Genomic DNA, 72,089 nt, shown 5'->3' with positions numbered 1-72,089 from the left:
AACACATCAGTGTCCAATCTGAAACTCATCAGACCTGTCGTGGCCTCGTTACTGTCGGTAATAACTAACGACTATACGGATTAGTCAGCGTTACAACTGAACTGACTGAATCTGAAATCTAAAAGCTGCTATATGACTGCATATGGTCAGTGTGGTAAATTGATGACGTCGTTGTGGACGTGCTGTAAACAACTGAAATCATTGCATCCTGTTTGTTTCAGCTCATTTTTATCTGTTTGCTTCTTTCTGTCTCTTTTTTTTTTTTTTAGCTTTTAGCAGTAACCCAGTGGCTTCTCTCCCATTTTCCTTCTTTCGCTCTTGTTTGGTGTATCTTCTGTTTAGTTATTCCTCTGGCTCCGTTCAGTAATAATGGCACAAGTTAATGAAAGCAGTTTATTCACCGTAATGGAAACGTGGCTCAATGAATTGGAAGCGCTGTGCTGTGCTGTGCTGTGCTGTGCTCCCCTTCTCCCTGCAGCTCCGTAGCAGCCAGGAAAACCAGGGTGGCAAAGAGCCTCCAATAGAAACCTTAACCCAGACACAGTCCAGATATTTACCAGGTTTATACCTAATCTGGTTTTAAAGGTTATTTTATGTAAGTAATTTGTGCATAATCATTCTGCAAAAGCAACTCCAACCCTGTTACCTGGGATTCAGCAGATTCAGCGTGGAAATACAATGGTGTCATTCATTATCATACAGCAACTACACCACTTATTATTTTACATTCACCTGTGGTGGACAGTAACGGAGTAAATATCCAGAGGATTTGTACTTTACTTGAGTATTAGATTTATTTGGTACTTATTACTCTTACTTGAATACATTTCCAAGACAAATATTTTTTTCTTTTACTCGAGTTAATTTCTAGGAAGGCTGAAAAGTACTCGTTACTTTCAGGTCTGCTCTTTTTTTTTCTAAAATACTATTGGACACAAGCTGTGTTTGTCAAAGAAGGAAACCTATCACAGTGATGTGTTAGTTATGATCCCATTCCATTTTATTTGGTTTTATAGGTGTTTCTGCAGGCTTTATATAACATTGTGGCTCTAAAAGCAGCACATCAGTGCAGGTGGTTTCAAAGAGTTAATTCTCAGAAACAAGAGTTACTGTAAAAGGTCCTTAAATTCATTTAGAAAAAAATATAGTAATTAATTGATGTGAAAAATAAGAAATTTACTCTTACTCTTACTTTTACTTAAAGTAAATTTAAAAGCATGTACTTTTGGATACTTAAGAACCTTTAAAAGCAAGTACTTTTTTTACTCTTACTCGAGTAACATGTCGACTGAGCTACTTTTACTTGTAACGGAGTAAATTTGGACCAGTAGCCTAGTATTTGTACTCTTACTCAAGTACTGGGGTCCAGTAGTCTGTCCATCTCTGACATTCACACCTATAGTCACCACTTTATCTAATGTGCATGTTTTTGAACTGTGAGAGAAACCTGGAGAACCTGTAAAGAACCCACACAGACACAGGGAGAACATGCAAACACTGAACTGTGGAAGCGCCGGCAGTGTTTTTGTAATTAGGTAGAATTCCTCTAGGGGTCGACAGAAGTTACGCACTATAGCTTTAAATAAGTAAAAGTACAACATCAAGGCAAAACTAAAGAAGAAACTATAGTAAAGATATGTGCATAATATATATATATATAGATAGAGAGAGCTGTGCAGTATATACAGGTACTGTATGTGCAAGTAGACCGAAGTGCAAGAACCCAGAACGTTTCCACTCTGAGGTGCTAACCACTGCTCCACTGTGTCGATCTCCTGCAAAAGATAAGTAGGCACAAGAGTCTTTACCTGAACTCAAATGATCCGTCGACTATAGGAGACGCACGAACGAAATAAAAAAAACAACATGTTGCATAAGTGTAAGAGTGACGGTGTTTGTACAGATGGATATAGAGGAAACACCAGCTTTACTTTGGCCTCATGCTTCATTCTCTGTATGATATGTGGTGGTGCAGTCCATACTGTGCTGCCTGGGCAACCTGCACATGCTTCACATATGAGGCTCTGCACTGCTGCTGCACAGTTAAATATGGAATGTGTGTAATATAGAGTTCATAAGAAACCGAACTCTCCTCTCACACGCAACGCACATATTTCACACATACAACGTTTCGGGGCCTGGATCGTGAACTGTACATCTCTCACTTTTAACCACACGTTTACAGTCGGCTTCACCTCTACCACACACAAAGTCACACAACACACACACACACAACACCTCTGTCACAGCTCGTTCTGCGTCAGCTGCCTAAACATTGTCCTTAGAAAATCGTTAAAGGAAACTATGTCGTAAACAGTCTCCTTCTTTATATAATGACAAACACTCCACACTCAGGAAATTTACACACTAAATCCCCAAATATCTATCTATCTTATGTTACATCTCTCACTGTTAGATTGAAAAAAAAGATGCAAAAACAATTCTATATTGGGCATTTGTACTTAAAATCAGTTTATTTCTCGTTTCCTCGGCTAAACTATAGTTTCAAGAAGAGAGGATTTTGTGAAGATTATGTGTTCTCCTTCATATTTCTAAGGCTGATTACTTTAAGCTTGTGGTGATACGTATTTCTGAGATTGCTGGCGTAAGCAAAAAACAGAAAAGTAAGAAAAACGTGAGCTCTCTTTCTCTCTTTTTTCTTTTTTTTTTACCACACCGCATGTTCATGACTTCATAAAACACAAGTAACTGTCTTCAGACGTGTAAGGAAACACGAGAAAGCAGAATCAGCGTCTGTGTATGTGTCTGTGTGTGTCTAATGAGGACGCTGGAGGTCTTTTCTGGCTTGTAAACAGGCCTGTAAATGAAACTCGCGGCTTCCTCACTCATCTAGTCAAAACCAGAAGGAGCATAACACAAAGTCTGCAGTGGATTTAGAGATGATTTCCCCCCGTAGCTGGGAGGTCTGAGGAGGCTCTCTGTGTGTGATTCCCCTCTCGCTTTGGTCCAGTAGTTCTGTGTGATGCTTATTTGTTAAACACACCACAACACAACAGCCGCTCCAGATTACACAAGATATCACAATCTGATAAAACGCTGACGATGCCATCGACCAAAATCAGCCCCAGCTCCTCAGATGTCGCTTTACCGGGAAAAACGGTGGAGACTACATTCCCATCATCACCATCTGACGCTGACACATCCAACAAACACATCTTAAAAGAAACACAGAAAAGTCTGTTTTCTCCGTCTCCCTCCTCCCGTCATCCCCCTGAGCTCTGGCTGCTAGGAGACGAATCCACCGTGAACCTGGAAGGATCAAACAGCAGATTACTACGGTGGCCCACAGGGCTCGAGAAAACACATGCAAAGACACTTTACACATAACACAACACAATCAAAAAACAAAATAAGTTGCCATTTTCCATAGAGAATGAATGGAAAAATAATTGGACTTTTTCAAACGTCTACTGCTCTGGCGTACTTTCACCCAGAGACTCGATTTAAACTTTAAATCGTAGACACAAGTCTTGTCTATTGAGGTAGTTTTCCACATTTTGATAGGTGTTGTAGTTTTTGATCAATCACTGTTCAATGATCATGATCATTCATAGGAGAAATGTTGAGATTATAATGGGTGTGTATGGCGTGGAATGTTCAGGCTAGAGTGGGTGACATCATCGGCTAGAGTGGGAGAAGTTCTCTGAAATTGGCTGAAACTTTTCTCTTTACATGCTGCTCACTACCACGAATTACACTCTACACACATGATTTTTTCCACAGTTGTAGACAAACTTGTCCTTTCTCTCACAATGTGCTCAAAAAAGCAGAGAGACTAACAGAATTTCAACTGTGAGCCTCTGAGTGAGGCCAGATCCCTCCCCCACTGCCCATTGACTCCAATACAAAGATTTTCTGAAACTGATAGCTCACAAACATTTATACGAAGTCTCTCTGAAACAGGTTGACAGCTCCTTAAAGGGATAGTTCAACATTTTTGCAAACTGGCCCATTGCCATAATCCCTATAGTCATAGCAGTAGGTTTGTTACCTTTAATTGTTGGTGCAAGCTATTTTTAGAACGGTGGAGCAGAGCCGTGAGCTGCTCAGAGCTACACTACGGAGGCTAATGGGATTTCTTGGTTTCCCTCATCAAACTCATCAAATACACAATCCAACAACTCCAAAACGCTCTGGTGGACAAGTTGTGACCTGCACATTCACCACGCTATGAGACGGAGTTGTTTTCGAGGTAAATACAGAGACTGCTTGCTGAAAAACTGTTTTGGATGAATTTACCTCTACTATACTGTATGAGTTCAGTGGTGTCTCGTAAGGATTCCAGTCATGTACCATAGATATTTGATTGTTTTTTGAGTGTTTTGTTGTGGTTGAAAGAATTGCTCCCATAGGTTAGCGTCTAGCCATGGTGAACTCTGGTTTGCCTGCATCAATTTTAGTCGTGTTTTTTGCTCCCCCAACACTGAGTGACCGTCAGGGAAACGATTTAGAGGTCAAAAATCACCGGAATTCTCCTTTAAGTCACTAAACAGAAAAACAAAAAAAAACTAAAACTAAACATATATTTTATGAGAGCTGATCTCACACTCCGTTGACTCCTCTAAGGAAATCCAAAAAAACAGAAAAACAGTTTCTCCAAATCACCGTCCTGGAACGGCTGAGCTTCCAGCCAGACCTGAGGTCATACATGATCTCAACGCAGCAACAAACAGCAGCGAGACCAGGCAGCACGTCCAAGTCAGTAACCCAGAGTCTCGTACAGCAGTGTACCTGGAGGATGTACCTGCTGACATCTGCCAAGGATCTGCAGATTTATTGACACACGGGAACAGGAACAGAACTGCTGGAGAACAAACTCCAACAATATTTCATGGAAGGCAAGAAAAAAAGTTAGGTTAAAGAACGTTAATGTTATTTTGACAACTTAGGGAACTTCCAGCTGCAAAATTAAAACCCTAATTCAATTTTTGGGGGCACCACTACACTGCAGATTGTGAGGTGACATATTATTACTACACATGCAGCATAAACATTACTCAAATCCAATCAAATCAGCTTTATTTATATGGCACTTTTCATACATTGCAGTAACACATGTGCCTCACAGAGGATCAAAACAAAACAAAACAAAACGATACAACTACTATCATGTTCTTCTGGATATGACAAGCAGATTTAACATTTAAAAGCTAAGTTTGACTATCCATAATTAACATTGTAGATATCAACAACGTCTTTCTGACTAGTCGTATACACTACATTTTGAATAGTTGGATTTCTCATTCAAGATATCTGTAATTCAGCTTTGCCTCGTCAAAAAGAACATTTCAGATATCTGCAACTACGTTCTTCCTAGGAAAAATGACGTCACTTTTGCCATTCATGTGTATTGGGGTTTAGTCATTACAGATATCTACAATTCAGTTATTCACATAGCGGATATCTGCAACTGAATTGTAGATATCTGGATGACAAACCCCAATACACATGAATGGCAAAAGTGACGTCATTTGTCCTATAGGAAGAACGTAGTTGTGGATATCTGAAATGTTCTTTTTGACTAGGCAAAACTGAATTACAGATACCGTATCTGCAACACATATCAAGTCTGGCTTTTAAATGTTAAAATGGTTTATATCTGCAACTTCAGCTACTACATGCTCCACTATGTAAACCAGGTACTAATTGCTAATAGCATCTGTCTGCTGTTTGGTGCTGAGCTGAGGTTGACGAGAGCAGCGAGAGTGAACCAAAAAATAATGACTTTGCAGAAGGTCATAAAATCAAAAACAATCAGCTGAGAGACACTAAAAACCTCCACAGTTAGAGGACGAGAGCAGCGTTAGGTAATAACTCTGAGGGTTCAGTGACCTCTCTAGCTTGAGGGATGAAGTTTCACAGCTGTTTGGCCGAGTGTCGGACTTTTCCTCGTCGTCTGTTGTTGCTCCTTGAAAATGATCCCGTCATAGAAGATGACTGATTTCCTATGACGTGATCAGGTTTGTTTACAGCTTTTTTTTCCCTTTTTTTCCCCCCTTTTTGGACAAACCGTAGCTGCTCTCAATAGAGGAGAACGACCAGTTAAGGGCCCAGGAATCTGCGTCTGCCAAACGTAGCTTGGAAATCACAGCACAGTTTTGTCCTTTTAACGTCTGGGGTTTGGTCATTTTCTGGACAATATTGTGGTTCTTCTGCTATAAAATCTACATGTTTCAATCACTACTCAGGGCGTAGGCAAACTGATAAAGTCCTGAAAATAAGTATTATGTCATCAGGGGGACGTTCAGTAGCTCTTGGAGCAGGCGTCTCCAGTTTTCCAGTTTTCCAGTTTTCATCTGGGTCTATAATTTTGCACATTTAGCAGACATGGTCCTGGTTTTTAATCTTATTTGTACTAGTTGGTATAAAGAAGGTCAATTTTCAATTTTCTAAAACTTACAAACTGCTTTTCTGGACAGGAAAGTAAAACTAATTAAAGGGATAGTTCAACATTTTGGCAAATTGGCCCATTGCCATAATCCCTATAGTCATAGCAGTAAATTTGTTATTTTTAATTGTCAGTGCAAGCTATTTTTTAGAACGGCGGAGCAGAGCCGTGAGCTGCTCAGAGCTACGCTACGGAGGCTCATGGGATTTCTTGGTTTCCCTCATCAAACTCATCAAATACACAATCCAACAACTCCAAAACGCTCTGGTGGACAAGTTGTGACCTGCACATTCACCACGCTATGAGATAATAATGACAGACAGAGTTGTTTTCAAGGAGAGAGAGACTGCTTGCTGAAAAACTGCCTCCGATGGGAACGCACATCAGCGGTTTTGCATGAATTTACCTCTAAAACAACTCTGTCTGGTAACGTTCTGTTATTATCTCATAGCGTGGTGAATGTGCAGGTCACAACTTGTCCACCAGAGCGTTTTGGAGTTGTTGGATTGTGTATTTGATGAGTTTGATGAGGGAAACCAAGAAATCCCATGAGCCTCTGTAGCGTCTCTGCTCCGCCGTTCTAAAAAATTGCTTGCACTGCAATTAACGGTAACAAACCTACTCCTTAGACTATAGGGATTATGACAATGGGCCAATTTGCCAAAATGTTGAACTATCCCTTTAAGAAGCGACTAAATCATGTGGAAATATTAACAGCGCTAACTAAAACAGAGGATAGGGTCAGAAGAGAAGAGTTCATACATACAGTATCTGTGTTTCTTATAGAGGCCTGTGATATGTGACCTGAGCTCTCAGCTCTGTGTTGCTGTTATGACACCGCAGGGAGCTTCACTGCAGATTGTTTTGACTGCCGGTTTCCAAGGCAGAGTTTCGCTCAGAGTTTTTTGGAGGTTTTAATGATTCCACCAGAGTTTTATTCTGTTGTTTAACGGCTGCAAATACAATCCCCTAACTATGTATAACTTTTAAACTATAACAACACGAACAAATGTCGTTCTCTTCGATCCAAATGAAAAAAGAATTCACATTATCTAGAGGTCTGAGATTTAGAAGAATTCCACCTTCACCATAATAAACACACAAAGCTCGGGGCTGTTTTTCTTGAATTCAAACTGTTGTCTACCAGTTTAAACACTTCTTTCTTTTCTCCCATGTCCGCTTTTCAACATTTTTTCCACTACATTGAGATCCTCTTTAGCTGCATGAGCATCAGCGCGTCTGGTATTTGTGATGGAAGGAATGATTAGAGATTAGAGACAATGACCACATCAATGTCTCGCACACTTAGCGCAACAAAAGCACATTCAGTCGGGAGCTCGTTCCACTGCGGCGTGCCAGGCGGCCTCTCAGGTGTTCGCATGCGCCATCTGGCTCCTCGCTGCCTCGTCCTGCAGCGTAAACAGCAGCCAGCTGGCAATGCCTACAAAAAAAAAAAATCCTCATCTGCGTCTTAGGAGAGACACTGGTGAATATTCACCAGTACGAATCACTTACCGTATTTCAAATGTGTTTTCCTTTAAAATACCAGTAGTTTTGCTGCTAATAAAACTGCGCCTCATATTTGATCATCGGTGCCTCATGGCTCTGGAAATGAGGAATGTGCAGCAGAGGTCTGGTTTTAATGTGCGAGGACGACTGATTTACAGCACTAACACTAGAGAAATACTGAGAGAAAAATCAACAGTAGAGCTAATATTATGTTTATATAGGAGGGCATCAAGCAGCACGATGTGAAAGTGAAGTACCAGTGGCACAGAAAGAACCGAGAATATGTTGCATAAAGTCTGGAAACAAGAAGGCAGCTGCTGGTTGGCTCAAATGTTATAAAATCCAGTGTTTGCTGATTAACCAAAGAAGATATTGTGTTAATTAATCTACAGTATATAGAAACAAATCAGTGGTTGTTTAACCCCAAACTTTGTGTATGAGTTGCATCCTTCAGAGGCCTTGATCCACAAAGTGAAGGTTGAACGGACATGAAACAGTCTGGTCTACTGAGGATTTACACTAGTGCATCACCTGCTGTGCACAAAGTTACCCTTGTGTTGCAAAGCTCAGCTCCTGTCGTCTGCCAACTGTGACAATCTGTAACTTTTCTCACAAAAACTTGATGTTTTAAACACGTTGGTTTCAACAGTTGCACATGAAACATGATAAGTACATTTACATTTACACTGTTTCTCTCTCAGAGTTGTTTCCTTTTATTAATGATGCATAATGAATCTTGGGATGGGTTTTCTTCTTATGTTCCTTTTGTTGTAGCCCAGGAAAAAAGAGGCCTCTGTCGGGTCGGCCTAATCACTGCTGTGATGCAGTCGGTCTTCATATACAGAGATATGACCCCTGTATTAGGACACAGCTTTAAAGAGGAACTAAGCAGGATTTCTCTCGTGGCTATGCTACATTTTTACCTTCATTAAAAAGCTCTGGAGTAATTGTGATTGTTAACTACATGACCTGATGTAAACAGATGCACATGGGCAAGAGGAGCGTAACCAAAACAGCAGAAAAACGAGCGGACTTGCATAGTTCCCCTTTAAAGACAACTCTGAAGGAGACAGTTATAATAATTTAAATAATAATTAATTAATCATTTGATTGCACTTTTCAAGCAAAAAAAAAAAAGACCCAATTAAAACAATGAATAAATACAAATAGACAATAAGCAAACAGAAACTACAAGCACATACATTTTACACTTGGCTCAAAATGAAAGAAGCAGCACAGGTGGTTATTTAAAAAAAAAATGCATTAGTCGATAAGTTAATGTCCTAAAATATCTAAATATTCCTTTAAGAAAGCTCAGTGTCACAGCTGGACTGTGTGGATCATGTTTGCAGCTTCTCAGCAGCAACATGGAGTCATGAACTTTTTCCTCCAGCTTCTCTCCATCCATCATGATTTCATTCATACCCCTGTAGACCGAGCTCTCACACACTGTTATGGTTAATGCTCATCCCTCAAAGGAGCTCTGTGTACGTGTGTGTGTATACGTGTATGTGTGTGTGTGTGTGTGTTTGTGTGTGTGTCAGTGACTCCTGCTTCTGGTAAAAGTGGGTCCAGACATAGCAAGACTCTGATCAGACCATCAAACACACAGCAGCATTAATAAGACATGGTGTCACCTGGAAAATATGGGAATGGTTTTTTAAGTATGGTGCTTGGAACAAACACACACACACACACACACATGCACACACGCAGGGCCGCCATTGGTGAATACTTGAGTACCTGAACTCCAGTATTCAAGTGTTTTTGAGTGTCCTAACCACAGGAAAAGTCCATATTTCACAACATTGTTCTCTATTTAATTGTTTTTGTTCTGGTGGTTTGATAAAAAACAATCACAAAAACAGATATTGTGTTTCCTCCATCCTGGAGGTCAGGGCCCGAAAGGAGGTGCAAAGTAAACCGAGGAGGCACAAAATGATAAACAGGATAGGAATGTCTCACAAAAAAGGAAAATGAAAACCACTCATGTGTTGATACATGAAACATTAAAACTATCGCAAGCTGTAAATGTAGCTTTGTTTAATTTAATTTAATGGTGGACAATCCAAATAATTAAAAAAAAGTTCTCTATTTACTGTGAAAATGAACATGCACACTCATATTCCTACAAGTTCTGACTTTGCATCTTGCAGCTGTGAGGAAACTCATGGTCGTGTTGTTGTTGTGATACTTATCGTGTAATAACAAGAACTGCGTTAAAATCATCAAATCATTACGTTCCCATTTCACTATTATTAGGAAGTTCCCAGATTAGTCATTTACCAAACCAACTCTCTGGTTTTGCGGTATTCTGAGGAAGTGTAAATATTATCTTTAGTATACTTATTCACTGATACGATAGATGAACCAGGCGCCGATCCACCCAGAGCTGCTCCAGCATGTACCAATACACCACAGGGAGCGATTTTCTTTATAATTATGAAATGCTAAGTCGGTTAAAATTCCAGAGTGACTCAAAGATCAGGTGTGAATGTGATAATAATAATAACGAGATATGGAAATCAGAGCGACAGTCATTCAGTTCCCATCCTGATGCGTTTGGCATTTTAGACAGAATTACTTGTTATCAATCACTCTGTCGTCATTTTTCCTGTCAGAGAAGCCACTAACTTTGAATCCAACAACAAACCATCAGTGACGGGCTTCAACCGAGAGGTACCGCAGGTCCTTTCTCCCCTCTGCTGTCAGACTCTTCAACAAGGCCTGCTCTCAGTAAACCAGACCAGAAAAAAACCCCATCACTATGTGCAATAATAACCACCCCCCTCATCCACGATTGCACTTTGATATTTTTTATATCTCTTTTTAAATATCTATATTTATATTTTTTTACCAGTCCACCACAGTGTGCACGTCATGTGTGAGTGTGTTTGTTTGTATGTACTGCTGCTGTAACTTGCGAATTTCCCCGTCGTGGGATGAATAAAGGCATACTTTACTTTACTTTCACTTTACAAACTTTATCTATATTTTCTATAACTGAGAGCTGCAGCAGAAGAGTTGCAACCTGTTCTATATTTTTTTTTCATCTCTATGTGTTTCCTGATACTTTTTATTCTGTGTTAAGTTATTCATCCTTTATTTACTGTATTTATACACTATGGCACTTGTTTGATGATGAATGTTTCTTTTTAGAAGCACCTATTGGACATCATCCGAAGTTTTGTAGTATCATACAATGACGATAAAGAATCTATTCTATTCTATGAAACGTTACACACAGATGTACGGAGGCCAAGGGATGAGACTTTAAGGGCCCGTAAACACATTTTTGGCGTTCAGAGTGTCTACTTTCCATACATATCCTGTGAAGTTATGCATTTCCTATGTATCTGTGTTATATATATGTATATTGTGTATGGTGGCAACTATTTATTGATTTTATGTATCTGTCTATATCTCTCAAATGCCCAAAACGAATTGCCTTATCTTAAGTTCACAGCGCTTAGTGCCCTCAGTGGAAAAAATGCTCTTGGCCCGAAGAGTGCTTCGTTAAACTTTTAGAACAGCACAACGGTAATGTCACTATTTTCCAACTTTGACCAATCAAAATCCAAGAAGGGGCGGGACATACGTTGCCGACAACAACAACACAACCAGAGACATGGCTCAGTGTTTTGTATCATGCACCCACACTCGTTTTGAAGGGTCCTTGTCGAAAGCTGCCACTAATGCTATTGTGTAGCTATTTCTGACGCTTCGTTGCAATGTTTACATTAAACAGGAACATGGAAGTGTCACTCGTTTTGTAACCTACTTTAGCAATGGCTGCAGTCTGATGAGAGCAAGAGAGAGAGAGAGAGAGCTGTACAAGTAATGTCGAGGGCGTTGTCAGTGCAAAAAGTATGTTTGGTAGACACGGCCCCTAACGCATCGTTATAAACCAAGTGTCAAGGTTTTGAAAACAGGAGTCAAACACTGCTGCTGTTACATAAAGCTCATATCCTACTGGATTTGCTGTATTTAACATATTTAACTGCACACGACTCTCCTTTTACTACTGAAAATGTAAAAGCTTTGGGTGATTGATTGTTTTTCAAGTCACGATAGATACCGTTTCATTCAGTTATTCAACATAAAAAGGAAGTCATTGTCTTCTTTTAATACATTTTTCATTTAAATATGATGCAATTGATGCAAAAACAACAAGGAATAGACAAGATGTAACAGTGTGTGTTGTATTTCACTTGTATGGTCTCTTTGTTTGAAATATTTATTATTTGGGCATTTTTAATCTTCCATATCCGACATTATTGTAATATCACTTAGACATTGTGTTGTATTCGGTCAGTTTGCACATTTCTCACACTGTACCAATGTTTCCTTGCTTTAGAAAAAAAAAAGAACAACTTCTTCTCAGCCGCCTCGCAACATTTTATTATTAACATTAGTGAACTGGTTGCTGTAAAACATCGTCCAGCCATCTGAGTCAGATCCTCTCATGGGAAAGCTACTGAATTTTGCCATTCATACATATTTCCCCTTCGCCCCCTTATGTCGACTCACTTTAACCAGAGCGGATTATTCTGTTCAGTCAGAAATGAGAGGGTTTGTCAGAGTTCCTGTTCGGTAATAACACACAGATGTAGCCTACGACAACTCTCGCTGAGGCCGAGCTTGGAAAAGCTGGAGTGAGAGAACTAGTGAGTGAAACTCATGGGAATATACTGGTGGTATGAGAAATGTTTTGATCAGAAACTTTTTTTTTTTTTTTCTATTTTTTGGCATCTTCTGAAGGTGAGTTTTTCCCTTCAGCTCCTGGCTGCGTATCTGCTTACTGAAGACAAAACGACTTTAAGTCTTCGTCAGTTTATAGATTTACGGCCGACTTGAATGACGAGTTGACTAATAAAGCAAAAATCTTAAAGGGATAGTTCAACATTTTGGCAAATTGGCCCATTGCTATAATCCTTATAGTTTTAGCAGGTTTGTTTCCTTTAATTGTCGGTGCAAGCTATTTTTTAGAACGGCGGAGCAGAGCCGCAAGCTGCTCAGAGCTACACTACGGAGGCTAATGGGATTTCTTGGTTTCCCTCATCAAACTCATCAAATACACAATCCAACAACTCCAAAACGCTTTGGTGGACAAGTTGTGACCTGCACATTCACCACGCTATGAGATAATAACACAACGTTACCAGACAGAGTTGTTTTAGAGGTAAATGCAGAGACTGCTTGCCGAAAAACTGCCCCCAACGGAAACGCGCATCAGTGGTTTTGCATGCATTTCCCGCTCTAAAAACAGCTTGCACCAACAATTAAAGGTAACGAACCTACTGCTATGACTATAGGGATTATGGCAATGGGCCAATTTGCCAAAAATGTTGAACTATCCCTTTAAGCTGACTCATCTTTTTTTGTTGTTTTGGTTTTTTTTGGCCAGTTTCATACAGTAATCAGACTTTTTTCAAGTGAAGTCAGACGAGGATGCGTTCAAGCACTCGGAGGCAGTAGACCCAGTCGGGTGGCAGCTGCTGGTAGGAGATCTTGTTTCCGTCCAGTCGTAGGAACTTCATCCTGGAGTAGGACAGAGGTCCCACTTGTCTGCAGAAGCTGGTCACGTTGAACTCTGTGGCAAGGAGACAGAAACCAGACAGGCTCTTTAAATAAATAAAAAAACACACAGGGACTACATTTATTATTAGAGAAACATTATTCACCGAGGTGACAGCCATCTCCCTCTGTCTTGTCGAAAACATCACAGACACTTACGCATTCCAGACAGCTTTGATTTCACATCATGGAGCACATGTTTCACCGTGTCTAAGCTCTTAAAGCAGAAGTGAGTGATATATTTGTGTTAATATAAGTCTTAAATAGTTATATCTTCCGACAGCAATCACTTACATAGAGTGTTTGGACTGAAACACGGGTCTGTCAGTCCCTCTGCTCTGCTCTGAGCCGAAGAGAAAACATTTATCGTATCCTACAGTTTTTATCCAATGAGGAGAGAGAACGGCATGCAGGGCTGTGTGTGCAGCCAAGGAACGCCGTGAATGTGGCGACGTAGCGACGAGGACTGTTATGGTGCGTTCAAGGAAACTCGTATTTTTCCGACCGTGAAGTGGTACCAGTTCGATCTGGTACGAGTTCACCGGTCGGAAGTTACGAGTGGCCGTTATAGTGACTTTCACCGGTAAAACAGGTCGGAAAAACACGAGTGGGTTGCCTGGAACGCTACAAAGTCGTAAGTTGTTAGCCTCGTAAACCCGCCTCTCCCGGAACTGCATTTCATTTCATTCTGAGGGAGAGTCTGGCCTCATCCCCGCTCTAACCGTCTGGGGTGGGCGGCAGCTGGGCGGGAGTAGTAGCAAAGACGGTTTAATATCTTTGGTAGTAGTGTTGACAGACAACCCCATTCGGCCAATCAGCAAGTTGGTGTAGTGACGGGGCGTTACACCAGTCGGTCCCTGATTGGCCAACGTGCTGTGTCAATCAAAGCGGGCGACGCTGATTGGCTCGGCCTTCTGAGGGTTTCAGTCCAAACGGTTAGAATGGGGATGAGGCCAGACTCTCCCTCGGAATGAAATGAAATGCAGTTCCGGGAGAGGCGGGTTTACGAGGCTAGTAAGTTGTGACTTGAAGCTGTAATTTACGATTTCAAAAGCCTGCCTGGAACGCAGCATTAGCGAAAACGACCGGATCACTCACTTCTGCTTTAAAGATAAAGCCCCTCAATTACTTATCTTACTTATCTCTGCCTCTGCTTCTGATAAAGGCTGTGTCATCGTCGTTCACCATCTAGATGTCTTGCAGGTGCTGTGGTGAAAATGGAGGCAGAAGAAAAAAACCACAGCAGCCTCCTCTGCTTTCTCACTTTGTTTTCAGTAGTGGAGTCACTCAGCTCACTGTGTGTGTGTGTGTGTGTGTCTGTGCGTAGAGACTTTGGCAGACAGAAACTGCGGTAGCTGTAATGCTGCTAGCTAGACGGTGAGGTGTGTGTTATTGTGGAAGTGTTTTGCCGTCTGTCTGTCTGTCTGTCTCTCTGCTGCATCATCACGCGCCGACAAACAAGAACTGGTTTTTCACTTTTTTGCCAACCTCGATCTGCTCTCCGGGTCGCGGCTCTGCTGCTGCTGGACGCGGTCGTGTGAGCCAGTTGAAATGTGAGAGCACTGCTGCCTTCATGATATAAATCCTATCTATCAAAAAAAGAAAAAGAGAAAAAAAAAGAAAAGAAAAGGCCAGAGTGATGGAGAGCAGACAGAGAGGAGAGGAGAGGAGCGGCTGTAGAGGGGAACAGCATGTGCTTCTGGCTCATCTGGCACTCTCACCGCTGAATCCATCACAGATGTTTTCATACCACTCTCCTTACTTCTTTACTAGCTCACTTTCCCCTTCATCCAGCCACCCAATATTCCCTCCTCTCTTCTCTCTCCTCCCCACCCTCCCGTTTTCACTTCTTTCTTTCCATGTCTCCCCTCCCGAGTCCCTCCCCTCCTTCGTTCTCGCTCTTCTTCCATCTCTTGACTCGCTTCGCCTCGCCTGCAGCCCCTCCTGTGGCCGTGTGCAGCGCGGTGGAGGCCAAGCTGCGTTCAAGGGGGAGTGGGACTCTTGTGGTGTTTTTTTTTTTTACAGTTTCTTGTCACAGTTTCCACATTTCCTCACAGTGCCACCTCCTCAGGTGGTCACCGTGTACAGTAACCCACTAACGCTGCGTCTGAAAAGTGTCTCAAAGTGCAAGAGAGCGAACGAGTGGGAAATTTCCCTCACATGACGTCAATAACACCTCGGTTCTCGGTGTGAAAGGTGACTGTGTGTGCATGCGTTGTGTTATGTATGCGTCGGTCTCACCCTGTATTTCATTGGCCTCCAGATAGAGGTACTTCAGCGTGGTGGGGACTGTGGGAATGCTCGTTAGTTTGTTGTAAGAAAGATCCAGTTCCACCAAGCTGGAGAAGTTGAAAACCTGTGGGTGGACGCCGCCGCTCTGCAAACCACAGCGGCTCAAACGGAGGTGTTTAAGGTTGAAGAACGCCACAAAACTGTCTTTCTCCAGCCCAGAGAGGGAGTTATTGGAGAAATAGAGCTGCTGGACAGAGGGAGGGAGATGCCTGGGGACGGACGAGAACCGATTCCCACCGAGGTCCAACAGATTTAGACTGAGCAGACCTGCAAGAGGACGGGAGAGGATGAAAAACACAATTGCACGAGTGTCAACATTTTAATGCTAATAGTGACGCAAGTATAATGTGATTCTCAAACAGTGGGGTGAGAGACAAATGACTAATATAATGCATTACTGGAAGACTCTAGACACTCATCCTAATTAACTATGTAAAACAGGCACTACATATAGACAGCATGTAAAAAGTGCTACTGTGTGTTTCACCTAATGTAAACGTGCACCGCAGGAGGAAGCTGCTCACTTCCCATCCCACTTACGTACAAAAACGTACGTTTATGATGCATGTGTGGAGGAAGGAAATGACACATTGCGCTACCTTTGAGGTCTCCCTCTGTGATGGCTTGCAGTTTGTTTCCCTGCAGCAGCAGCAGCGTCAGATTGTGCAGATTCTGGAAAGCCGCGGGGCTGATGCTGCTGATCTGGTTGTGGGCCAGTCGCAGCTGCTTGAGTCCTGCCGGCAGGAAACTGGGCACCGAGCTGAGGCGGTTGTTGTTGGCGAACAGGTAGTACAGCTGGGTTTGGTTCTGCAGCAGCAGCAGGGCGGCCTGGTCCAGCCTGTCGCTCTGCAGATCGTTGTGGTCCAGGATGAGCCAGCGCAGCCCCGTAACGTTGGCCAGCACAGAGGAGGACAGGGACGAGATGTTGTTGCCCTGAGAGTAAAAACCAGTAGAAACATCGCCTCAGGTATTTGGTCTTTGCGGACTTTCCTCTTACAATAAAACACGTGCAGCGCCGCAGGGCAGTGGACACAGACCGCTGCTGCCAACAGGAAATGAAAAACCACTGTGTGTTGGTAGCAGACCACTGTTAAAGGGATAGTTCACCCAAAATTCAAATTTCACTCATTATCTACTCACCCTCATGTCGACTAAGAGTCCTCCGTGCCTTCTCTGAGTTATGGGGGGGTCCACGCAGCAGTATTTGTCCATATAATGGTGGTTGTGAACGGAGCTCACTTTTCTTCGTCCAAAAAGACACACCAAAAAACATCCAAATACCTCCATAGTGCTCGTCTGTAATGTCCCTCTTGTATTGAAGCCCCAACATGAGAAATTGTTCCGCCGGTCAGTGCAAATCTCGCGACACAGGAAGAGCAGTGAACTGAGACACTGGGAGCTTCCGCTACAAACAAGCTTAAAATATAGACTTATTTAATTTTTTTCCGAACAATTTCTCATGTCAGGGCTTCAATACAAGAGGGGCATTACAGACGAGCACTATGGAGGTATTTGGATGTTTTTTGGTGTGTCTTTTTGGACGAAGAAAAGTGGTATCCATTCACAACCATTATATGGACAAATACTGCTGCGCGGACCCCCCCGTAACTCAAAGAAGGCACGGAGGACTCTGAAGATTCTCACAGCTCTTAGTCAACATGAGGGTGAGTAGATAATGAGTGAAATTTGAATTTTGGGTGAACTATCTATCCCTTTAATATAAAACACACTCAGCGCCTGTGTCGGTGTGTTTTTCTCACCTGCAGAAACAGGTATTGGGTTCTGTCCGGCAGGCTGTCGGGGGCGTCTGCCAAACCTCTGTGGTCGCAGTAAAGCGCCGTGGGCCACTGGATGGGGCAGTCACATTGTTCGGGGCACGGCTGAGGGTTGTTGGCGCGGAACCAGGCCGGGTCCATGCGGCCCTGCAGGCTCAGCACGCTGGGCTCCCCCAGCATGCGGTTAATCCACAGAGGAACGCCTCCGTAGTCCATATCGACTACGTATGTGGCCGAGGCGCAGTGAAGCGCACACAGCAGCAGCACCAGGAGCACCATGGAAACAGCTGGCGAGATATACGACCCTGAAAATGAAAACACCAGGATAAAGGTGATGATTAGGAGCAGGTTTCACACGTGCAGGAGCTAAATCAAGTCTTTAATGGTATCACGCCTGGGTGTCTCGGCTTAGGCAAAAGGAACAACATGTTTTTTAGCAGAAAGCCCAGAGGCACAAGCTGCATTATGGGAAGTGTAGGATCCATGTGAGGACCTCCACAGCACGAGGACTGACCCTTTAAGTTTCCATCTGAAGGTCGAACAGTTCACCACTGAAATATCTCAACAACTAGTTGATGCATTGCCGAAAGGTTTTGCACAAACATGCATATTTTATTTTATAGAAGTTGTGACTTTAACTTTTACTTTGTGTTTAGTATTTTTGGTTGTGGTCGTAGTTTACAGTGTTTACAGTCCCCCATCTGCACAGACATGCAACAGTAAAAAAGCTGAACTCCTGTAAAAACCAATGCAACTCTCTGACTTTGCAGAATTATTGAGTGTACACAAATAAATGAGGCATTTAAAACCAAGAAGTTCACAGTTTCAGTGTGAGGTCAAATAAGGTGACTGTTTTGACACGATCAGTGTTACATGCAATTAGTGCACAAGTTGAGATGGTTTGCTTTTGCACACACTTTTCTTTTGCAATGAAACCTCTGAGTAGATGTTACGGTAATACCTCCATAGTAGCTATGCACAAAAGCACACGCACGCACACACACGCACGCACGCACGCACACACACACACATACACACACACACACACACACACACTCTGAGTAGTTAAGAGAGGTTTGAATCATCAGGAAGTTTTAACTTTATCAGCATCTTTGTGCTGCTGCGTTCTGCCTTCCTTCCTCCCTCCCATGTCCAGCCTTACAGTACAGTAGGCTTCAGCACATGCTCTGCAGATTGCCAGCAGATTAGCCGTGTTATGCAATCATGACTCAAGCCAACTGTAATCAGCGCACAATGCAGCAGCTTTGAACATTTCCAGTTTTGCCTGCCTGCCTTCGCCTCGCAAAAAGAGAGAGAGAGGAAATGGAATCAGACGAGAAACAAACAGACACGCTTACCTGTTGATCACGAGCTGCAGAGCAGAGACACAGGTTGTCTTAAATTTCCAATGAAACCCTCTGGGAAAACTGAATGAAGCAGAGTGTGTGTGTGTCAGTGTATGTGTGTGTGTGTGTGTGTTTTCAAGCCTGCACCAATGTTTACCCACTGTCTCATACATTCCCCTTCTTCAAACGCTGCCCACATCCCAGACCCCACACCTCCTCCGTACCCGTCCCTCACTCACTTCTTCCCTTTCCCCCCTCTTCCTCTCCCCCTCCTTCTCTCTCAGCCCTCAGTAACATTTGGTGGAAACATGTTTGCTGCTTGTACCATGGAGATGCACAAGACAAATACACAAAGCTCCACTAACTAAAAGGACTGCTGTGCTGAGGAGAAGAGGGGGAGGAAGAAGAAGGAGAAGGAGAGGAGGGAAAGAGGGAGAGATCACATGAGGGAAACAAATCAGTTTGGACTTTTTTCAGCTAATGCGAGAAGAATTTGATCAGCATTCAAGTATATTATCTTGTGTGTGTGTGTGTGTGTGTTTTTGTGTCTCTGTGTCTGTGTGCATGTAATTGGGTCAACAACAGTACTTGTCCTGCCTGGAGACGCTCAAACCACAAAGTACCTGGGGAGCCAAAGAGACCATTCAGTGTGTGCGTGTGTGTTAGTGTGTGTTAGTGTGTGTGTGTGTGTGTTATTGAAGGAAAGGAACTTCTTGCAAGCATCCGAGCAGACCAGAGGAAAACGATTCCAGATTCCTCTCCCCCCAGATTGAGGGCAGCGCTCTGAGAAAAAGAGGCCAGGTGGAGAGTTGGAGGTAAAAAAAAAAAAAGAGTGGACGGTGTTTTCTCAGCAGGGAATAAAAACAGCGCCCTCTAGGACAAAACACAAAGAATGACACCCAGGATAGAAATGGATCTTCCTCTTTTTCTTTTCTTTTTAATTTAACCATAAACCATGAAAAACAAAATGTGCTTGAACCATAAATAGGCCTCTGCAGCCCTGAAGTGTTAATTATAGTAAATGAATACTTTGGGGAAACTTGAGGGCAACACTAAAATTACTGAATATGTGGCACGCTGCAAAATGTCCCACAATCTGGAGATGTAGTTGCACAGATATTTTTAAAACTGTGACTCTGTATGTGATGAAATCTGGACTGGCATCAGGGTAACACTTTACTTGACGCCTATCTCTATAACACATTATAGCGATACTTATAATGAGGTATAATGCAGTTATAGCACTGTATAACTATAGTTATAAACACTCATACATGATCATAATGCTTTATAACAATAATCATAACACACTATAAATCATTTTATCATGACTTATAAGGTCAGGTATTATAATAAGTTATAATTGTTACTCGCTGACAAAGCCCACATGGATAATGTATTATAAATATAGTTATAAATGGCTTATAAATGTGTATAACTATCATTATAAATAAATCATAAATCACATAAGACTTTATAACAATAAGCATAAAACATCATAGAGCATTATAACTCTATTATAATACTAAGACCTTATAAGCCACTATAAAATGCTCTATGATGTCTTATGCTTATTAGCCTTATGATAATTAATGAGTGTTTATAATGATAGTTATACACGTTTATAAGCCAATTATAACACATAACTATATTTATAATGCATTATCGATGTGGGCATTGTCAGCGAGTTACTAACAATTATAACGTATTATAATACCTGACCTTATAAGTCATGATAAAATGCTTTATAGTGTGTTATGATTATTGTTATAAAGCATTATGATCATTTATGAGTGTTTATAACTATAGTTATACAGTGTTATAGCTGCATTATACCTCATTATAAGTTTGGTTATAATGCGTTATAGAGATAGGCCTCAAATAAAGTGTTACCGAAATGATAATCTGTGCAGTCTTGTTTTGTCACAGCGTGCTTGCTGCTCCAGTTTCACACACAAAAAAGTTGTTTATGAAAAGTTTAAGATTTGCAACGGTTCACAGCTCTTGTGTCGTGTTAGATGAAGTGATTACAATAGCCTACATCCTGTGAAAAATAAAAAATTACTCTGCGCAGTTAATGCCAATACATTCGGCGGTTCATTTGAGATAATTCACACAACCACAAACGTCACTGTGGTGCTGCTGTGAGACCAGACAAGTCACAGTCAGCAGGATTCACACATTATCTGGTAGCCTTATTCACCATGTCTGGATAATATATTAGTGCCCGTCCTATTTAAGTGGATGATTCATATTTTTGACCTACTTTTGGCACTTAATGAAAAGCCGAGGGATCACTTGGTCATTATGACACATCATCTGGACAACATGAATGAACCCACGCAACCACCACCACTATGTCTTTCACTTTTTAAAAAAGAAAAACAAAAAAAACCTAAAACACCAACCTCATGCTGGAACTAGAAACAGAAAATGAGGTCACCAACAAACTCCTGTCATCTCTACAGTTTTGCACGTAAGGCCTACATGTAACTGTAGCATCTTTTCTCAGCATGCGCCACCTTTTTCCCCATTCATGCTTTTCCTCCTTTCTTCTCCTCACTTCGATTTCTTGACTTGAACAGTGTCGTTTCTCATTTGCGAACTGGTTGAGTGAGTGGTGGATTTGTCGGAAAAGCGATCAAGAGGTGATATGTCAGCAGTAGTTTGACAGCTCTTCATGATGCTACAGTACTCAGTCAGTACACACCATGCTCTAAGAGGACAATGAACTTTATCCAGAATCCAATGCATGTCTCAGTGTAGAGTGTAATGTGTCACTGAAGAACATTACACTCTACTCATAGACATGCATCTCACTTACAGGCTACATCAGGTCATTGCTACCTGTTATGAACTTTAATGTTGATGTAATGTGACAAATATTTCCTGGCTCACCTCACCACCTGGCCGCCCTGTCACGACAAATGTGGCACTGGTGTCTTGCATCATAGTGCACGATGTTCACAGCCAAACAGGAAACCAACACCCGACAGCAGAAGTTGCCCTCAGGTGGTTTCCTGTTTGGGGCTTTAGCAGCTCGTCAAGCAGCTTCTTGTCAGATGTAGTCATGGATGATATAATACTTCCATGGCTGTAGTCTACTCCACTGTTGTGATGGATTATGTATCTGATACAATTTTTTGTTTCTCTGTCACGCTCTGCATCACACGCACGTTGTAAAAAGTTGGCGCTGTGTTGAGGATATTTTAATAGAAGCTGCTCATCAAACTTTATCACAGGCTGGTTTTCAAGTACTCTGTTTAAAAAGTTGTGCAACTATTGCCCTAATTTTGCTGTTTTGGCCTTTGAAATTAAACGATGGAAGAAAGTTGGAAGTCTGAATGACGTCACCTCTGAGTTGAGCACTTTCTAATTGAAAACAAACACGTAAGTCTGAAAAATGGACGATTGATAACGAAACGATGATATAACAACTTCACACTGTTAGACTGTTAGATTTCAATGCAAAACAATTTATAAAGTTTTTAAAAAAGCTACATAAATTCACAAGAAAAACATGCAAACAGCCATTAGCCGCTGTTAGGAAAATGTCCAGGGATATGAATTGAATAGTGTTATGTACATTACTGACTTTAACGTGAAATAATTATGAGAGAAATAAAAATAAACACTATAATCACAGTGCTCACTATTGTTCAGTCATCTTGGATTCATATGTCAGGGCTTGTATTTGCCAGAACCAACAGTGAAACCAAAACGCACCATTAGTCTTAGACCTCAAGGTCCATTCACTTCTCTTCAATGTATATATAAACTCTTTATTTGTCAAATTTCCTTCTCGCACACTTTTACTTGTCAACAAAACACAGGAAGCCCAAAAACTCCACATTCTCCAAAACCAGTGATACAAAAGTAGATGACCTTAATTTAATTTCCTTATTTATGGAAATGAAAACAAATTCCCTGAAGTCTTGAGTCTGTTTCCTTCTGAACCTTCCTCCAGACATTATTTCATCCACCATCCGCTTCCTACATCAATTCCTACACCTGCACTTCCTCCCTCTGACACTAGAGGGCGCTGTTTCTTCAGGAATCAACAGCTGGTAAAAACTTCTCACAGGCTGAAAATAAAACTGAACTCACGTGCATAATAGCAGTAAATCATAGATCTACTGGGGAAGTGGGAGTAATAATGTAAGACAAATAAGTTACGTTACATATTTTGTTTTGTAAACTGTTCATTTTAACACTTTAATCCACTTGTTGTGACTGAACTTCTGCTCTGAGCTGTGAGTGTGTGTGTGTGTCCATGCTGTCAAGTTTCATCTTCATCCTGCCTGTGAGTTTCACTATCGCTGTTACCACTGTTATGCAACCGATCTCCGCAGTGTGGAGTCGAACTGCAGTTGTTGTTGGTAATAGTTGTGTGCGTCTTGTTATAGCTACAGTGGGTCACTGGGATACCCTGCAGTTATTGATCTCATCTCCAATTTATAGTGTAGCAGGGAATATTTAACACAAACAAACAACACACAAACATAAAGAGTTGGCACTTTTATCAGTGTGGGAAAAAGAGAGAGAGAGAGAGAGAAAGCCTGTTGTGGTGTAATGGTGAACATCTGTGTGTCCGTGTGTCTGTGTCTGTGTACATGGACATCTGCTTTCTATTGCATGGTTTGTGCTGCCCTCGTGCCCTGGGGTGCAGAGGTTCAAGTTACCTTGAGGAGCCACATTGTTCCAGCCAGGATGATAAGACCAGACCTGTGTGCATTTTCTAGTTTGTATAAGTTGTGTTGTTAGTTACGTAATATAATTTTGTGCAATTGAGGTTTTGTGGTATGGATACACTGCAAAAACTCAAAATCTTTCCAAGAATATTTGTCTTATTTCTTGTCAAGATGCCTCATTTCTTGTCAAAACTAATCTCTTTCCACTTAAAATAAGACTCATCACAAAATGAACTTGTTTTTAGATAATTTTCACTTGTTTCAAACAAATTTTCAATTGAAATAAGTAGAAAAATCTGACAGTGAAAGCAAGTTTTTTGTGCTTGTAATAGGAAAGAAAAACTTGATCCACTATCAGATTTTTCTACTTATTTCAAGTGAAAATATGCTTGAAAGAAGTAAAAAGTGTCTAAAAACAAGCTACTTTTTAATGTGATGAGTCTTATTTTAAGTAGAATTAGATTTGTTTTGACTAGAAATGAGACATTTTGACGAGAAATAAGACTTTGAGTTTTTGCAGTGCACTCCAAGAGGACCCAGTGCTATTGAAATGGTATTTGCATTACGTGTGCATGGCATGTGTGTGTGTGAATTGTATAAATCACTTTGTTTAGACAAATATGGTTCCCACTATAGTTTAGAATTTACTTAAACAACATTTTTTATTTACTATTGACGACAAACTGAACAAAGAAGTCGTTGTTTCAGCTTCATCTCTTTGAATCCATTGGGACCATATGAATCCTTATGGCAGCCAGATGACTGCACATCTGACTGCCATATATATACTGCGCATAATTAGACCGTTTAGTTCACTTCAGAACAATGCAATGGCTTCTAAATAAGATGTGCCAACGTTTATTGACTTGGAGTAAAAATAAAAAAAGTACTTGAAGAAGACGCTTTGCACATTCATTGTGTTATTTTAGTGGAAACTTTGGTGTTTCTGTGCAGGTGGGTAACAACAGAGTGACCCCAGAGTGAAAATTCCTCTGACATTCCTGTGAGGAGTGGCGAGCGAGGCATTGCTTGTCAGATCCTCTGATCTCTGACTGCTCATGACCCAGACAGTAGACTGGGGGGAAGGACACTGGTGTGTGTGTGTGTCGGGGGGGTTGGGTTTGTTCGGGGCTACCCAGAGTGCACCTGAACCTCTGACTTTGAAGTCCTTTGGTCAGGAAGAGAATCGCTAATCTCTAAATCATAACTCCTGCACCTTGTGTTTATCACTCTCTCACATTTCTTTGTTATTTAGGTTTGAAGACACATGTGCATGAGTATAAACACACACACACACACACACACACACACACATCGCAGCAGAGTTTATCTACTTTAACCATCTTACTTAAACAGACCTTTGATGTCGTGTTGCAAGAGGAGTTAACTTCTTGAGGTTCATAAGGTTGTTGGTTGTCAGGGACTAGTCAGGGGTCAGAGGCCACCGTAAACCTGTTCACGGAGAAATACAGCTGTGCTCAATCCATTATCCATGAGCTTCTGTTCTGACGGATCAGTCAGTCACACATACATACAGTGCATTCAGCTCCGGTTTTTTTCCTTTTTAATAACTTTGCAAAATATTGTAATATTCTGTTATGTGAAGTGAAGTGAAAGTGAAGGGGTCTGAATACTTTCTGAATGCACTGCAAGCTTATCAGGCTCATAGCTCCTACCTACCTACTTACTTGCTTACTTACCTACCTACTGTACCTACTTACTTACCTACCTAGTATTTGCTTGCATACTTACTTAACTACCTACCTACCTACTTACCTGACTACTTACTTACTTGCTTACTTACCTACCTACTGTACCTACTTACTTACCTACCTATTTGCTTGCATACTTACTTACTTAACTACCTACCTACCTACCCACTCACATACCTACCTGCTTCTTTACTTACCTACATACTTACTCACTTACCTACCTACCAACTTACCTGCTTCCTTACTTACCTACCTACCTACCTACCTACCTACTTACTTGCGTACTTACTTAACTACCTACCTACCTACCCACTTACTTACCTACCTACCTACTTGCTTGCGTACTTACTTACCTACCTACCTACCCACTTACTTACCTATCTACTAACTTACTTACTACCGACTTACTACTTACTTTTTTACCTACTTCCTTACCTACCTACTTACCTACCTACTAACTTACTTACCTACCTACTTCCTTCCTTAGTTACTTACCTACCTACCTACTTACCTGCTTCCTTACTTACTTACAGTACCTACCTACCTACTTACCTGCTTCCTTCCTTCCTTCCTTCCTTCCTTACCTACCTATCCACTTACATACCTACTTACTTTTTACCTACCTACCTACCTACTCACTCACTCACTTACTTACCTACCTACCTACCTACTTGCTTGCGTACTTACTTAACTACCTACCTACCCACCCACTTACTTACCTACTAACTTACCTGCTTCCTTCCTTCCTTCCTTCCTTCCTTCCTTCCTTCCTTCCTTCCTTCCTTCCTTCCTTCCTTCCTTCCTTCCTTCCTTCCTTACCTACCTACCCACTCACGTACCTACCTGCTTCCTTACTTACCTAGCTACCTAGTTACTTACCTACTTACTTTTTACCTACCTACTTACCTACTTACTTACCTACCTCCCTAATTGCTTACCTACCTACCTACCTGCTTCCTTACTTACTTACTTACTTACCTACCTACTTACTTTGTTTTTACCTACCTAGCTACCTACTTACTAACTTACTTACCTACCTACCTACTTAGCCTACTTACCTGCTTCCTTACTTACCTACCTACTCACTCACTCACTAACTCACTTACTTACTTACTTAGGCTACTTACTTACCTATCTACTTACTAATATTCTGTTTTTGCTTTGACATTATGGGGCAATGTGTTTGTTCATGTTTAACAATATGTTTTCTTGTACCTTCATCTATGAAACCATGACCTCCGGTGTTGTGTGGGTCGTTTACAGGGTCTTAGTGTATACGCCAACACCATGAGTTCATCCACTCCACAGTTACAATCCAACTTTTTCAGATGGGACGGCTGCTCCTCACACAATCACCTCCCTCATGGACAAGTTTCAGAAATCAAGAGAGTTGGAGAAACTTTTCAGAGAAATTAGCTGGTTCCTGCAGCCAAACTTTATCACCGGTCACAGAAGTTTGACATTTTGGATGAAGACAACCTGAAAGTGGGTAAGAAGCAAAATATCACCAGATGTCCCAAGGTGAGTTTCTGATTTCACTTTTTAAAACAATGCATTTGCCTACTTGTTTCATTATGATTTTATTCTTTCTTTCTGTTGTAGAAGAGGTGTTTTTCTCTCTTGTTGCAGCTGAACAAAGGCCTCTTTCGCCTGCAAAAAGACTTTACAGTGTAGCTAGACAAATATTCAGCTTGCAACTTGAGGCTGGAGAAAATGCTGAACACAGAATGTAATGTACTGTATGTGATTCAATGGAGGAAACACATGTGCGTTTGTATTCGCTGCCACAGCCGCCGTCATGATGTCACTTTTTCACACACTCTTTTTGTTCTGTGTGTGTGCGCAGAAAACGTGAATCACAGAGATGCAGATGGAGCTGGAGTCGTGTTGGACAGAAGAAGATGCAGGAAGAGGCCCACATTAAGACCAGGCAGACAACATGAGAGGACTGTCACACATGTTTTCATTTAACCCTTTACAACATGTAAGGGTGTTGCAGTGGAGTCAAGAATGTGGGAGCCACCCCCTCGACAAAATCTCTGTCTCTTAAGGCACAAGGCTTGGCTGAAGACCATTAGGTTTTATCATCTATTGTTTTAAATAACGTCAGAGAGACATTTTTCTTTCTTTCTTTCTTTCTAAAAAGACACTGCCTCTGAGGGTTATTGGTGCACCAGTGCCTCAGGTACTAGAACAGCAAATGGGTCACATGTGGCATTGTGCACGTTTCTTTTTTCTTTTGCGAAAACAGATAAATGAGTGAATCAAAATCGCCAGAGGGCAAAAAGGTGCAAACTTCGAAGGAACAGCGGTTGGTTTTTAGCTGCAGAGTTGAGTGAACATAACTGGGAATAATCCATCCTCACCACCTCAACAACACGCTCTGCATCTCACATCACTCATAATAGGCAAGGCAAGGCAAGGCAATTTTATTTGTATAGTCCGTTTTTACAAACAGTTTGTCTCAAAGGGCTTCACATGGCATCACAACAACATCCTCTGCCCTTAGACCCTCACATCGACTGAGGAAAAACTCCATGGAAAACCCTTTTAACAGGGAAAAATCGGAGAAACCTCAGGGTGAGCAACAGAGGAGGGATCACCCAGGACGGGCAGACGTGCAATAGATGTTGTTACATAGCCTACAAGAAAACAGTTTATAGTTTATGACACAGAATGTGGGAAACATGGAAATGTTAACAAGAGTTGATTAAAGCAGATGTAAGGCGATCCGGTCGTTTTGGCTAACTTCTTGTCAGCCGATGGAGTTAGCAGCCCCCGCCCTCGTCATAGATCTATTGGTCCTCGTCCCTATGTCACCACATTCACGTGCATCCCTTGGCTGCACACACAGCCCTTCATGCCATTCTCTCTCCTCATTGGATGAAGGTTGTAGGGTACAAGGAAAGTTTTCTCCTCAGTTTACAGCAGAGCAGAGTGACTGACAGACCCGTGTTTCGGGCAAAACACTCTATAGAAGTGATTGCTGTCGGAGGATACAACTATTTAAGACTTACATTAACACAAACATTCTGCTTACTTCTGCTTTAATTGTGGCAAAACTAGGCTTTCCAGACTGGATGGGGAGTGGGGTGTGCAATGCATGTGGGGTGAACGGCTGAGTGAACAAAATGGGGTGCAGGAGGGCGGATTAGGGGAAGGGGAGGTATGGAAGGAACCAACAGTAAAGGAACAGAGAGAGGGGTGGAGAGGGGGATGGCAGAATGGAAAGGAAAGCAGGGAGGGGAGGAAAGGGTGGGTTTCTTTTTTTTTTTTTTTTTTTGGAAAACATTTGCAAGAGTCCCCTCGACTCCTGAGAACAGTCTGAGAGAGACAGGGGACAAGGAGGGTCAGTCTCTAATCAGGTAGGTGTGTGTGTGTGTGTGTGTACGTGCATGTGTGTGCGATCTTTCTATGAAACCCTATAGGAGATAAATAAACACATGATGATGGAGTCATATTTTTTGGGGCGGTGGGGGAGCAGAGGAGAGACCCCTCGTCTGCACAGGAGAAGGGTTATTATTGGAGATTTTCCCACAATTTTGTTGGAGCTTTTTTTTTTTTTTTTTTACAAAAGCTGGTATTCATGGACGGACAGGGGTTTTATAGTTTTTTTTTTCCTGTTTTCAATGCTTCCTCTCTTTCCTGGATCCCCTGAGGATTAAGACCCCAAAGAATGTGGCTCTCCGCAGGCAGTTACATTTCCAAAACAACGTCAGTGTTAAACTGTTCATTTCACCTTGACATGGTGAATACTGTAAGTTTGCTTTGGGGAAAAAAATGTTCTACTTTTGATTTTTTTTTTTTTTTGGATGGTTTAATGGACATTTCATTAATTTACCTAAGCAAATCCAGTAACAGAGGGGCTTTGAGGGGCAAATGTGATCTGTTTCAGTCTGGTTCAGCCATTTCAGCACCATCATAAACCAAATATTTGTCTGTCTGTCTGTCTTCTTTCCTCTCGTCTTTCTTCTCTCTGCAGATTTGAGTGACCGTGACCATGCGGCTGGTGATCGTCTTCCTCCTGTCTGCCCTGCTCCCCCTCTCCCTCTCCCACAGACAGGACCCCTTCCACTGGCTGCACGGCCGGCGGAGCGACTACTTTGGCGCCCTGCAGGCCTCGCTGGGGCCGTGTCCAGATGAGTGCGACTGCCACCCCTCCTTCCCCTCCGCCATGTACTGCGACGGGCGCGGCCTGAAGGCGATGCCGACCATCCCCTCGCACATCAAATACCTGTACCTGCAGAACAACGCCATCTCGGCCGTGCCCGACTCGGCCATGGTCAACGCGACCAACCTGGTGTGGCTCATGATGCACCATAACAAGCTGACGTCTGAAGGCATCGGCCAGAAGGTAAAGCCAAGCCAAGCCACATCTGGAATGACTCAGACACACACACATGGATCTCTGTCAGATGGCCGGCAGGTGGCTTATAGCTACATGTGTAATTACAGGGGAAGGGGTTTTTATTGCTGCATGTTTGAGTTGATGAAATGTGGATTGTTATATTGTGGTTTTGATGTTTTGTGTGTTTACTCTGCTGCAGTCTGCACATCTGCTCTGTAAATCACTCTTTCGTTCTGTCACTTCATTTTCATTTCACACCATATGTGCACAAAAGAAAAGAGTTGGTGTCGCTATCCCGTAGAGCGATGGTCACACACACGGGCAGCAGCTGCCTGCCTTACAACAAAAGAGTTTTAATAACAGGGCCCAACAACATTAGGTTTCCAGCTGAAGTCTCCTTCTTATCCAACTTACAAACATGAACATGTGTTTGTTTCTGTCTCTGCACCTCCAGCCACCAAACAAACCTCATTAGCTGCTCTCATAAAAAAAGAAAAGATATTAACGTCCTGCAACTTTTTCCTTTCACTCAGATTCGTGGGTTTCTTATCTTTAACACCACAAACAACACACTGAGTGACTTGTAAACCGCCACACAAGCTCTATCAACGATTAATAATACTTTTATATAAGACCCCTGACTTTGTTTTTGGCTGCAAAGGAGACGGAAAAATGTGATTTCATTTGGACCTCAGACTTTCACGTAGTTCATTAAATTCCCTTTTATTCAAATGTCAGAAATGTGATCATTCTTCACGTGATTTCTATTTTCTTTTTTTTTTTAGGCTTTCTTGAAGTTGTATGCTTTGGAGCGTTTATATCTCCAACACAACAACCTGACCAGCATCCCTCCCAACCTCCCTCGCTCCCTGCGGGACCTGAGAATCAGTAATAACAAGATTGAGAAGGTTAATAACACTTGTGTTTGTTTGTTCATTTGATATTTGTTAATCTTGGTTGTTCATTAAAAACATTCGAATTAAGAAAAAAAAACAAATTATTCCACTGTTGCCTAGGTAACGCCTGCAGACCTAGAGGGGATGGATAACCTCACCATCCTGTATTTCCATGACAACGCCGTAGCAGACATTGGCGCTTCTCTGAAGGCTTTGACCTCTCTCACGCTGCTGGACATCAGTGGAAACAAACTGACAAAGGTAAACGACGTGTTGGTTTGTTCTGTCTATCTGCCATTAAAGACAAACTATGCAGGATTTTTAGCTTAAAGGAGAATTACGGCCATTTTTGACCCCTAAATAGTTTTCCTGATGGTCACCCACCGTTGGGGGGACCAAAAAACGCGACTAAAATTGATGCAGGCAAACCGGAGTTACACCATGGCTACCCGGCGCTAGGGATAGCCACAACGCTAACCTATGGGGGCAATTCTTTCAACCACAACAAACACTCAGAAAACAATCAAATATCTATGGTACATGACTGGAATCCTTAGAGACACCACTGAACTCATATAGTGTACAGTATAAACAGTATAAACTTTGTGTTTTTGCATGTAGCCACTCACCTCAGATAGCCCAACTCTGAAACATCCTGGAAAGACATTACTATTCGATCGCAGAGCGCCTGCTCTCCCCGCCACAGAAACAAACACTTTGTGATGATTTCTTTACAAAAATAGACGGTCGAGCAGTGCAGTGGTAATGTCCAAAATATCTCCAACCATTTATTTTTGTAAAGAAATCATCACAACAAGGAAAAAGTGTTTGTTTCTGTGGTGGGGAGAGCAGGCGCTCTGCGATCGGATAGTAATGTCTTTCCAGGATGTTTCAGAGTTCGGCTATCTGAGGTGAGTGACTACATGCAAAAACACAAAGTTTATAGTGTTTATACTGTACACTATATGAGTTCAGTGGTGTCTCTAAGGATTCCAGTCATGTACCATATTTGATTGTTTTCTGAGTGTTTTGTTGTTGGTTGAAAGAATTGCCCCCATAGGTTAGCGTTGTTGCTATCCCTAGCGCCGGGTAGCCATGGTGTAACTCCGGTTTGCCTGCATCAATTTTAGTTGCGTTTTTTGCTCCCCCCAACACTGGGTGACCATCAGGACAACGATTTTGGGGTCAAAAAATGGCCAGAATTCTCCTTTAACTCTGCTACATTTGTACCTTAGTCCTAGTTCTGGTTAAATCAATGACTTGTAACTAGTTCCAGGGAGAATGGAGGCTCTCTGCCTTCCACCTAGCGTCTCTTGGCTGAAAACCAACCTTGTAAGATCAGAGCCTCCGACCCGGTGTCCCAGCTCTCGTCTCCATGGCAACACCGCCACACAAACGTAACACGCCCCGTAACCCGTAATCTCTTGTTCATGACAGATAAGACTACACAAATATACACATGGTAACATGGTAGATGATAAATAACGTTATCCACCGCTCCATGGATTGATTTCTTTCTCACCGGCTTCGTTGAAAACAAATGCACATGGAGGAGAGGAGGGTTAGAGACACAGAGGAGGAGAGACCGGACCTGCATACAGTTGTTCCCCTTTAAATCTTTAGTCTTTCCACTTCATTATTCTGACTGACTCGACCCCCCCCAGGTCCCAGACTCTCTGCCTGAACGTCTGCACCAGCTCTACCTGGACTCCAACTCCATCGACGCTCTTCCCGAGGGCTTCATGGGCCGGTTCTCCCAGCTGGAGTACGTCCGGATGGGCCACAACCTGCTGACCGACAAGGGCATCCCTCCCAACACCTTCAACGTGACCGGACTGGTGGAGCTGGACCTGAGCTTCAACAAGCTGGAGAGAATCCCTCCGGTTAACCCCACTCTGCAGCATCTGTATCTGCAGGCCAACCAGATCAAAGGTAAAAAAAAAAAAAAAAAAAACTGTTGTGTAATGAATATTCATCATGATACACTGCAAAAACTCTTTCCAAGAATATTTGTCTTATTTCTTGTGAAAATGTCTAATTTCTAGTCAAAACGAATCTCTTTCCACTTAAAATAAGACTCATCACCTAAAAATGAACTTGTTTTTAGATCATTTTCACTTGTTTCAAACAAATTTTCACTTGAAATAAGTAGAAAAATCTGCCAGCGAAAGCAGTTTTTTGTGCTTGTACAGTAATAAGGAAGAAAAACTTGCTCCATTATCAACATTTTCTGCTTATTTCAAGTGAAAATATGCTTGAAAGAAGTAAAAAGTGTCTAAAAACAAGCTTTTTTTTTTACTAGAAATAAGACAGATATTCTCTGTAAGATATTTGAGTTTTTGCAGTGTATTTAGCCAAAATGCTAAGTGTACCTCCCACACTTTGTCCCGCTGCTGCAGAGTTCACCCTGGGGAGTTTCTGCCCCTTCGTGGATGTGACGAATTTCTCCAAGCTGCGGACGCTGCGTCTGGACGGGAACGAGCTGAGTCGTCAGGACATCCCCTCGGAATCGGCCCAGTGCCTGCGAATGGCCTCCGTCGTCGAGGTTTAAACTGCTCTGTAGTTGCTCATGTGCTCACTAAACCTATGACATAATATACACAGCATACAGTAATTGACAACATACCAAACCAAAGCACAGTAGAGTGATGATAATATGATTTAATATCAATAACAACAGCAGATGTGGCAGCGGTTACTCTCCATCATTCACAGCAGAGTGAGAACAAAGGCTGACACATGTCTGAGTTAGTTTTTTTTTTACATGTTTGGAGAAATTTGCCAAACTGAAGTCTTGTTAAATCGCAATAAAATCCATAAAAAGATCAATATGAATAGTGAGCGAAATGATTCTTATTTGTGTGTTGAGAATAATCCGACCCTGATCCTCTTTATACGTCGATATGAGGATCAATGACTTTGGTATTTTGAAACTATAACCATCCTTATTTCTATGTTTCTTTCTCTTCCTGTCTCCGTATCGCATCATGTCTTTCGTTGTTTTGTTTTGTGTGATAAACAGAGTGAATCATGTATGACGTAAATAAGACGTTTCTTTTCTTAGTCCCACAATGACGGGGGGGGGGGGGATTTGCAAATCATAATCTGTCACAGAGTTATTGTAACACTATAGTTTAATATCTGCTGCATGAAATTGGCTCGTTGCGGTCGGATGAATTGTTTCTTTTGTCTTTTGTTGAGTGCTTGTTTCTATCGAGGGCACAATAAACTCAAATTTCCTTACAGACAAATGTGAAAAAATATTCTACTTACTGTACTGTAGTGAATCAGACATACAGAGGATGTTAAAGGTACTGTATACATTGCATGGAGTGGATATCATATTTATGTTTCCAAACCTATCGAGGAGAAAATAAAAGTTGAGATTTTTAAGAAAAGGATGTTTTTGCACGCTTTGCCTTATTGAGAGTGTGTTTTAATTAATGCAGTAAATTATCTTTCTCTTGGGTTAAAGTCAGAGTTCTCCTTTGACTATTTGCTATAAGTATAAGTCTATATTTTGTTTTTAGAAAAATCCTACAGGCTCAACCTTTTAAAGGGATAGTTCAACATTTTAGCAAATTGGCCCATTGCCATAATCTCTATAGTCATAGCAGTAGGTTCGTTACCTTTAATTGTCGGTGCAAGCTATTTTTAGAACGGCGGAGCAGAGCCGTGAGCTGCTCAGAGCTACACTACGGAGGCTAATGGGATTTCTTGGTTTCCCTCATCAAACTCATCAAATACACAATCCAACAACTCCAAAACGCTCTGGTGGACAAGTTGTGACCTGCACATTCACCACGCTATGAGATAATAACAGAACGTTACCAGACATAGTTGTTTTAGAGGTAAATTCATGCAAAACTGCTCCTGTCGGGGGCAGTTTTTCATCAAGCAGTCTCTGTATTTACCTCTAAAACAACTCTGTCTGGTAACGTTCTGTTATTATCTCATAGTGTGGTCAATGTGCAGGTCACAACTTGTCCACCAGAGCGTTTTGGAGTTGTTGGATTGTGTATTTGATGAGTTTGATGAGGGAAACCAAGAAATCCCATTAGCCTCCGTAGCGTAGCTCTGAGCAGCTCTCGGCTCTGCTCCGCCGTTCCAAAAATAGCTTGCACCGACAACTGAAGGTAACAAACCTACTGCTATGACTGTAGGGATTATGGCAATGGGCCAATTTGCTCAAATGTTGAACTATCCCTTTAAGGTTAGGGCACTGTAATTGGTGGTAAATGCAAAAACACAGACTTTTTAATATGTTTACATTGATCTAACAACTTCTATGGCTCTATTATGTGTAGCTTCCTGCTCCTCAGTGCTCAGGACAGTAGAGGGCAAGTTAATGAACTGGTGCAGGGATTTAGAGGATGCACAGGGTGAAGTGGTGCTTTTCAGTTCTTGGTTCTTCTGTATTTATATTCTCCGCCCCGAGGACCAGAGCCAAACACAGCAGGAGAGAGAAAAGAAAATTCAAAACCTACTGTAGTTTATCTAATAAGGTTTGGAAAGCTCACAGGAGAAAGTTGGCACACAGACGGAAAAGAAAAAGTCTTTTCTCCACATTGCCACAGTGTGACAAATATGTTGTTTATGTTTCGCTTGAGCAAACAGATGTTGTTTTTTTTTAACAGAGAGGCTTTCATTAAAGACACTGAACAGTTTTACATCTCAGTCCTTCACCTGGAAAACTGTTTGTTCTCTGTAATTTATCTGTGAGAAGCAACAAAGACGTGTTTTCCCTTGTGTGTGTGTGCATGAGTGTGTGAGTCGTTAGGAAACACAAACACACACACACACACACTGACAGAACAACACACTTCCTTTGTTTAAGTAAGGTTCAAGAACAGTTTGTGCATTTCTGTGACTCTGACTGGTCGAAGTGTGGTGAGCTGCTGCTGCTGCTGCTGTTGTATCAGGGCTGAAGCTCATCTATATTTACAGTGTTTATCTCTATGACTGTGGCCACCACACCAGCGAAGTCACGTCATTACAGCTAATGTAGATTATAGGTTTATAGTGACTCTGCTGCGGCTGCACGTCACTCACCAAAACGTCTCTGAGCCTAAAAGAGCATCAGGCAGAGTCATCGGTGACAGATACAGTCAGTCTGTGTAAAGGTTCGAAAACTGTGCATCTACTGATTTTAATCATGACGAAATGATTAAAGAACAAGTCTCACTTCCTCTTCTTGTTTTTTTATGGTTGTGAAAGTGAAGAAATTACAGAAAACCAAGGGGGCAGTTGTCGGTCTGAGAAGTGAAGCTCACTTCCGCGTTAAAAAAACTGCAATCCCCTCGGCTGCCACTGGGGGCTGGTGCCAGAAAGAAACATTCCCCCATAGACCCCCATGTTAAAATCGCCGACTTTACATCCTCAATAAACATGATCAAAGCCTGGTGTCAGAACGTTTTTCGGTCTCTACCGATAGTTTCCACCCCTGCACACACTCTGAGGAGGGTGAATTTTTTTTTAAACTCTACCGTTTTACTATTATTAGGTTAAAATTCTGGCCAATTAGGGCGCGGAAACGTTGAGTGACAGGTCCGAGCAGCTCCGTGGACAGCTGCTTCGAGGCCAGTGGGCGGGTTCTCGGCCGGTAAATCCAACATGGCGCTGTTCAGGCCGCCATATTTGAGTCACAAAAACGACTCCCCAAAACCAATGGGTGACGTCCGTCTGATGCTACGTCCATATTTGTTACAGTCTATGCAGAAAACCAGCAGACAAAGCCACATGTGTGTTGGTTTATAGTGAGCAACATTACATCACTGTTAACCCAGCAGGACGACTTTAAATAATCAACTGTCTTACCAAAGGCGTCCAGATTGGATTTTTGTAGTATGAGTTAAAGACTGGATGAACTGAGCCAGGAGTCAGAGTCGTACACACAACAGCTCATTAATGCTGGCATTTTCGTTAAGAGGAAGAAGAACAACAACAACAACAAGGAGTGTACTCTGGATTCACACTGCAAAAACTCAAAATCTTTCCAAGAATATTCGTCTTATTTCTTGTCAAAATGTCTAATTTCTAGTCAAAACTAAACTCTTTCCGCTTAAAATAAGAATCATCACTCAAAAATGAACTTGTTTTTAGGTAATTTTCACTTGTTTCAAACTGATTTTCACTTGAGATAAGTAGAAAAATCTGCCAGTGAAAGCAAGTTTTTTGTGCTTGTAATAAGAAAGAAAAACTTGATCCACTATCAGATTTCAGATCTACTTATTTCAAGTGAAAATATGCTTGAAAGAAGTAAAAAGTGTCTAAAAACGTATTACTTATACTTATTTTAAGTATAATGAGATTTGTTTTGACTAGAAATCACATTTTGACTAGAAATAAGACAAATATTCTTGAGTTTTTGCAGTGCAAATCTGAATTTTAAGGCACACATCAAAAAAGGAAAGATGAAAACTACCAAATACAGTCTGCTAAATTTCATACATATTACAAACTGTTTACTGTAACTGTTTCAGCAGATGCAGCCAAGACCTTCATGCCCGACATGATCCTGTCAGACTGTATTACAGTTCGTGCTGGAGGGAAACAGAAAAAAAAGTTGACAGATACTGGAGAAATATCATCGTCTGAGTTTTGAGAACTTCAGGTTATTTTCAAATCTGTGCCTTTATTGCATATAAGATCCTAAATGGTGAGGAGAAAGGAGAAAGGAGAAACACAGTACAAGACAAAACCAGGTCACAGTACAAACACATGACAACAATAAGAGCACTAATCGTAGGATGACATCGCAACATAAAGCATGAGACAATAAACAGCACCTGACAATTGCACAAACCCAATACATGCTAAAATTTATAAGAACAACACAAGAATTAAGAGCCAACGATGTGATAGACAATACTATAATAAAAGATGAGACACCACCATAGATAAATAAGGGTAAAATGTAGTCAAAAATAAGTAGCCAGACATTTTCCGCTGAGTTACAACTCAGAGTTACAACTTATTTTAACAGGAAGAGACAGGATATCAACAAAACATCTAGAAATAATGTCATCATTATAAAATAATTTACATTTGATCAAGTAAGTGTGGCCCCCACTGTAGGTGGTAGCTAAACTTTAAGAAAAGCCAGTTCAGACTGAGTCGTGCCCCATTGGAGCTTAATGGCTCGCAACGATCCTGGTTTGGCCCCACCTCCACCACTAGGAGACGTTGTTCATTTCCGCTCAGCCGAATCCAAAAATCCACTAATACATCTTCAGTAAGAGACACTGAAAAGTGCAGCTTTAAAATGAAACTAAAGGTTTTTCTAAGATTTTTGACTCTTGAACTCTGTTCCTAATCTGCATAATGCATTTTTGTTGCTTGTGTTTCGAGTCTGACATACTCTTTTGTGTTTGTTTCAGTTTTATGTTATGTTATGTTTTGCATGTGATCTGCCAAGGGAGTATCTGCAGATGTAGATTAGCTCCGGCACAAGGCATTAAATGGTTTTCCTTTTACAAAATTAATAAGGAGAAAATAATAATATGAGGGAAATCAGTGTGCTGCAGGATAACAAGAACACAACAATAAAAAACCTTTTATCACAACAGATAAAATGTTTTTACACAGAGAAGAAGCAGCAGAAAAATAACCCATGCATGTTCTGTTAATCAACAATTTCTCATGTCGGGGCTTCAATACAAGAGGGACGAGCAGTATGGAGGTATTTGGATGTTTTTTGGTGTGTCTTTTTGGATGAAGAAAAGTGGTATCCATTCACAACCATTATATGGACAAATACTGCTGCGCGGACCGGGCCCCCCGTAACTCAGAGAAGGCACGGAGGACTCTGAAACTTCTCCCAGCCCTTAGTCGACATGAGGGTGAGTACTGTAGATAATGAGTGAAATTTGAATTTTGGGTGAACTATCCCTTTAAGAAACAGGAGACGGATAATGAGTTTATAAGAATGGAATTAACTCAACATGTGTTGGGATGACTTAAGGACTTTTTTTTTTTTTAGCCTACAGTACCTCTGTGTGACTGGTGACAGCATCGTTCTGTCATTACAGTCCGGTCATTATGTGCAGGTGTCAGCGACCAGCATGAGCTCAGTCACAGCAGCAGCGGATTATTACGGGTTTATGGGAGTATAGTTGTTAAAGATGATGTGGTTAGTGGAAACTCACCTGAGTCACAACAATCTCACCACGCTGCAGTGTTGTTACTGGATGATGCTGCTGCAGCTCCACAGCTTTGTCCATTAATCAGCACAGATGATATGAAGTTGTTATCAAGAAAGAATGTGTTTATTCTTATTCCGGGAGCATGACACCGTGCAGAGGAAATGAGGAACCACAGCAAATATCAGGGTCAGAATGAAATCCTGTCATTACACTGAGATCAACATTTTCCAGCTCGGTTTATCAGCTCCAGTGGTGCTGAGGTGAGTTACTAATATTATACAAAAGGGACATTTCCCACTAATGTGCATTAAATCATGGTTCCAGTTTTAAAAAATGATAAAATGTGCACACAAAAGCAGGTGCACAGAGCCGTGGGTGGTGGTGGGAGGTTGTCTGATTGGTGATTGGTTGGATAACATGACTCCTTTGTCTGTCAGAGGAGGTGGGGCAGTTTAAAACAGACCAACCTGAGCCATTTCAATCTCTTATCCAGACTTCTTTTTTTTCTTTAACAACAACAAAAACAAGCAGCTGAAGGGAGATGAGGAAATACGGCTGGAGGAGCTTCAAGGATTTAATCTTCAGAAATCCTGCCGTTGTCGACCAGGTAGGATTATTATTATTGCAAAACCAGTTTGACAAGACTCTTTAACTCACTGTAATTTGCACACAATAGTTACACTGAATACAACTGAGGATTTAAGTGTTTTTGTGTCAAAACATCCAAACGTAATGTGATGAAAGAGTGGAAATAATCGGAAATAATTCAAATATATCCCACAATTGTGTTAGAAAGAATAAGTGTTTGTATATTGCACACAACTTTTACCACTTTTTCTTGCAGGACACACATGTGGACGATGGGGACGAGAATACCGAACGTGGGAACTGGGCGAGTAAGAGGGAGTATATCCTCTCTACGATCGGCTACGCTGTCGGACTGGGAAATATCTGGAGATTTCCATACCTGGCCTACAGGAATGGAGGAGGTACGTAGGGATTTGGTGTCTGTTTCTATATCCGTTTTATCAATTATTATAAAGTTTCTCTTATTCTGAGGCTTCCCTCTTTTCAACAGGTGCCTTTCTCATCCCCTATTTCTTGATGCTGGTGGTGATGGGGATCCCAATGTTCTTCCTGGAGAGTGCCTTAGGTCAATTCTGCAGCCAAGGCCCGATTAACGTATGGAGAGCGGTGCCCATACTGCAGGGTAAGATTATAGAGTTAACGCTCTGTGGTTAATGGTCAACAGTCAACAAACTGAGACTCACACAACTTCAAAAGGAGTTCATGGTGATTTGGTTTTTTATGGTCGCTGTTAGTATGTGTCTATTTACATAGACCCGTTTAAAACCTGTTTTAAATCCAAATACATCACAGATTACACTTGATCAAAGTAAAGCCAAGTTTAAAAAAACACAAAAAACAAGTCAAATCCTTTAAATGCAAAGGAATCTTGCTGAATTGTTCCCATCTGAGTTAATGCAGTCCCAGCTTCAAGGTTGTGAAGATAAAGACAGCAGCTGCTCACAGTTACACTTTACCTCTATTTAACTGTTTGTTTGCGCCTTCTCTGTTTTTTAAAGGGATAGTTCAAGTTTTTGGCAAATTAGCCAATTGCCATAAACCTTATATAATCATAGAAGTAGGTTTGTTACCTTTATTTGTCGGTGCGAGATAATTTTTAAAACAGAGTTGTTAAAGAGGTAAATTCAGAGACTGCTTGCCGAAAAACTGCCCTCGACAGGAACGCGCATCAGTTATTTTGCATGAATTTACCTAGAAAACAACTCTGTTTCGTAACGTTACATTATTATCTCATAGCGTGGTGAATGTGCAGGTCACAATTTGTTCACCAGAGCATTTTGGAGTTGTTGGATTGTGTATTTGATGAGTTTGATGAGGGAAACCAAGCTCACGGCTCTGCTCCGCCGTTCTAAAAATAGCTTGCACCAACAATTAAAGCTAACAAACCTACTGTTATGATTATAAGGATAATGGCAATGGGTCAATTTGCCAAAATGTTGAACTATCCTTTTACTGTAAGTTAATGTAGGGAGAGACTCTAAAAATCAGCTTCCTCCCTCACAGGTCTTGGTATTGCCATGGTCATGGTGACTCTCATTGTGTCCGTTTACTACAACGTCATCATCGGATACAGCCTGTACTACATGTTCGCCTCCTTCCAGTCTCCGGTGCCCTGGTCCAACACGACTATAGGTGATGTATCATCTCCTGTTCCTGCTCATGAAATAATGATAGTGATAAAAACATATGATCAGACATGAGAATCTGACAGTGATGTTAACCTGAAGCAAGAATATTTTCCTGGTATTGCAATAATACGATTACTGCTCAAGTGTCAATAGTGAAGATTCACTTTATTTGTCATTTCTCAGAGTTTTTGCACAGAGAAATGAAAGGTTGTTTCTCATCAGTGCATAGTGCATTGAAAAGAGAAGGTAGAAATGAATACAAGATAATGCTATAATATTGATTCTGTTAATTCAGTGTTAATGCACAAAGGAGAAAGAGCACAAGTGTGTCCACTCCTGTGTTCACACTCTGGAGTTCATTGCACAAAATCTTTTCTTTCTTTTTTTTTAAATCAATAGGAATGTGTGGGTTTACTGAGTTATTTCCTACATATGGTCTAAATTGTATATACATATGTGCAATGGAAACATGTCGAAGTGCTGAATAGTCATTTCCCCCAACATGATACTGTAGGTAACACTTATAGCTGTTAGCTGCAGAACTTGTGTCTGTGGACACAAAGCAGATTAAAATAAATATGTTTCTGCAGGTAGAACAGGTGTATTGATGATGTGTCGGCTTTTTACTTGTGAGGGTTTAATTGCAATGATTTACAGTAACTTTGAGTGGATCAGTATGACAAAAAAATATGAGTGGTTTTGAAACCTTGACTTTCTCAAACAGCGGTGCAGCATGAAAGCAGAAAGCAGAAAGCAGCCCTCTGTGACTAAATCTGATGCTAATGAAAGATGATAAACTATGTGAAGAGCAGCTCGGTGCCAAACCACTTCAGATCAGATCAAACTTGTGCTTCACAGATGGATGTTTTTTTTTTCTCTCTGTTTGGCGTTTTAGTTTCCAACTGGACTCAGGAAAACATCACTTGTCCTACATTTGACCGTAACGCAGTTTCAATCCAGAGTCCGAGTGAGAAGTATTGGGAGTAAGAATCACACACACACACAGAGGAGAAATGTGCACACACTTGTCATACTGCAGCATCTGATGTGCCTCCTCCTCCTCCTCCTCCTCCTCCTCCTCCTCCTCCTCCTCCTCCTCCTCCTCAGTCTTGTGGCTCTGCAGAGATCCAGCGGTCTGGATGAAACGGGGCCGGTGGTTTGGCACCTGGCCCTGTGTCTGCTGCTGAGCTCCCTGCTCGTCACTGCAGCGCTCATCAGAGGCATCAAGTCGTCAGGGAAAGTACGTCAGCAGCCCGTCGTCGTCAACCCGTAAACATCAGCTTGCCTTTATCACATCGGTCTGTGCAGCTTCTCTAAGAGCCTGAAAGTAACATATAAGGAGGTCGACCTGCAGCACATCAGGCCTGGATGGATCTACAGCAACAGGATTCACTCTGACAGATTATAGAGACGATTATCACAACCTGAGTCAGCAGCAGTAAACAGTGTGTTAGCCGAGTGTGTAGCTGAAAAGAAAATAAGCAGCGCATATTCTTGTTATCATATTTTTGGGACAATTAACTTTTAGACTGGACATTTGTTTAAAAATCAAACACATGCAGAAAAGGAGCAGAGGTAGATGGAAAACACATGAACCTTGACAGGCCCTAATAAATAAATAAATAGATAAATAATGAATTGATAAATAAATACTAATAATTATTATATTTATAACGTGCTTTTACAGATGCTAAAAGACACTTATAATTCAGCATAATACAGAAACAATGTACAATATATAGAAAGAATTTAATGAAATGAAATAGGTAAAACTCAGAGCTAGCAACATTTTAAAATTTCCGGTAACACTTTATAATAAGTACACACTATTAAGCATTAGTTAGGCATTAAATACTTAATTCATCATTTATAACACATGAATACTCATTAGTATGTAGTTTATAAACACAGTTAAACATGTTTTACTCATCATTGATAAGCACTAACTGTATTTATAAACTACATACTAATGAGTATTCATGCGTTATAAATGAATAATTCTGTATTTATTCATGCTTAACTAATGCTTAATAGTGAGTACTTATTATAAAGTGTTGCCAAATTTTCTTTTGACACCAAAGAAAAAACAAAACAAAAGAGGGAATGTAATTTCATCACTGTCTCATCTTGGCCTCTGTCTCTGCAGGTCGTGTATTTCACAGCCACTTTTCCGTACGTGGTGATTTTCATCCTGCTGGTCAGAGGAGCGACACTAGAGGGCGCCAGAGACGGGATAGAGTTCTACATCGGTTCCCAGTCTGATCTGTCCAAACTGGCTGATGCACAGGTAGGAAACCAGTGCCTTTGCTTTGTTTTAATGCAACATGAGGAGTTGGTCTGATCTGTTTTGTGTGGTTTTTTTTTGTTTTTTTTAGATTTGGAAAGATGCAGCAACTCAGACTTGCTACTCTCTGTCTATCGGCTGGGGCGGAGTGCTGACACTTGCTTCCTACAACAACTTCAACAACAACGTGTTCAAAGACTCATTTGTAGTGACGCTCACTAATGCAGGTGGGAGCAAATTATTTAAAGGGAGTAGGTTTGTTACCTTTATTTGTCGGTGCAAGCTATTTTTAGAACGGCGGAGCAGAGCCGCGAGCTGCTCAGAGCTACGCTACGGAGGCTAATGGGATTTTTTGGTTTCCCTCATCAAACTCATCAAATACACAATCCAACAACTCCAAAACGCTCTGGTGGACAAGTTGTGACCTGCACATTCACCACGCTATGAGATAATAACAGAACGTTACCAGACAGAGTTGTTTTAGAGGTAAATTCATTCAAAACCGCTGATGTGCGTTCCCGTTGCGGGCAGTTTTTCAGCAAGCAGTCTCTGTATTTGCCTCGAAAACAACTCTGTCTCGTATTGGTGAATGTGCAGGTCACAACTTGTCCACCATATTGTTTTGAAGTTGTTGGATTGTGTATTTGATGAGTTTGATGAGGGAAACCAAGAAATCCCATGAGCCTCCGTAGCATAGAAGTTCATGCATTTTTATGTACCTGCACGCCTGCAAGTGTTTCCTCCTTCAGTTGCATAATACGCCTTTAAACACATTATCCCACAGGTTACTAATCACTTTGAATGATCTCTATCTCTCTAGGCACCAGTGTGGTTGCAGGTTTTGCCATATTTTCCATTTTGGGCCACATGGCTCACGTCTACAACGTCCCTGTTGGACAGGTTGTGAAGGAAGGTCAGACACACACACACACACAAACACACACACACACACACACACACACACACACACACATACACCATGTGGGCATCAATTATCTGAGTGGAGACATGGACGACTTCCACTTCCTGATGTTTTTGCTTCTTTTTTTTCTCTTCTTCCTGCAGGGTTTGGCCTGGCTTTCATCGCTTATCCAGATGCTTTGTCTAAACTTCCCATCTCCCCTCTGTGGTCCGTGCTGTTCTTCTTCATGCTGCTGACCGTCGGTCTGGACTCTCAGTTTGCAGGAATTGGTGAGAAGTCGGTTTTATTTGCAAAACATCCTCATCTTCATCACTACTGTTTTTTTGTTTTGTGTTTTAATTCATTGTTGTGTGTTTTAATCACTTCCTCTGGTGGTTAGAGGTGATCACCACCTGCCTGGTGGACGCCTTCCCAAACGTCTTCAAGTCCAAACGTGGTTTACTGACGATATCAACGTGTGCCGTCCTCTATCTCCTCGGTCTCCCATGTGTCACACAGGTAAAAGCTGCCTGAGCGTTACCGTTGTCTGACAGAGGTTCAGTCGACCTGCTTCATCCTACATGTGTGTGTGTGTGTGTGTGTGTGTGTGTGTGTGTGTGTGTGTGTGTGTGTGTGTGTGTGTGTGTGTGTGTGTGTGTGTGTGTGTGTGTGTGTGTGTGTGTGTTTCTACAGGCAGGAATATACTGGGTGACTCTGATCGACCAGTTCGTTGCCAGCTGGGTGCTGCTGTTCTTGGCTCTCTTGGAGATCGTTGGTATCTGCTACATATACGGTAAATATAACAACTAATTAACTAACTGGACACATGGTGTGTGTGTGTGTGTCAGAGGTGTATAAAGTACTAAGTAAAAGTACAAATACCATAACTGAAAATGACTTTGGTAAAAGTTAAAGTCACCCATAAGAAAATCACTTGAGTAAAAGTCTTAAAGTCGCTCACATTAAATGTACTTAAAGCTGTACAGAAAAGAAAATTGAATTTGAGCCCACTGTGGGTCTTAACATTAGTGTAATAACTCCTCTATCAGACGATGGAGCCCAAACTTTGTGCAAAATTCCATTTTTGAGTAAATCCGCGATGAAAGTATGGTATTTTTTTTCGCATTGGATAATCCAGGCGCACGGATTATACGATCAAGTGTCTGGTGTCGGCCTAAGAACATAAAAAAGTGCCTCCTGTGGTAACGTCTTCCGTGACTTCCTCGTCAACGTTAACTGCGTTACCTCTAATCTTCGCAAAAGTACCACACGTTTTTCTTCTCGTCTTCTCGGACATGCCCATTCCAGATAATCCTTTGATGATTAATTATATTTCTATTTTAATTTGTAACGAGTAACGAGGTGGCAAATGTCAAAGTAACAGAGTAAAAGTATATTTTTTAACTTTTAAATGTAGTAGAGTAGAAGTAAAAGTCCTGTTTAAAAAAAAAAACTCAAGTAAAGTAGCCTACAGATCCTCAAAAAAAAAACTAATAGATAGTAATATAATATAATATAATATATATATAATATATATAATAGATTAGAATAGAATAGAATAGAATAGAATAGAATAGAATAGAATAGAATAGAATAGAAAGACTTAATTGTCCACCGTAGTGGAAATTTGTCTCCGGCCTCTCCAAGACAACAAAGCATAAAACAATCAGAGCACTCCACAGCATACATATAAAGACATAGAAACAAGAAACAAACTGAATGTTGTGCAAAACAGGCATAGACAACAACAGACCTCTAAGGGGTTGCCAGGTGAAGTCAAATAATCATAACATATTCAGAGCTTGTATAGCCTGAGTAGTAGTAGCCAGTAGTTTAACGAAGTACATCTACTACTAGACAGAGAAAAGCCTGGATCTGCAGCTGTTGATCTTGTGCTTCTCAGGAGGAAACCGTTTCATCAAGGACATCGAGATGATGCTGGGGAAGAAGAGCTTCGCCTTCTGGTTCTGGTGGCGAGCGTGTTGGTTCTTCATCAGCCCCTGCATCATCGTGGTGAGTCTGAGGAAACATTCACTCTGTGTTGTGTTAGAAGACGTTTTTACAGGTTAGGAGATCACACCACATCATGATGCCTCTCTCTGATCTCCAGACGATCGTGGTCTGGTCGGTGGTGACCTTCGCTCGGCCCTGCTACGGACCGGTGGCGTTCCCCGACTGGGGCCTGGCTCTGGGCTGGTGCATGGTCGCCTTCATCCTGATGTGGATTCCTGTTGTCGCCGTGTATAAACTGATGAGAGCAAAGGGAAACCCCTGGAAGGTGAGACAGATTGTTTCTGTAGCTAATAAGACAAAGACTCATCTTCTTCACAATCCTCTTTAAAAGAATAGTTCACCCAAAATTCAGATTGCACTCATTATCTACTCCCCCTCATGTCGACTAAGGGCTGGGAGAAGTTTCAGAGTCCTCCGTGCCTTCTCTGAGTTACAGGGGGTCTCGGCGTAGCAGTGCATGTCCATATAACGGTTGCAAATGGATAAGATTGTCTTCGTAACAAAAAGACACACCAAAAAACATCCAAATACCTCCATGCTGCTCGTATGTAATGTCCGTCTTGTATTGAAGCCAAATCTCGCGCGATTTGGACGGACCAGGAAGAGGAGCTTCCTCTACAAACAAGCTTGAAATATTTAATTTTTTTCTGAACAATTTCGCATTTTGGGGCTTCAGTACAAGACGGACATTACATACGAGCACTATGGAGGTATTTGGATGTTTTTTGGTGTGTCTTTTTGTTACAAAGAAAAGTGGTATCCATTTGCAACCATCATATGGACATGCAGTGCTGCACGGAGCCCCGCTCTAACTTCCAAAATTTTGAGTGAACTATCCCTTTAATCTTTGCCTTTTTCTCTGACAGCGTCTCAAGTCGTTGTGTTCTCCGTCTGAAGAGTGGCGTCCCTACCTGGACGTCCACCGAGGAACGCGCTACTCCGAGGAACGCTGCCGCCACAGGAAGAACCAGGAAACCAAACCACAAGTAAATGTGGATTTAAATGTGATCGCCAACTCGTGGCTGTGATGCATCTTTTTTTGTTTTTTTTACCTGTCCGTTTCTTTCCTCTGTGAACACCAAAGTTAAAGGTGCTGTCAGTGGTTTTCGACCTGGTTTGCTGCATGTGTGTTACAGAACAGTGACAGAAATGAGAAGATGTTGTCATGTTAAAGGGACTCGTCTGATTCAGTTTATTGATCAGATACATCACATAATAGACCGTTAGATGCATTTGTTATTATTTCATCAAAAATGTTTATTTTTTTATCAGTAATTAAACGATTTCTGATTCATTACTTATTTAAGCCACCGTTTCTTGTTAATTAACAAAATATTCAGATATTCTGCACTCTTTATATTTAGACTTAATGTGGATTAAAAAAAGTGAAACACTGAATAACAACCAGGTTTATTCATGCTAAACATGTGACTAAAGCTCAACAACAACATTTGTGAAGTTTTTCTCTTGTTATCCGCACATCTACTGTGTATGTGAAGTCATATTTGTGTGTGCAGTTATTCTTGCAGCTGTTTTTTTTAACTCATTATTTGAGCAACTGTGTGGGAAAACAATAAACACTGTCTGTGCAAAAAACTGGAGAACCATGTTGGCCGTGTCCTAAATGTCCTAAGAAAATATTCTGGGAATAAGAGCTTGAAACATCACAATGGACCCAACATAGAGTCCATAAAGATATATTTATTAATATGTGGACCCATGGCAAGAGTTTATTATTACAATTTACATAATTAAATATCCCATCTGATATGTTTCCCCCTTAAATTTTACTTGCGTATCTCTTTACCTCCTGTTTTTTTCCCCTCCATTTCATTTGTTACTGTTGTTTTGTTATTTTGTCCTTGTTAGTTTTACTTCCTGTTGAAAAATTGAGAAAACAGCAGCTGACATGGTGTTTATGATTATGTAAATGTTGGAAGTGAAATAAAAAGTTAAGATAAAAACAAAAAGGCTGAAAAACATCTTTCTGTCACATTAAATCAGTGGGGATTCAGTGTTCAGCCTCAGCAGGAACTCACGTCACCTTCTATAAGAAGAAGCTCATAGTTTTGTCACTAAAACTCGTGGATCAATAAAAATAAAATCCCAGGAACAGGACCATGACTCGTCGTCGGACCACAGACGAGTCACATCTCCACTTTGATTCAGGGAAACGGCTGATAAGGTGAACAACAACACAGATACTTATTGATGAGTCAGTGAGGTCACATAGGAAGTTCAGTTCTGACTTAACTGTGTCACCCTTTCTTGTTTTATTTTGTGAACGTCTCCAAAAACTAAAATAAAACTTCTGAACCGCTGCAGCAGCATCAACATCAACGTGACAACATGACTCGCTGCAGCGGGAGGAGCCGCCTCAGCCGCCACAGCATCTATAAAAAGATCATGAGCTGATTTAAGTTCACTGTGGCTGATTCACTGACTTATTATTTAATATGGGACAATCAGCAAGAGTTGAGATAGAGACGTTTATTATTTAACAGTTCATAAAAAAACTTATTCTGAGTATGTGTGACCAAAGAAAAGCCTCTGGGTCACTCAAGTCTTTACTGCCATATTTGCTTTGTAGCCTACTGTATGTTATTAACTAGACAATCTCATAGTGCATACAACGTATACAACTTTTAAAAAACTATCTAAAGGTTCAGATCTGTCTAATGCAAAATTGATCATTTAATGTAAGTTGAATAGAACTGGGCAACTGTTTTGTCCATAGCAATCAACTAAACAGAAATAACAGGGAAAAAAACTGTCAACATTAAAGAAATAGTCACAAATGGATAAACCATAGGCTACACTCTCTGGTCATGTCATTTCTAAAAGATTTTCTCTTGTTATCACTCAACAGCTCCCTCTGGTGGACATCAGGGTCCTACACATCTAGAGTCTGGAGACTTTTAGGCAATTTAATGCTTCCCTGTTCTAAAAAAGAAAAAGAAAAAAAGAAAAGAAAAGAATAAGAACCAGTTACCACTAAAATATTATGGGAAATAAAACTAACAATATTAGTGACAATTCTGCATTTGCATAATACTGAAAAATAATGACTTTATGATTATTTATACAGGAAAAATTACACTGTGGCATTGTCCTGTATGACAAAACTGCAGTTCATCTATTAAAGCATCAAAGACTGATCAAATGTTTCTGGTAAAGCGCTAAATGCAAATGTGCACAGGGGTTCAGTACAAATCAGTGGGAGCCACCATCATATCTTATGAGTATAATTTAGGGTAAGCAAAGTCTGAGTCTGAAATGCTAAATGCTCCAGATGGCCTACATTTAAATCCATGTTTAGTAAGTAAAAGTATTCTTTATTTAGATTATAATTGAGGCAGTCCAAGTAATACAAAGACATTGAGATCAGACCAGTATTTATGTCTAAATTATATTTGTAGACATGTGTGCATGTGTTTTAATGTAGATATGTACATGTTTGTCTGTTGTCTTTATATATTGCCTGTGGTTATCTGCTAATATATTTTTTCTGCATTGACAGTTTCTGCAGGAAGGGTGCGTGACGACAAACGGGTGATGTTGAAGTTGTGATGTCTTTTAAAGATTCAGTACTTTAGTAGGACAGCCAAACTTTCTCACCGCCACAATTTAAATTTTAATTTATTTATATTTTTCTAAGTTCATGAAATAAAAAGTAGCAATGCATCAATATTTAAGTGCTTGTTTTTCATGTGTGTTGGCTGCAGGGATGTCATTTACTTCTTTTCACTTTAAAATTTGCCCCAAAATGTCTTCTTTTTTTTTGCAGTCACGGTACTTTCTTATAACACACCAGAGAAGTGAAGAGATGAACAACACAAAGACACATCAGAGATTTAAAGTTGCTTATTTATTCAGATTACATAAAGATCAGCGGCAGGCGTTAAAAGAGATGTTCTTAAGCTGGATGGTTAGATGTTGTTTAACTCAGACCAAGAACAACCAGTTTGAAGCACTGCTCTGAATCTTTTAGGCCCAGTTGCAGCACTTGCAGCTGCTGTCGAACACGAGGCCGGCAGCGCAGCGCTTAACGTAGGTTTTTCCCTGGTTGCATTCAAAGAAGTTGTTCCTGTTGGATGGGTCGGCGTAGACTCCGTTGGCCTTTCCGGCGCAGAAGCCAGAACCCTCACTGCCGCCGCCGCTGTCGCCGCCATCATCGGGAGAAGGGGTGACTGGGGGCAGGGGATCGGGACGAGCACTGCATCCTGAGCAGAGGAGAGGAATTCAAGATGTTAAGAAGTGAAAACATTTTTTTGTGTGTGTGTGTGTGTGTGTTTATTTTCACATATCAAAAGTTAAAAAAAGATATAACATGTTAAAATCCAAGACAATGTGATGGGGAAATGTCAAAAAAAAAACCTCCAGTGGCTTGTAGGGTGGCATTCTCCGACTACAGTTCTAAGCTAATGAGCATACATTTGTGAGGTACAAAAATCGTTCATACATAATAATTACAAACATGGTTTAACATGATTTAACATTGTACAATGCAATACAAAAGCTTGATAAACATATGATAAGAAATATAAAATAATCCCAGTTTAGATAGGCAGACCATGTGGAAAGTATTGACTGGTTAGCAGGAGTGACTTTAGTGCTCTCCTAAATTGTTTTAAAGATACATTTAAAAAATATACAGGTAATAAATTCCATATTCAATAAATTCACACAATATTGGGTTCTAAGGTGGCAAGAGTTACGTGTGGAATAGGTGTGAAATTGATAGTTGTATGCAAATATTGATATAGAAGGTGAAGAGATGTATCTCGTACATACCAGACCCGGTTCCAAGGCCTTTCTTCAGGCTGCTGACGAGGGGGTATCTTCCCTGGCCGCAGAAAGTGCCAGAGAAGTCATCCAGAGCCAGACTCCACACGAAACCTCCACCGAAACCGTTCTGCTTAAGCCACTGGACCTGCAGAGCGCACGAGCGACGGCACGGAGGTTAAACTGCATGTCATTATCATCACAAATGTTGAGGACAAGAAGGTAAAGTAATGATACGCAACTTCTTACCTTAATCTGGAAGCTCTTAATGTTGTCGTATCCAACCCAGTTACCTGAGCCGAAGGCATATGGCACTTCCTGGGAAGAGTCCCAGGCCTGGGTGGCTCCGTCCTTCAGGAAGGTGCAGATCTGCCGGCAAGAAGAAAATCGATTAGGGTTAAGGGCCGACACAAAACACACACAGACGGGTTGGGGGTTCAGGTTAGCACATACCTCATAGTAAGCCCAGAAACCAGCCTGACGGGTGAAAGGTCCAGCGGGTCCAGCGCCGCTAGCGGGAGCTCCGACGGCGGTGTTAGAGGAAGAAGCCAGGCGGAAGCTGTGGCCGTAGGTGGCGAAACCAACCAGCAGCTTCTTGCCGGGGGCACCTTTGCTCTTCCAGTATTTCATGGCATAGTCCTAAGAATAGACCAACGTGAGTATCACTGCTCCTTAATGTCATTTTTACTAATTTACAGAAACATATAAATCCCTTCACTCACCACATTGAAGTAGATCAGGTCTCCCTGGTCAACGGGGCTCTTGTACAGAGGACTGTTCTGTCCAACGTTGCGCTCCCATGAGCCGTGGAAGTCGTAGGTCATGACGTGGATATAGTCCAGGACACTGTGGAGGTTTAATGTTTAACGTTCATTCAGTGAGAGGTGTGTAGCCTACTACTGAGACGGTGTGTAGCCCCTAATGTTTGCATGTGCACTTACGCGCCGATCTGAGTGATCTGGTATCCGGCGTCGATGGTTCCCTTTCCACCAGCGACAGCGGCAGTCAGCAGCAGACGAGGACGGTTGGTCCTCCTGCCCTCGGCCTCGTAGGCGCTCATCAGTTCCTATCGGACGAGACAGAAATGTTCATAGTCGGTGTATGACGAACAGAAGAGAGTCGTCTGCATAAAGGTGAACAGTAACCTGAGACTGGTTGGAGCACAGAATTTAAAGGGCTCTATGTTGTGAAAACTGCAATTTTTGTTGTTTTTTCGGAAGGTTCGGAAGGTTTTCAGGCCTCATAACTATTGTCCCATGCATCAAATCAGTCCGAAATTTAGAAATATCCCGTTAAGTCAAGCAGACAGAACTACTACCTTTGCTAGAGATATTGAAAATTCAAATAAAACTCTGGAAAAGTGTACAACAAAGTGTCAGAGTGCGATCAAAGAAAAAGATTTAATGTTATTTGAAATAAAGAAGTTAAATAGGTTGTCAAAGATTTCACCAAATTCTCAGTTTGTTGTTAAAGCAACTGAGGAACACAACAAGACGACCTGGATAGACTGCAGTCAGTGTATTGTTGAATATCAGTATGACCGACCTGGACCAAGACAGTGAAGAGCTGCTTATCCTGAGGAGGAGAGCCGCGGGCGCCGGGGTACTCCCAGTCCAGATCCAGACCGTCAAACTGGTATTTGCGCAGGAATGAGATGGAGCTCTTGATGAAGGTCTGACGGTTGGCAGCATTGGAAACCATGGTGGTGAACCTGGAGACACAGAAGGAGGAAGACGATCAGCGCTCTGCTGCACCGTCCTCATGGTGCGAGGAGAGCGATGTGACACTTTTTTTCTTTTATCAACACTTACTTCTGAGTGCCGAAGTTCCAGCCTCCGAGGGCCAGCAGGGTCTTCAGGTTGCCGTTCCTGCAAGCGACAACAACAACATCAACTTTAAACCCCAACACTTGATCTAGATGTGCATGCATGACTATAATCCTTGTCATGTGCTGTACTCACTGGTTCTTCAGGGCCTGGAACTGTGTGTAGAGCTTCTCATCGTTCCACTCGTAGGTGGTGAGCATGTTGTTCTCCATCCCAGCGAAGGCGTAGATGAGGTGGTCACAGAGACATGGGTCAACGTCGGTGGGGGTGTACTTTCCTGCTCCGGGACGATACTGGGCCCAGTTCGTGAAGTAACAGGAGAGGGTGTAGGATGATCCTGCAGCACAGGGAACAAGTCGCCGTCACATTTTGTCACCTTACCCTGAATTGGATACACATTAGTGGGTAAACGGTTGTACTTACCTAGCTGCACATGCAGCAGGAGTGCCAGTCCTGCAGAGAGAAGAAACATTGAGTCATTAATAATCAGTCTGCATCAATGCAAGATGAAATTAAACTAGAAAAAGAAAGCATTTCCTGCAGAAAATGCGTGAATGCTGAAAGCAGCTGAACACTATCGCTGAAGCAATGCTGAATGAGCTTAAGAAATTGTTGAAACAATGCTGAGTTAACTGCTGAAATAATGTTGAAAAAGGCATACGCTAAAGCTGAAAACTCTGAATGACTTTAAAAGCAGTAGAAACATTAGAGGCAGAGTATAAAAAGTTGTAGATTTAAGTGTAACATTTGAAGAGTTGAAGTCTGCTGCAATACAGTGAAACCTGGCAGCTAAAGAAAGCTGAAGCAACTAACATAGCTGAAGCAATAGCTGACAGTAGATTTAAAGTAGAACCGGTGCAAATAAGGTTCATTTAAATGAAATTGTTGTAAATTACTTAAATTGTTAAAGATTAGTGTATGAAAAAATTGGTAAAGCCTGCTTTCAGCATTCGCACTAATTAAGATATTTGGTGAGAAGACTCAGAGAGTGAGGAGTTCAGCTTACCGACGCAAATGAGTAGTTTGCCCATGTTGCTTCTGTACAACTACCTGAAGTTCTGCAGGCTCTTTTATACTCCTCAGGTTCCCCTCATATCTGTGACCTAATATTTGAAGAGGTCTGAACAATTGAACAAGTGAAATGTCAAACTCATTCATATGTTTGGCCAAGGCTGATAACCTTCAACTGCCCTCTGATAATGATGTGATGCTGGTAAATTAGATATCTACAAGGTTATTATGTATGTAACCTTGTATGTGTGTATTATATGAAGGCAGGATCATAAGCGTCTAAATTTAAAAACTTTGAAAATAGCTACCAAACCAACCGTATATGTGCAAGTAAGAGAAAAGACCTGAGTTAACTAGACTGGTATTGTTTCTGTGGAAACTTAGTTTTTGTACAAAATTGTGACACTGACGACTTATTTGAGTTTCTGGTAGGCTAACACTTTATAATAAGTACACACTATTAAGCGTTAGTTAAGCATTAAATACTGAATTCATCATTTATAACACATGAATATTTATTAGTATGTAGTTTATAAACACAGTTAAAAATCTTTTACTCATCACTGATAAGCACTAACTGGTATTTATTAATGCTGCTTAATAGTGTGTACTTATAAAGTGTTACAGAGTTTCCTTCAACAGATCATCAGAATCAGATGAAAAAAGATCTCCAAGGACTGTGCTACTTTCTGATCAGGGCACTGAACAATGTTTAACTAAATGTTAACTCAAAGCCTCCACACTCTTTAACTCTTAAGGCTAAAAGATTTTCTCTTGTTATCACTCAACAGCTCCCTCTGGTGGACATCAGGGTCCTAAACATCCAGATTCTGGAGACTTTTAGGCAATTTAATGCTTCCCTGCTCTAAAAAAGAAAAGAAAAGAATTATGGCTGCTGCGCAGTGATGGGTCGGGTCCGGGGTACTTCGGGCAAATTTAGGCAATTCTGAGCAACAAACAGGAAATTAGGAAGACAGGCCAGTTTACCTTATAATGTCCAATTTGCATCAGTTGAGGATTGAACCCACAACCTCGGGCCAAAGACCGTTGTCTATCGCACTGAGCTAATTGACAAGTGGCAGTTCAACAGTGGCTTCACAAATTGAGTAAGCCATTCACTGTCGTGCAGGCAGATTTGAAACCACAGTAAAAAGAAAAAACTGTTTTTGAGGTAAAATAATGATATGTATTTGTTAAACATCTACTGTGACTCTAAGATGTTAGGAGCCTTCGCACATGGTCCAGTCCAAGCTATTTGGATTTTTAAATTTAGAGGCTTGCTGTGATGCCATCATTAGTACAACTGTCTTGTGTTTCGTGTTGAGGACATCTGACATTTTGATCTGTCATCATCATCATCATCATCACCCTTGCTGGGTCTCAAACTCACAATCTCTGACACCAAGAACCAGCTCCTAACTCGCTGAGCTAATTGGCTGGTAGTGAGACCTGCTGTGTAGCTTCATTTATCCACTCAGGGAGTCAATGCCCGGGCATCTGTTGTCAAGCCAGATTTCGAAAATGGTCAAAATGGTCAAAAATTCTGTTATCTAAACAAAAATCTGATAATACATGGGATCTGGCATGGGGTTGGACATTTCTGTAAGGTTTGGTGAGTTTTCACCCATGGGAAGTATGATTTCCTTGGAAGTAGAAAGAAGAAGATGACACTGGACCTTTGTGCAAAATTTAGTGAGCTTTTGCCCATGGTCCAGTCCAAGTTATTTGTTTTAGTTTTTTTTTAATTTAGAGGCTTGCTGTGAGGTCACCATGAGGACATCTGGCATTTTGATGTGTCATTATCATCATTACCCTTGCTGGGTCTTGAACCAACATCCCCTTGCACCACAAACCAGCGCTTAACTCACTGAGCTAATTATCTGGAGGTGACTGGGCAGCTGTTGTGAACGCAGGTTTCAAAAATGGTCAAAAAGTCAGAAATTGGTCTGTTAAAAAATCTGTTAATACATAAATTGCATCTAGACAGCAAAACAGCTTGAGGACATCTGACATTTTGATCTGTCATCATCATCATCGCCCTTGCTGGGTCTCAAACTCACAATCTCTGACACCAAGAACCAGCTCTTAACTCGCTGAGCTAATTGTCTGGTAGTGAGACCTGCTGTGTAGCTTCATTTATCCACTCAGGTGAGTCAGTGCCCGGGCAGCTGTTGTGATGAAATTGTCAAAATGTCAGAAATTCAGTTATCTAAACAAAAATCTGATAATACATAAATTGCATCTTGACAGCATGGAAATGTTGGTGATTTGTTTTTAATGATGAGTGTTTTGCTTCATAAGAGAAAATCTGATGTTTAAAAATTCCACTCTCACATTGACTGCTGTTGTTCCCATGAGAGCAGAATTCAAAATGTTCTCAAAAATTCAGTTTTTGACTTAAAATTCTGATATTTGCCAAACTTCATCAACCATGACTCCAGAATATTGTCTTTTTTTTTCAGGAAGTTTGAAAATGTATTTATCAAGAATTTGATGGTATATGTTTACAGTACTGTTTACAGTCAAACGTTTTCATGCACTGTAGGCTCAATTTTTGCTTAATCAAAAATCCGAGAAACAAGTTTTGTGGAGGACGGTCTGGAGATGCTCTGTAGCAAGTTTGGTGTCAATTGAGCAAAAATTGTGGGAGGAGATACATTTTAAAAGTTTTACAGTTATTGAAAAAAACAGAGTGATGGACTTCATAATTTGTAATGAGTTTAAGTGGACAAACGTTTCAGCAGTATCTGGGCTACATTGTGGTGAAGTTTCAACACTGTAGCATCTACCGTTGGTTTGGTAGGAATTTTTAAAGTTTTTAAATTTAAACGCTTATTGTGCCCCCCCCTAGGAGGGGGGGCACATGTCCTTGGAGTTGAGTAAATCTGGCATGGGGTCGGATGTTTCTGTGAAGTTTGGTGAGTTTTCGCCCATGGGAAGTATGACTTCCTTGGAAAGGCAAAAGAAGGAGACCGCACACAATAGCTCCCTTATGTGCAGATTTATTAGCACATCAAAAGTAACGTTTCGAGCCCATAGCTCTTCATCAGGAAGTATGACTTCCTTGGAAGAAGAAGAAGAAAGAAGAAGAAGAATTCCTAGGAATACAATAGTGTCCTGGCAGCTGCGCTGCCCGGACCCTAATAAGAACCAGTTAGGCTACCACTAAAATATTATGGGAAATAAAACTAACAATATTAGTGACAATTCTGCATTTGCATAATACTGAAAAATAAAGACTTTATGATTATTTATGCAGGGAAATTAAAGCATCTATTAAAGCATCAAAGACTGATCAAATGTTTCTGTTAAAGTGGTAAATGCAAATGTGCATAGGGGTTCAGTACAAATCAGTGGGAGCCACCATCATATCTTCTGAGTATAATTTAGGGTAAGCAAGCAAATGCTCCAAATGGCCTACATTTTAGATTCAATCCATGTTTTTAAAAAGTATTCTATAAAAAAAGTTATTTTGGTGTGAAAATTCTTAATAAGATAATTCTTTTTAATCTTTGCCAGCTTTTATTTATATTTATTTAGACTTATTATAATTGAGGCAGTCTAAGTAATACTGTACAAAGACATTGAGATTAGACCAGTATTTATGTCTACAGATTATATTTCTAGACATGTGTGCATGTGTTTTAATGTAGATATGTACATGTTTGTGTGATGTCTTATCTGCTAACATATTTTTGTTATGTTAAATGTCATTATGTTTTTCTTCTCCATTGACATTTTCTGCAGGAAGAGTGCGTGACGACAAACGGGTGATGTTGAAGTTGTGATGTCTTTTAAAGATTCAGTACTTTAGTAGGACAGCCAAACTTTCTCACCGCCACAGTTTAAATTTAAATCTATTTATATTTTTCCAAGTTCATGAAATAAAAAGTAGCAATGCATCAATATTTAAGCACTAATTTTTCATGTGTGTTGTTTTTTTTTGCAGTCATGGTACTTTATTATAACACATCAGAGAAGTGAAGAGATGAACAACACAAAGACACATCAGAGATTTAAAGTTGCTTATTTATTCAGATTACATAAAGATGCTGGATGGTTTGATGTTAGATGTTGTTTAACTCAGACCCTAAGTAAAGAACAACCAGTGTGAAGCGCTGCTCTGAATCTTTTAGGCCCAGTTGCAGCACTTGCAGCTGCTGTCGAAAACGAGGCCGGCAGCACAGCTCTTAACGTAGGTTTTTCCCCGGTTGCATTCAAAGAAGTTGTTCCTGTTGGATGGGTCGGCGTAGACTCCGTTGGCCTTTCCGGCGCAGAAGCCAGAACCCTCACTGCCGCCGCCGCTGTCGCCGCCATCATCGGGAGAAGGGGTGACTGGGGGCAGGGGATCGGGACGAACACTGCATCCTGAGGAGAGGAGAGGAATTCAAGATGTTATGAAGTGAAAACATTTTTTTATTTTTTTTATTTTCACATATCAAAACTTAAAAAAGATATAACATATTAAAATCCAAGACAATGTGAAGGGGAAATGCCCAAAAAAACCCTCCAGGGGCTTGTAGGGTGGCATTCTCCGACTACAGTTCTAAGCTAATGACCATACATTTGTGAGGTACAAAAATCGTTCATACATAATAAATACAAACATGGTTTAATATGATTTAACATTGTACAATGCAATACAAAAGCTTGATAAACATATGAGAAGAAATATAAAATAATCCCAGTTTAGATAGGCAGACCATGTGGAAAGTATTGACTGGTTAGCAGGAGTGACTTTAGTGCTCTCCTAAATTGTTGTAAAGATATATAAATAAAAAAATGTACAGGTAATAAATTCCATATTCTTGGCCCACGATAAAGTATACAGAACTGTGATTGGGAGGTACAACAATATTGGGTTCTAAGGTGGCAAGAGTTACATGTGGAATAGGTGTGAAATTGATAGTTGTATGCAAATATTGATATAGAAGGTGAAGAGATGTATCTCGTGCATACCAGACCCGGTTCCAAGGCCTTTCTTCAGGCTGCTGACGAGGGGGTATCTTCCCTGGCCGCAGAAAGTGCCGGAGAAGTCATCCAGAGCCAGACTCCACACGAAACCTCCACCGAAACCGTTCTGCTTCAGCCACTGGACCTGCAGAGCGCATGAGCGACGGCACGGAGGTTAAACTGCAGTCATCATCATCACAAATGTTGAGGACATGAAGGTAAGTAATGATACGCAACTTCTTACCTTAATCTGGAAGCTCTTAATGTTGTCGTATCCAACCCAGTTACCTGAGCCGAAGGCATATGGCACTTCCTGGGAAGAGTCCCAGGCCTGGGTGGCTCCGTCCTTCAGGAAGGTGCAGATCTGTCGGCAAGAAGACAATCAATTAGGGTTAAGGACCAACACAAAACACACACAGGTGTTGGGGGTTCAGGTTAGCACATACCTCATAGTAAGCCCAGAAACCAGCCTGACGGGTGAAAGGTCCAGCGGGTCCAGCGCCGCTAGCGGGAGCTCCGACAGCGGTGTTAGAGGAAGAAGCCAGGCGGAAGCTGTGGCCGTAGGTGGCGAAACCAACCAGCAGCTTCTTGCCGGGGGCACCTTTGCTCTTCCAGTATTTCATGGCATAGTCCTAAGAATAGACCAACGTGAGTATCTCTGCTCCTTAATGTCATTTTTACTCATTTACAGAAACATATAAATCCCTTCACTCACCACATTGAAGTAGATCAGGTCTCCCTGGTCAACGGGGCTCTTGTACAGAGGACTGTTCTGTCCAACGTTGCGCTCCCATGAGCCGTGGAAGTCGTAGGTCATGACGTGGATATAGTCCAGGACACTGTGGAGGTTTAATGTTTAACATTCATTCAGTGAGAGCTGTGTACTACTGAGACGGTGTGTAGCAGCCCTATTGTTTGCATACTGTGCACTTACGCGCCGATCTGAGCGATCTGGTATCCGCCGTCGATGGTTCCCTTTCCACCAGCGACAGCAGCAGTCAGCAGCAGACGAGGACGGTTGGTCCTCCTGCCCTCGGCCTCGTAGGCGCTCATCAGTTCCTATCAGACGAGACAGAAATGTTCATAGTCAGTGTATGACGAACAGAAGAGAGTCGTCTGCATAAAGGTGAACAGTAACCTGAGACTGGTTGGAGCACAGAATTTAAAGGGCTCTATGTTGTGAAAACTGCAATTTTTGTTGTTTTTACGGAAGGTTCGGAAGGTTTTCAGGCCTCATAACTATTGTCCCATGCATCAAATTGGTCAGAAATTTTGAAATATCCCGTTAAGTCAAGCAGACAGAACTTCTACCTTTGCTAGAGATATTGAAAATTCAAATAAAACTCTGGAAAAGTGTACAACAAAGTGTCAGAGTGCGATCAAAGAAAAAGATTTAATGTTATTTGAAATAAAGAAGTTAAATAGGTTGTCAAAGATTTCACCAAATTCTCAGTTTGTTGTTGAAGCAACTGAGGAACACAATATCAGTTGTTCAATATCAGTATGACCGACCTGAACCAAGACAGTGAAGAGCTGCTTATCCTGAGGAGGAGAGCCGCGGGCGCCGGGGTACTCCCAGTCCAGATCCAGACCGTCAAACTGGTATTTGCGCAGGAATGAGATGGAGCTCTTGATGAAGGTCTGACGGTTGGCAGCATTGGAAACCATGGTGGTGAACCTGGAGTGGAGACACAGGAGGAGGACGTTCAGAGCTCAGCTGCACCTTCCTCACAGTGACGTGACACGTTTCTTTTAATCAACACTTACTTCTGAGTGCCGAAGTTCCAGCCTCCGAGGGCCAGCAGGGTCTTCAGGTTGCCATTCCTGCAAGCGGCAACAACATCAACTTTAAAAACCCAACACTTGATCTTGATGTGCATGCATGACTATAATCCTTGTCATGTGCTGTACTCACTGGTTCTTCAGGGCCTGGAACTGTGTGTAGAGCTTCTCATCGTTCCACTCGTAGGTGGTGAGCATGTTGTTCTCCATCCCAGCGAAGGCGTAGATGAGGTGGTCACAGAGACATGGGTCAACGTCGGTGGGGGTGTACTTTCCTGCTCCGGGACGATACTGGGCCCAGTTCGTGAAGTAACAGGAGAGGGTGTAGGATGATCCTGCAGCACAGGGAACAAGTCGCTGTCACATTTTGTCACCTTACCCTAAATTGGATTCACATTAGTGGGTAAACGGCTATACTTACCTAGCTGCACATGCAGCAGGAGTGCCAGACCTGCAGAGAGAAGAAACGTTGAGTTAATAATCAGTCTGCATGCAAGATGAAATTAAACTAGAAAAAGAAAGCATTTCCTGCAGAAAATGCGTGAATGCTGAAAGCAGCTGAACACTATTGCTGAAGCAATGCTGAATGAGCTGAAGAAATTGTTGAAACAATGCTGAGTTAACTGCTGAAACGATGTTGAAAAAGGCATATGCTAAAGCTGAAAACTCTAAATGACTTTAAAAGGGCTAAAAGCCGTAGAAACGTTCAAGAGGCAGAGTAACAAAAGTTCTAGATTTAAGTGTAACATTTGAAGAGTTTGAAGAGTTGAAGTCTGCTGCAATACAGTCGAACCTGGCAGCTAAAGAAAGCTGACGAAGCAACTAACATAGCTGGAGCAATAGCTGACAGTAGATTTAAAGTAGAACCGGTGAAAAGGAGGTTCTTTTAAATGAAATTGTCGGAAATTACTTAAATTGTTGAAGATTAGTGTAAAAAAAAATGTTAAAGCCTGCTTTCAGCATTCGCACTAATTAAGATATTTGGTGAGAAGATTCAAAGACTAAGGAGTTCAGCTTACCGACGCAAATGAGTAGTTTGCCCATGTTGCTTCTGTACAACTACCTGAAGTTCTGCAGGCTCTTTTATACTCCTCTGGTTCCCCTCATATCTGTGACCTAATATTTCAAGAGGTCTGAACAATTGAACAAGTGAAAAGTCAAACTCATTCATATGTTTGGCCAAGACTGATAACCTTCAACTGCCCTCTGATAATGATGTGATGCTGTTAAATTAGATATCTACAAGGTTATTATGTATGTATACTTGTAACCTTGTATGTATGTATGTACTGTATGTATTATATGAAGGCAGGATCATTTGTGCACAATAAGCGTCATAATTGAAAAACTTTGAAAATTCCTACCAAACCAACCGTACGTGCTACAGTTTTGCAACTTTGACCAAAATGTCGCCCCAATACTTTAGAAACTTATGTACATTTAAACTGAAGTCCATCACTCCTAAACCTTTCTTGTCCCACAATTTTTGCTCAATTTACACAAAATTTGCTGCAACTGTATCTTCAGAACGTCTTCCACAAAGTTAACACCCGGATTTTTGATATTTGAAAAATTGAGCCTAAACTGCATGAAAACGTTTGACTGTAAACATATAACAGCCAATTCCTACTACATACATTTTCAATCTTCCTGAAAAATGATGGCAAATATCAGAAAATTAATTTTTTTATAAAATCTTCCTGTGACCCAAGTTAATTTCACTAATGCCACACCTGTTTTGTGATAGTGATGTTTACTGCTGCGTTGTTCAGTCCTTTCTGCTGCCGTGCCTTATCATCCTCGAATATGGTTAAAATCAGTTGTTAATCTTATCTGATAATAAAACAAGCTGAAGCTTTCTGTCCTTTTCTGTCCTTGGATGTTGCTCAGCTTTATAGTGACTATTATGTGATTTATGTGACTCTAATTTTACATTAATGGACTTTTATAGATATTATATTAGGTAGACACTTTGGATTCATGAGAAAAAGGGCTTAATCTCCAATCACAGGGCAGAAACACAGAAATAAACAACCTCACACACATATAGGCACATTAGAGTCACCAGTTTACGTGAATACAAACACAGGCAGAAAGGCCTCCAGTTTCTGGATGTGATGAATCTGGGTTGTAGACAGAAACACTGTAGACACATAACACTCCAGGACGTCTTGTAGATGATTCATTTAATTTAATTTATTGGTTTATTTGACAGGGACAGTGCAACACTAATCAACAGTTTAAAAGAAACTGCAAGTCAGCCAGAGTTAGCCAGTAAGGCCAAAAAAGGGGCTACATGTTTATATGTTACAGGTTATATGTTTGAAATATATACAGACAGCTGGAGGCTTTGTTGGGCATTTCACTCCTTCACATTTCTGAAGTTTGGAGTGTGCTTGGATTAGAGTTCACATTTATGCAGACGACCTTCATGTGTTTGTCAAACAGCAGCTGTGACCGTTTCTCTCTCGTCTGGAGGACCCGATGAATCAGAGGTCAAGAAAACTAAATGTCCTGATGCTGACTCTGGTGGAAAGCGAACCAGCATGTACTGTACGTGCGTGTGCAAACATCACGGTACGTACCGTCTCATTTGTTCCACCACCGTAGGCCAACACTGCCCGGCTTCAAGATATTATAATTATAGATTATTTCAACAGCTGTGTTTACTTTACATTTTAAGTCCCAGATGAATCATTTTTAGGTAATTACAAATCATGTAAATGGAAACAACTACAGAGAAAAGCAAAGAGAAAATAACTAATCAACAACCTAACTTTTCAAAAATTAAAATAAGTATTTTGTTCACCTATACCTCTTAATTGTCAAAGACAGAAAAAATATTGAGTAATTTGGCTACAACAATGTGAAGAGCTGTCATGTTTCCCTCCAGTTGATTTTTTTTTAGGTTCTCTGTGACTAAAATTCAGAAGTTTTGAAGTTTGAAGTTGCTAATTTACAAGAAAATAAGTGGGATATTCTTGGAGATTGACACTGACAAGAAAAAAAGACAAAAACAACTCACAAATTTGCAAGAAAAAATTTGAAATTGAAAACACATTTCTTTTCTTGCACATTTGCAGCTTTAAAATTTGACAATCCTGATTTTAATTATCAGTGGTTTTCCTCCAGGGGACAGTTTAACAACAAACTCAGCCTGAACCACTGTTTTAGTTTTCTTTGCAGAATATTTTTGTTGGGAAATAAAGTAAAATAAGATTATTTTTTGTCATCTCTGAAAATGACAGTACATCCAGTTGACATAAAATGTGTCATCTGAAGGAGGGAGTGACATGCACACACGCATACACAGATAGACACAACTAGACAAGGTTTTATAGGCTTTTTTGCTGTCACTTTGATTTGTTTTGCCTCTTTATTTTATAACCACTGTGTATTGGAGCATATTATATATGTTCTTTGATTTAGGATGATGATTCATACATATTGTTAAGATGTAATGTAAGTTTTTGTTGACTTGTCTTGTTTTATTCATGTCGTTGTAGATGTGTGTTTTAAATGTATACTGTTTTTAAATGTGGACCCCAGTGAGTCTAGTAGTACTCTAGAGCAAAGCTAAACAAATAAACAAGACTGAGCTGTTATAAGACATGTGAGTGCAGATGGAGGGAGGAAAAAAATGAGTTCATGTTGAACAAATATCTAAAATAACTAAATTAAAAAGATTATGTTTTACTGTATTAAGACCTTGTGCTGTGTCACATCTCACCACCAGGGGGAGGCGATGAGCTGTGCAGAGACCAGCTCCATTTTGTCGAAGCTGTTAAAGAATGAGAGACTATTTTACCTCTGAATCAGCTTCATTCCCTCTCCAGTCGTGACTTGTGCTTTTTTCCACAATGATCACAGCTTTCTAACGTGTTAATCTCCAAAACAACAACACACATCGTCTTTTATCACTCCAGAGATAAATTATAGTGAACTTACTGAACCTCAAACTCTCTGTCTCCGTCTCATTCACTATGGCAACGACAGCAGATAAACACAGACCTGTTGCCGTCGCCCACGCAGCAGCGCACACAGCTGCATAACACACAAGCGCACACACACACACATACAGTACTGTGCATTATAGTTGAAATGTGACAGAGGGATTGTGTGATTAATCGCGTTTAATCCTGTTGTGTTTGTGTTGTTCATCCATCTGCACTCAACACTGCAGCTCCGTGATTAATTATAACACATTCATTTCTATTTTCAGGTCTTTCCCAGCAGGGAGAAGCTGCTGTGATTAAGTTGTACAATTAGCAGTGGGCTCAGACTCTGCAGCACTGTGTGTGTGTGTGTGTGTGTGTGTGTGTGTGTGTGTGTGTGTGTGTGTGTGTGTGTGTGTGTGTGTGTGTGTGTGTGTGTGTGTGTGTGTGGTGTGTGTGTGGTTGTTTCTGGTGTCTGCATGCAAACACGTTTAAGATGCAAAAAAAAACCAACAACAAAAAACATTAAATTAGACATTAGTGCTTTTCTGTTGTGTTTTGAATCCATAATTAAAAAATATGATATCACTGCACAGACTAGTGTGAACACAGTGTATAAAATGTGAGGCGCACTCGCTGTTCATTTCCCCTTCATCACCGAAAAAAAAGGGAACGCTGGCTTCTCAACAACCCGTTGCTATTAGATACTGCTGAGCTTGTCACCATGGCAGCAAATTCTCAATCATTTTCTCTCTTTCTCACACACAAACTCACACACATACACACACACACACACACATATATAGACGTTCAAACTGTAATGTGGCAAGCAGGCGGGCTGACAGGCTCGTCCTTGAGTCCTTCAGCGTTCCCATGCAGGTCCAGCTGGGAAACGGTGTCGACCTGTGAACTGAATCCAAATGCTCAAAACAGGAGGAGAGAAAGAGATGGTGCAACAGTTTCACATGCAACCTGTTGGGATGTCATGTGTCATTATGGGCTGTCATAATGCCATGTCATGTGTTTTCATCTGAAATTTAGAACTGCAGCTGTGTTTATTTATTCATGGTACCTATTCGCTGTATTATCCACTGTATTTGTAGCTATCATTGCATTTATTGTATTCAGTATATTTTATTCTATTCTCAGTTATGTATGAATGTGTTTTGATATTATGTGTCTGTCTGATATGACTTGTACAGCACTTCGGTCAACAACGATTGTTTTTAAATGTGCTAACTTGAACTTGAACTATTCTAAAGCCTGACCACCAGGGACAAAGACTGCAAATTAGCTGAAGCTATTGACATCTTACTGTATATGCATCACATTTTCACATTTTCTGTGGCAATGTTGTATAGTTTATAGTTACAACCCTGTTAAACAAACATTAAAATAAAAAAAATGAATGCATCTTGTGTCTCTTGTTTCTACAAAAAAAAACTTCTGTGCAGATTTACAGGAAGCAAAGAGTCAGTTTTACTCAAATGATCATCACTGGATGTGACTCAACGTCCAGATGATGTGAATTTGGCACATGGTGCAAAAGAACAGTGTCTGTGTGTAAATCAGAATCGCTGCAAAGGAAAGGAGGATCGACTTCTAACATGACTCACTCGCTCACGCTCACATTTTTTACAATTCACAGTTCAAACTATTTTAACTGCAGCGTCGTCGTCGTGCTCGTGCAACACCGTAGCTACTGTATCTCCAGCCAAGGAGGAATTTATAACACCCCAGACAGACATGACTTGAATTTTCACATCTTCTGTTGTTGACGTCAGCTGAGCCCACGGAGGCCGAGAGACGAACACGGAGAAAAAGAAAGAAAGGTGAGACAAACACAGAGAGAGGGAGAGAGGGAGGACATGAAAGAGTGAGTGAGGAGTGAGAAAGAGATAGGAGGATAAGCAGAGCCTGATTTTCTTTCTCCAATAAAAGCAACAACCCCCCAGTGTTGCTATGGCGACCTCATCTCGCTCCCTTCCTTTCAGTGAGCTACCACTTATCCTCGCTGCCTTTCAGTCAGCAGGGCATGTGGGTGTGTGTATGTGTGTGTGTGTGTATGTGTGTGTGAGAGCTTTTGTGTGTTGGCTCCTGAATGAATCGAGCAAATGAAGGGGAAAGCCATTAGAGACCAAGTCCAACTGTTTCTGCACACACACACACATGGCACACGCTGACATGTATGCACACACACCCGCACACATACACACACACACATTACTAATATGAGCCCTAAAGCTGAAAAAAAGGCTTTATACTAATAAGTGAAGCTGAATTCACGTCCTCGGCTCTCTTCATGTTTTCTGCAGCGTCTCTTCATCCTCATTTTCTTTCTCTCACTACTACCACTCTGCATGATTTCCAGTTAGCACACACCCACTCAACACACACACACATACACACACTTCTCACCACACCACTACTTTAGTAAATGTGAACTCTACTGAAAAGAAAAAGGGACGAGAGCTGCATGGGTCCTTGAAATCTACCTGATATCGGAGGAAACTTCTCCACAGTCGCTCTGCTCTCAGCTGATGTTCGTACAAAAATACACACACACACAAAGACGCACAAACACTCAGAAAAGACCTTGTGTTTTCTATAAATCTAAAATCAAATGTTCTGTTTGTTTGAGCTTCGCTGCTGCGTCGCCGTCATCCTCGTCCTCGCTGACCAGATGCTGTGTTTTTCATATAGCTCCACTTACTCCCTCATAACAAGCACTTAATCTAACAATCTTCTCTCTAAGCGCTGCAATAAAAGATTCATGCTCTCCTGTGGGTTTCTATCAGCTGCCGACATCGTTTGACCCAGTAAAGATGGGATGTCGTGTCACTTCACACTGAATCTGAATGTTTAATCGCACACACTTCAAATAACACTCAATGAATCTGGTCTTTTATCTCAACGCTTTTGGACCAAACAGTAAATATAGAGAGATACAGACTTTATTTATCCCCTAGTAGCCAATCCATTTGTATGATGATGAAGAGGAAGGAGAAGAAAAGGAAGAAGGAGAAGAGGATGACGAAGAAGAAGACGATGTAGACAAAGAGGAATAAGAAGAGGAACATTGTAAACTAAACATGATGAAGTAGAAGAAGGAAACGAAGGACGAGGAACAGGAGCAGAAGGAGACGAAGACAACAAAGACAGAGAAGAGGAAGAAGAAGGAGAATAAGACAATGATGACGAAGACAAAGAAGGAGATGAAGAAGACGAAGAAGTAAAAAAAGAGGAAGGCAAGGCAAGTTTATTTGTATAGCACATTTCCGCAACAAGACAACTCAAGGTGCTTTACGTATTAGCAAAATAAGAACATAAAAAGCAAACATTATTTAAAAACAGACAAGAGAAAGAATTAAAACAGATATAAAAAGAAGTAAAACTGAAAGGGAGACAGAACAACTAAAACATAGTAAAAAAAAGAAGATATAAAATAACAGAATAATGTTACAGTGCAGTTCAAGCAGAAGTAAGCTGAATGTTTGTGTTAATATAAGTCTTAAATAGTTGTATCTTCCGACAGCAATCACTTACATAGAGTGTTTGGTCTGAAACACGGGTCTGTCAGTCACTCTGCTCTGCTGTAAGCCGAGGAGAAAACTTTCCTTGTATCCTACAACCTTTATCCAATGAGGAGAGAGAACGGCATAAAGGGGCGGTCCTCTCTGTGTGTGCAGCCAAGGGATGCGCGTGAATGTGGTGACGTAGGGACGAGGGCGGGGACTGCTCACTCCATCGGCTGACAGGAAGTTAGCCAAAACGACCGGATCGCTTACTTCTACTTTAATGAAAGGCATCAGCAAACATGAAAGTCAATGTTCAATGTTGATTTAAAGGCACTGAGGGTTCTGGCAGACCTGCAGGTTTCTGGGAGTTTGTTCCAGATAGTGGGAGCATAGAAACTAAACGCTGCCTCACCTTGTTTACCTCTGACTCTGGGTATAGATAGAAGACCAGTACCAGATGATCTGAGAGGTCTGGACGGCTCATAGTTGAGTAGGAGGTTAGAGATGTATTTTGGCTCTAAACCATTTAATGCTTTGTAAACCATCAGCAGTATTTTTGAAATCTATTCTGTGAGAAACTGGAAGAACCAGTGCAGAGATCTGAGGACTGGGGTGATATGGTCCACTTTCTTGGTGTTAGTGAGGACTCGAGCTGCAGCGTTTTGAATCAGCTGCAGCTGTCTAATGGACTTTTTTAGAGACCTGTAAAGGCATCGTTACAATAGTCAAGGAGAAGGTAAAGCCGACTGTCATGTTGCTTGAAAGTATTTTGTTAGTTAGTCAGCAGCCTAGTCCCATTTGTTTATATCTGTAACCATAGCAACCCAGAGCCAGTGCATTCTGGGAAAGTAGAGGCTGCCATTTTGCAGTGATCAGCTACGGGTGTGACCTCTCAGTTGTCAGCTTCGCCTTCTCCGTCTTTCTTTCTCTCTGTTCTTGGCTAAAGCAACGTTTGTAAGTATTCTTCAGTATGTAACATTGAAACGTTACTCATTTTGAATTTTGTTGTTGATTGTGTCAGCTAAGATGTTGATTAGCATTAGCAAGGCCCAGTTAGCTTTGTTAGCTTGATTGTATTTATCATATGTTGTGCTGTTATATTAGCCAAGTGTGCTAGCTACACTGATATTCTGTATCAGGTTTGTTTAATAAGTGTTTTACTGTATTCTGTTGCAGTTTCACAAATATCTCAAGTAAACTTCATGGAAGTAACAAAGCTGTCTCCTGGAGTTCTTGGGACTGTTTAGCTGAGTGGAACATAGTCCATGACAGTGAAAAAACGGCAATACAGCTAACGAGGGACACAAAGATTGCCATTCTACGGAGCAACTCAATAACAAGAGATAAGCAGCTAACACTACAGCTTCGAGACAGCTTCACATTAGCTTTCTTCTCCTGATATTGAAAACGCAGTGAGTCACAATGTCACAACGTAGCAACAGTAAAAAAGAAAATGAAGATAACCAGTCTGAGGCAGTACGCTCAAGGAGCAGTCGCTCATCTGGTACATCGTCCAGCACAAAGATTAGCATGGCCATCGCCAAAGCTAAGGCAAAAGCCGAAGCAGCACAAGCTAGAGCGGCACATTCACAAAAAAAAAAATTGAACTTAAAGTAGAGCAAGCACGTATTCAAGCCAATCTTGATGCATTAAATGAGGAAAAAGAAAAGGATGCTGCCATAGCAGAAGCTAATACTCTCGTGGCCGGTCTACAAGATATGGGCTTTGAAGTACGCAGTGAGGCTCGCAGCCTCGTTCTCCAATCAATCAAAGATGAGCGTGTCGCCGCCTACGTGTCGGCCCAAGCCAGCCTATGCAGCAGGGGTTTATCTGTTGAAAGAGGGAGCGACAATGCTTCGCTAACACTTCATCCTCCACCTCCTCAACCAATCAATGTTATCCCTTCAACACCCCACCCACTCAATGCAAGTCAAATGCAAGCTGCTGTTTCTGCCGACGTTAAGCCACACCCGGTTCCTCAGGCCTTTCAGACCAGTGGGGTACCGCCACAACAAAGCTTCAATCAGCCCCCTAACTCCTCTCCAGATCTTCAGCTTCGTGGAAGACGTCCGCAACAGAACTTCAAACAGGAACCCTCCTCTCCTACGCACCACCCTGTTCACAGGACATCTTATGGAGCTAGCCAAGACCATTCTGCATCCAGTGGAGACCTCATCAAATACCTTGCTCGCAACCGCCTGGTGACGTCAGGCCTCACCACATATGATGACCAACCAATGAACTATTGGGCCTGGAAATCATCGTTTCTAAATGCTATCGCCAATCTAGACATGTCCGCCGCAGAAGAACTCGACCTCCTCACCAAGTATCTGGGGAAAGAGTCGGCAGAACAAGTTAGACGAATAAAAACAGTCAACATCAGGAATCCAGCTACTGGACTGTACATGGCATGGGGACGCCTCGACGAAATATACGGCTCACCAGAGGCCGTCGAACAAGCTCTGTTCAACAAACTAGAAAACTTTCCAAAGGTTACAACAAAGGATCCACAGAGACTCAGGGATCTAGCTGATCTCTTGTCAGAGCTACAAGCCGCCAAGGAAGACGGCTACCTCGCAGGCTTGTCGTACTTGGATACCTCCAGAGGAATTAGGCCTATCATCGAGAAACTCCCATACAACATACAAGAAAAGTGGCTTTACTTCGGTACAAGATACAAACAAGAACATTCTGTTAGTTTCCCACCTTTCTCCGTGTTGGTAAACTTCATCTCCTCGGAGGCAAGAGCTCGCTCAGACCCAAGCTTCAACCTCTTCACACAAGCTCCTGCAGAGAGAAAGGGCAAGTGGGAGAGACCCGTAAAGACATCTGTGTATGTTCACAAGACGCAGGTCTCAGGTGCTACTAAAGCTGAGTCTAGAGAAACTACAGAACGAATCGATCCAAACAAACACTGCCCTCTGCACAAAAAGCCCCACCCTTTGAGGAAGTGCAGAGGTTTCCGTGAGAAGAGCATAAATGATCGTAAACAGCTTTTGAAAGAGCATTACATCTGCTTCCGCTGTTGCTCCTCCACAGAGCATCTTGCAAAGAACTGCAACGCTGAGATAAAGTGTACAGAGTGTGAGAGCACCGCTCATGTGACAGCACTTCACCCTTATCCACCTACCTGGAAATCTAAGTCGTCCCCTTCCACTTCAGAGGATGGCGGGGAGGAGGACAAAGCGGACAGCCAGGAGGTCAAGTCGACGTGTACACAGGTATGCGGTGAAGGATTGAGCGCCAGAGCATGCGCTAAGATCTGCCTCGTCAGCGTGTTCCCGAACGGATGCAGAGAAGAGTCCAAGAGAATGTACGCCATATTGGACGAGCAGAACCCTGGCTCGGTCAGAGTTCTTTGAGGTCTTCAAGATCTCCGGAAGCTCCTACTCATATACACTCAAGACCTGTGCGGGGCGTACAGAGACGGCGGGGAGGAGAGCCATCGGTTACACAGTGGAGCCAGTGGATAAGGGAGTAAGCATGCTTCTGCCTACACTCCTCGAGTGCAACCAAATCCCTAACGTCCGCACCGAGATCCCTACGCCAGACGCAGCTTACCATCATGCCCATCTGAAGCACATCGCCGACAAGATTCTGCCTCTGGATCCGGACGCCAAAATACTCCTCTTACTGGGCAGAGACATCCTACGGGTCCACAAGGTCCGAGAGCAGATAAGCGGCCCAGGAGATGCACCGTTTGCTCAAAGGCTTGACCTAGGATGGGTCGTCGTCGGTGACGTGTGCCTTGGAGGCGCTCATAAACCACTCGAGGTGAGAAGCTACAAAACAACCATCCTGGAGAATGGTCGTGCAAGTCATCTTCAGCCATGCAACAACCACATCACTGTGAAAGAGGTATTTGGTCAAGCACCTAAATATCAACATCTTCCAGCACCAACTTCCACCTGCGGCTCAATGACGCTCATTGGAGACTGCTTGGGGCAGACCGTCTTCGCCCGTACTCCAGACGACCACAGACTCGCTCCATCCATGGAAGATCTGGAGTTTCTGAGGATAATGGAAGCTGGGTGCTATCAGGACAGCTCCAAAAGCTGGGTCGCACCATTACCCTTTCGGTCGCCGAGACAGCGACTGCCCAATAACAGGAAACAGGCGTTCGACCGTCTTGTCTCACTCCAGCGCTCATTGGAAAAACGTCCACA

General features: G+C 41.5%; 5 protein-coding genes across 5 annotated transcripts; 2 read left to right on the top strand and 3 right to left on the bottom strand.

Moving 5' to 3' along the window:
* Positions 1–13,319: 13,319 nt before the first annotated feature.
* Positions 13,320–19,065, bottom strand: LOC310985528 (lumican). Its single transcript, XM_083971141.1, has 5 exons — positions 18,921–19,065; positions 17,548–17,867; positions 16,387–16,720; positions 15,737–16,054; positions 13,320–13,511 (listed from the first exon to the last, which is right to left on the bottom strand). Exons 2-5 carry the CDS (start codon positions 17,839–17,841, stop codon positions 13,360–13,362), a joined length of 1,098 nt encoding a protein of 365 aa, XP_083827267.1. The 5' UTR covers positions 17,842–17,867; positions 18,921–19,065; the 3' UTR covers positions 13,320–13,359.
* A 10,246-nt stretch (positions 19,066–29,311) lies between these two features.
* fmoda (fibromodulin a) lies at positions 29,312–33,106 on the top strand (the record flags this gene model as incomplete). Its single annotated transcript, XM_083971472.1, has 5 exons — positions 29,312–29,665; positions 30,445–30,567; positions 30,676–30,816; positions 32,220–32,487; positions 32,955–33,106. 5 exons carry the CDS (start codon positions 29,312–29,314, stop codon positions 33,104–33,106), a joined length of 1,038 nt encoding a protein of 345 aa, XP_083827598.1.
* A 6,134-nt stretch (positions 33,107–39,240) lies between these two features.
* slc6a14 (solute carrier family 6 member 14) lies at positions 39,241–47,141 on the top strand (the record flags this gene model as incomplete). The annotated part of the gene is made up of 15 exons (XM_083971239.1): positions 39,241–39,306; positions 39,544–39,688; positions 39,778–39,909; positions 40,791–40,924; positions 41,774–41,898; positions 42,023–42,155; positions 43,062–43,202; positions 43,291–43,426; positions 44,020–44,112; positions 44,265–44,390; positions 44,501–44,619; positions 44,794–44,893; positions 46,004–46,113; positions 46,211–46,378; positions 46,980–47,141. The coding sequence occupies 15 exons, from the start codon at positions 39,241–39,243 to the stop codon at positions 47,139–47,141; spliced, it is 1,890 nt and encodes a 629-aa protein (XP_083827365.1).
* Positions 47,142–50,100: 2,959 nt separating this feature from the next.
* On the bottom strand, positions 50,101–53,764 carry LOC310985777 (acidic mammalian chitinase-like; the record flags this gene model as incomplete). Its single annotated transcript, XM_083971436.1, has 11 exons — positions 53,731–53,764; positions 53,148–53,177; positions 52,860–53,061; positions 52,710–52,766; positions 52,444–52,609; positions 51,840–51,964; positions 51,621–51,744; positions 51,352–51,537; positions 51,148–51,267; positions 50,908–51,046; positions 50,101–50,336 (listed from the first exon to the last, which is right to left on the bottom strand). The coding sequence occupies exons 1-11, from the start codon at positions 53,753–53,755 to the stop codon at positions 50,101–50,103; spliced, it is 1,410 nt and encodes a 469-aa protein (XP_083827562.1). The 5' UTR covers positions 53,756–53,764.
* Positions 53,765–57,867: 4,103 nt separating this feature from the next.
* Positions 57,868–61,523, bottom strand: LOC310985776 (acidic mammalian chitinase-like; the record flags this gene model as incomplete). The annotated part of the gene is made up of 11 exons (XM_083971435.1): positions 61,490–61,523; positions 60,892–60,921; positions 60,604–60,805; positions 60,456–60,512; positions 60,201–60,366; positions 59,623–59,747; positions 59,404–59,527; positions 59,135–59,320; positions 58,933–59,052; positions 58,695–58,833; positions 57,868–58,103 (listed from the first exon to the last, which is right to left on the bottom strand). Exons 1-11 carry the CDS (start codon positions 61,512–61,514, stop codon positions 57,868–57,870), a joined length of 1,410 nt encoding a protein of 469 aa, XP_083827561.1. The 5' UTR covers positions 61,515–61,523.
* Between the last annotated feature and the right edge of the window lie 10,566 nt (positions 61,524–72,089).

This window comes from Trachurus trachurus (assembly GCF_905171665.1).
Source record: "Trachurus trachurus genome assembly, chromosome: 5".
Classification (NCBI taxonomy): Eukaryota; Metazoa; Chordata; class Actinopteri; order Carangiformes; family Carangidae; genus Trachurus; species Trachurus trachurus.
This window is presented reverse-complemented; position numbering and strand designations above follow the sequence as displayed.

Coding starts and splice junctions, on each gene's coding strand:
- LOC310985528 (XM_083971141.1), bottom strand. CDS start 17,841: ATGGTGCTCCTGGTGCTGCTGCTGTGTGCGCTTCACTGCGCCTCGGCC. Junction 16,721..17,547: donor CCCAATACCTGTTTCTGCAG/GTGAGAAAAACA, acceptor TTTTACTCTCAG/GGCAACAACATCTCGTCCCT. Junction 16,055..16,386: donor CACAGAGGGAGACCTCAAAG/GTAGCGCAATGT, acceptor GTCCTCTTGCAG/GTCTGCTCAGTCTAAATCTG.